Source organism: Bos indicus, chromosome 14 (assembly GCF_029378745.1).
Source record: "Bos indicus isolate NIAB-ARS_2022 breed Sahiwal x Tharparkar chromosome 14, NIAB-ARS_B.indTharparkar_mat_pri_1.0, whole genome shotgun sequence".
NCBI lineage: Eukaryota > Metazoa > Chordata > Mammalia > Artiodactyla > Bovidae > Bos > Bos indicus.
The window spans coordinates 12,353,742-12,425,830 of NC_091773.1; the positions used below are offsets into that span (position 1 = coordinate 12,353,742).

Genomic DNA, 72,089 nt, shown 5'->3' on the forward strand with positions numbered 1-72,089 from the left:
CTAAGTGAGATTAACCACAGATGAAAGAAGAGGCAGGGCGTTCGGGAAAGTAGAAATTGGATGAAAAACTAAGATGATTCTGTACAGGAACCCGTAGGGAGTTTGGTGTTGCCAAAGACAGAATGGCAGAGATGAGACAGAGATGGGCAAATGTCAAGTTGTAGAGGGTCTTGCATGCTTCACAAAGGGACATGAACTTTTCCCTGAGGCCATGGAAGGTTTTAAGCAAGGAGTGGCACAGCACATGTACATTTCAGGTTGATCACACCAGGGGAACTATGAAGAGGAATTGGCACAATGGTGTCATTTCAATAGCAGGTCTAGAACTCCCAGCATTCCTTGCTCTTCACTCATTGTTGACCGTGGTCTGAAGCTTTCAAAGCACCGCTTTTCTCCCTCTACAGCCAGGAAGCTTGGAGAGTGATTCCAGGAAGTCAGGAACATTCTGGGTTGTCAGAATGAAAACTGAAAATCATTCCCAACCAAGAGCAAAGCCAAAATGTTTTTTGGTTTCATAGAGCCCGGTGCTGGAGGATTAGTAAGATATAATATGAAACCAGAATGGAGACTCTGGGTGGCCATGCACTCTCCTAGGGCTTTGCTGCATCCTCCAGGGTGTTGGCTGGAGCTGAGCTATTTTACAACTGTGGGTTTTGCAAACCTGAGCTCATAAGTTTCTTTCCTCAAGCTGCCTCCTCCCCATATCTCATGTTGCAACTTCACCCCTCTATGAACCTCTGGGGTCTCAGGGTTTGAAGTAAAACTGAAAGTTCCAAAAGAACCACAAGAGACCTCTCCTCCCCAAACTCCTCCTGCCCAAGTATATCCTCTTCTTTCACTGCATGTCTGTTTCACAGATGATGGGTTTGCCTTCAGTCTGGACTTTGTAATGAAAGGACTCTGTGCTTGCAGTCCAGGCACTTGGTTCTGATTCTGGCTCTACAACTTTCTGACCATCTGAACTGCAATCCATTTTACTTGTTGAGTCCCAGCTTTCCATCTGCAAAGTAGGAAACTAACTAGACAACGCCTTGGGAGCTTTGAGCTCTCTAATGTTCTGTGATTGTAAGAACATCCTGTTATCCATTATTGTCCTGGATGCTGAGGAAAAATAAAACAAAACAATCCCCAAGCCCACATCACCATCATAAAAGTCATGACTTGATAATAGATAGTCAAATGAAGTTGTAGACAAATGCTTATTAAGACTCTTCAGCTCTATTATCAAGTGAGGAAAAGGCTACAAAGAAGCACAGTATGATCTTATTTTTGTAAAATAAGTAAATACATAGAAAAAAAATACCCCAAATGTAATTAATTTCACAGTCATCTCTGATCATGAAACTTTCTGTGTTTTTATGGTTTATTTTATTTTATTTTTTTTACAAAGAAGGTACATTAGTATTACAAAGAAGGTACATTGTATTAGTTTTGCAATAATAAAATAAACCTTATAATAATAAGGTGTATTCTCCGGAGAATCATGAATCTATTGATCATTCTTATGAGGAATTAATGATGACTTTGCAGGGGACATGACATGTATTCTAGAATGTAATGATCAAATGAGAGTACTTCATTTCTCAGCAATCCCTCCATCCTTCCAAGGTCCTTTTCTTTTCTCCTAAATATATGATACAGTTTCTCATGAATAAGCCTGACTTCCCCACTGAAGCATGCACTGCCTGAAGGCATAAGGCAATTTTCCTGGTTCTCTGATAACCTCTCTAAACACACCAAGCATTTGTCCCCTAGAATATACAGGGGGGTTTTGTTGAAAGCAGAGATGTTGATTTATACTCTGTTGATGTTGATTTATACATCTGTTGATGCTTGTGCAGAATATTCCATCTCTGGAAGTTGGTTGGTGCACCAATTTCCTGAATCGAAGGTCATGGGTTTACTTCCTGATTTTCTCAGTTTCATTGTTTTCTTCTGTGGCTTGGATCAAAATCTCAACAAGGTGTGGCAGTCATTGCACTGTGTAGAGGCAAAAAAACCAGCAAAGTACAAGGGATCTAAGATATGAATGGATGGTTCTATCCTATGAGTTATCACTGAGTTATCAAGGTAGGGCAGAGGTGGAAGGAATGGCAGGAAGAAAACTAATGGTCCCCATTAGTTCCCTTGTGTATGTGTGTGTTACTTGCTCAGTCATGTCTGACTCTTTCTGACCCCATGGACTGTAGCTTGCCAGGCTCCGCTGTCCATTGAATTCTCCAGGTAAGTATATGGGTGTGGGTAACTTTTCCCTGGAAATTCTGGAGAACTCAGGTCTCCAGAATTGCAGGTGGATTCTTCACCATCTGAGCCACCAGGGAAGCCTTTAGTTCTCTTACCTCATCTCAGCTACTCAGCTTTCACCACGCGGCTCTCCTTCCTACTCTCACACAAATACCCACTGCTTACTCTTTATGGTTGTTTGTACGCATCTTATCTAATTGTTGAGTAATACGAATAGATAACTTTTGAAATCTCATATTTGTGTGGCAGTTAACAAATGACTTCTTTTTAAATTTTATTTCTTTTTGGCTGCACTGGGTCTTCATTGCTGCTTGCAGGCTATCTCTACCTGCAGCTAGTGGGAGCAACTCCCTAGCTGCAGTACATGGGCTTCTCATGGCAGTGGCATCTCTTGTTGCAGAGAACAGATTCTAGAACACACAGATGTCTGTAGTTGTAGCATGTAGGCTCTAGAGCCTAAGCTCAGTAGTTGTGGCACTCAGATTTAGTTGCCCTGAAGAATGTGGAATCTTCCCAGCCCGGAGATGCAGCCCATGTCCCCTGCATTAGCAGGTGGATTCTTAACCACAAGAGCCCCAGGGAAGTCTAGCAAATCACTTTTGTATTTAATATTTCATTAAATCCTCACAATAGTACTGTGGACTAGGCATTCTTTTCCCTTTATGGGTAATAAATCTGAGCTCAGAGAGGTTAAGCAACTTGCCAAGAGTTATATGGTGAGTAATTGGTACACTTGTATTCAAATAGAGGTCTGTTTGATCCTAATGACTAAAAAGAAGACTTGATATTGATTGATTCCTACTAGATTAAGGTACTTTGAGAAGGCAATGGCAACCCATTCCAGTACCCTTGCCTGGAAAATCCTGTGGACAGAGGAGCCTGGTGGGCTGCAGTCCATGTGGATGCAAAGAGTCAGACATGACTGAGCGACTTCACTTTCACTTTTCTCTTTCATGCATTGGAGAAGGAAATGGCAACCCACTCCAGTGTTCTTGCCTGGAGAATCCCAGGGACAGAGGAGCCTCATGGGCTGCCGTCTATGGGGTCGCACAGAGTTGGATGCCATAGAAGCAACTTAGCAGCAGCAGCAAGGTACTTTACTTAATAATCTTATTTAATCCCCTTAATCTATCATCCTCTCTCCTTCCATTATGTCCTTCCCCATTATGTAAGGTGTCTTTTACATAGTGAAAGTGAAACTCACTCAGTTGTGTCCGACTCTTTGCGACCCCGTGGACTATACAGTCCATGGAGTTCTCCAGGCCAGAATACTGGAGTGGGTAGCCTTTCCTTTCTCCAGGGGATCTTCCCAACCCAGAGATCAAACCTAGGTCTCCCACATTGCAGGTGGATTCTTTACCAGCTGAGCCGCAAGGGAAGCTCAAGAATACTGGAGTAGGTGGCCTATCCCTTCTCCAGCGGATCTTCCTGACCCAGGAATTGAACCAGGGTCTACCACATTGCAGGCAAATTCTTTACCAACTGAGCTATCAGGGAAGCCCCTTTTACATAGTATATTATCATAAAACGTTGATAAGCATCATTGCAGTCATCATCATCATCCTCATCTTCATATTGCAAACTCTATCTTTTGAGTCCTTGCTTCTGGGTTTGATCCCTGGGTTGGGAAGATCCCCTGGAGAAGGGAAAGGCTACCCACTCCAGTATTCTGGCCTGGAGAATTCCATGGACTGTATAGTTCATGGAGTCGTAAAAGGTCGGACAAGACTGAGCGACTTTCACTTTCACTTTTCAGTCATTATGCCGGGAAAAATATCAATAACCTCAGATATGCAGATGACACCACCCTTATGGCAGAAAGTGAAGAGGAACTAAAAAGCCTCTTGATGAAAGTGAAAGAGGAGAGTGAAAAAGTTGGCTTAAAGCTCAACATTCAGAAAATGAAGATCATGGCATCTGGTCCCATCACTTCATGGGAAATAGATGGGGAAACAGTGGAAACAGTGTCAGACTTTATTTTTTTGGTCTCCAAAATCACTACAGATGGTGATTGCAGCCATGAGATTAAAAAACACTTACTCCTTGGAAGGAAAGTTATGACCAACCTAGATAGCATATTCAAAAGCAGAGACATTACTTTGCCAACAAAAGTCCGTCTAGTCAAGGCTATGGTTTTTCCTGTGGTCATGTATGGATGTGAGAATTGGACTGTGAAGAAGGCTGAGTGCCGAAGAATTGATGCTTTTGAACTGTGGTGTTGGAGAAGACTCTTGAGAGTCCCTTGGACTGCAAGGAGATCCAACCAGTCCATTCTGAAGGAGATCAGCCCTGGAATTTCTTTGGAGGGAATGATGCTGAAGCTGAAACTCCAGTACTTTGGCCACCTCGTGCGAAGAGTTGACTCATTGGAAAAGACCCTGATGCTGGGAGGGATTGAGGGCAGGAGGAGAAGGGGACGGCAGAGGATGAGATGGCTGGATGGCATCACTGACTCAATGGACGTGAGTCTGAGTGAACTCCGGGAGTTGGTGATAGACAGGGAGGCCTGGTGTGCTGCGATTCATGGGGTCACAAAGAGTTGGACATGACTGAGTACCTGAACTGAACTGATGGGTCCTGCTCTTTTATTTCTTCATTCATGCACTAAAGAAAGAGACTTGTGGGCAGAAGGATGGATAGTTAAAATCAGTAGTAATAATTGTCTGTGTTTCTTTTTCTTCTTTCATAAAATTTCTGTTTGTTTCTACTGTCTGTGACCATTCCCAAAGATGCTTGGTTCATTGAATCCCCACCTAACTCCCTCCACAGCAATGCAGTTATTCAACTTGCAAATTGTCTGTTTCCAAGTGGCCTCACCATTCCCTTCTGCAAAAGTTAATATGGTTTAACTCATCATTATTCCTTAAATGATTCACTTATATCCTGGGATATAATTCCTTTTCTTCCTTTTCAGAAAGGAAAAGGAATTATCTAGTCAGTAGTATTTGTTTAGTGGCTAGTGTAGCCCAACTCCTGATTTAGGACTTGGAAATACACCAAGAGATGAGACCTTGACCTTCTGATGGTATAACAGTGGACAAAGGTAAGAACTGAGGTAATTTTAATCTGTACCTAGGATATAAATATCTGAGATTTACCTAGGAGATCAATCTCCATTTTACAAATATTAAAACTGAATCCCAATTTTTTAAGCAGCTTTCATTTTTATACTAATTATTTTTATCCCAACAGGTTGAAAGTTTTTAAAAGATCGTGTACCCATTTTTTTCAAATACTATTTTAAGTGATTTTAATGTTTCACAGTTTCCTTAAGATGCCAGTTAGAGCTTCTAATTAGCATGAGGTTGTGTTGCTCCACTAAATTGATTTCATTCTAGCAAAATTAGAAAAACTTGACATTTTGCTGAGCCTGTGCATTACTAATAAGGCTAAATATATTTTTTCTATTATAATCGCCACAATTTGTGTGTGGGTCTGTGTGTGTGTGTGTGTATTCCTGGGGGTTCAGGAAGAATATTTTAAGAAAATCTGTTAATAGAATAATAATGCTACTGTCAAGACCAAGGACCTAAGTCTTGCAGTCTACCCATGTCTCTCCATTTATCATTTATTCACTAAACATTCCTTGAGCCCCAGCTGTGCTCTGGCTATTCTGATATATACTGTAATACAAAGAGATCCAGAAACTCTCAGAGAAGGAGGCTGAGAAGCATAGGCTTGTAAGCAGCAAACCATTCAAAGAAGTTAGACTGATGTGGAGGAATACTGAGCAGAGAGATGGAGGAGGCAGGAAGAGATCTGGTTTTTCAGAATTTGTACTTCTGCTTCTTTTCAGACATTTTCTCTTTTGTCATGGTTTTCCTTTTAATTGTTCAAAATTTTTTACACTCAGCTTGCCTCCATCATTAGATATTTGAATTTGTACTATCTTACACTGTTAAAAAGAAATACATAAGGCCTTCATTTTTTCCTTAAACACTTACTGAGCATCTACTAAGTGTAAGACACAATTCTCCCATGTGGGATTAACAAGCAGATTCAGGTAGAAATTCTTCGGGCAAAAAGTTCTCTGTCTCATAGAACATAGCTAGATCATTAGGTAGATATATTCGTGCCATAAGAGGAATTGCTCAAATGCTAAAAGAGATACCCAGTTACACTTCTAGAACAAATGATTCTATAATTCTGGGTTAGTGAATTATGAAACACAGGAAGATTAAGTTAGAATAGTTAGGGCAAATCATGCAACTTGAACTCCAAGTTAGAGAGCCTGGACTATTAGTGATCAACGAGATACCATCCTTTGAGGTATCATGCTGCTGCTGCTAAGTCGCTTCAGTCGTGTCCGACTCTGTGCGACCCCATAGAAGGCAGCCCACCAGGCTCCCCTGTCCCTGGGATTCTCCAAGCAAGAACACTGGAATGGGTTGCCATTTCCTTCTCCAATGCATGAAAGTGAAAAGTGAAATAGAATAATGGTTAAAACAGCACAGATCCAACAATAAAAGGTGTAAATAAATCATGATATGTGCAAATAAAGGAACTTATTTAAGCCATTAAAATAAGTGATAGAAGAATAAGTAACAGCTTGAAAAGATTTTATAATTCCATCTGCATAGAAAAGTCAAATTATAAAGCAATATATCCAGTGTGATCCCAATATTGTGTCAGAAACAAAATACAGGAAAAAGCTGAAAAGAGAAATGCAGAGATTTCTTCCTGGTTATTTCAGAGCATACGGATTATAAGGGATTTCATTTTCTTCTTTGTGCTTTGCTTTCTTTTTTCCATTTTTCAACTGAGCACTTAATACATTCCTAATTGCTCAGCATTTGGTTGGTTTCCAACTTCCATTACTGGAAGTAATGGTTTGCTGAACCTCCTTATACATAAATATTTGTGTGTGTACCTGTCAATTCATGTTAAGTGGAATTTGGAATCATGAGGGACGCCTACAGGACACATGTGAGCTTAGTATTAAAATTTTTAGCTTACAAAGTAAAAGGAAAGATGGACTCTGGAGCCAGACTCCCTGTCTGAACACGAACTCCACCACTACCTGGACGGTAGCCTCCAGCACGTTACGTTCATTTCCTGTGCCTCATTTCACTCTTTTTAAAATGAGGATATTAATTGTACCCTGTTCATGGGGTTGTTGGAAAGATTAGATGCATTAATTCCTGTAAGGGCTTAAACAGCAGGGCCCAGCACATAGTGAGTGCTTAATAGATGTTAGAAATCATGGATTTCTATTGTTGACAACATAATAAAAAAGTCTTCTTATTTTGTTTTTCCCTGGTGCTCTTTTTTTTTTTTTTATCATTTAATCTTTTCTATTGGGACAGTATCCCATAGCCTTCAATGAAAGTCTCCTCTCACAATTTCTTCCAATAACCACTTTAAAAAATTATTTTTAAGGACAATCCCCAGGGCACAGCATACAAATCATTTATTTTTCTGCTCTTGGTATGAAAACTTATTTTTTAAATATTCTTTCAACTCTCCAACCACTAGCCACAATATACTTTGGCATAGAAGTTAGTTAGGATGTAGTTCTACAGTGTCAAAATCAATTTTGAAAGAACACTGGGATCCCTAAAGGATTTCAAGCTTCACTTTTCAAGGGAATATTACAGCTCAAATGAGCATGAGTTCTCAACATTTCCCTCTGGGCCCTTCCTGAGATATCAGATGAAAGCAGGAGAAGAGGTCTTTTTTATAAAGTAGAAGATGCTCCTGCCAGAAGCAATTGCTTAGCTCGGAAGAAAGCATCCTTTAAAATTTGGGGGTTTTGTAGAACATCATCCTATCACATAAAATGTTCTGTTAAACAAAGCCTACCTTGCAATATGAGGCTCCTTTAAAATCCGAGTGTTCTATACACTGGTAAAAGAAATAAGCCCTTTTCAGAATCCTTTGTGCTCCACTCACTACATATCCCTAACTGACAGAAAAATACATATGACTCACGGGAAAGAAGTGAGAGCTGCACATCACCATACCTGATGTTTAGACTCACCCTGCTACTAATTAACTGGGTGACCTTGCACTAACAGTTAAAATATAACTCCTCTGAATTTCAATTTTCTATCTGCAGAAATGAGGCATAGCATCAGCCAACTTCCAAGTTCCTTTTGGTCCAGCATCCTAACATGCCTTTCTTTCTTTTGCTGTTTCCTTCTAGACTTGGCTCAGAGTTAGGAATGCATTAAATGTTACAGCAGCATTCCCCTTAGCACTTGGAGAGGGAGGGTGAAAATTCCCATGCGAATATTTTCTTCCTTAACACACAACCTATATTTATAGGAACCTATGAGGTGTCAGATACCGTTATGAGGTGGAGACAAGCTGTGCACAAAATAGAAACAGTAGAAGTCTTTTGAAGTTTACCATAGCTGAGGCAGTTAAGCAAGGGATGACAATTAAATATGATAGGCGCTCTAACTTCAAGGATAATCAGCTTTGAGATGCTGTGATTTTAAAGTTGGACCAACAGGAGAGATGATTCTAATTGTACTGATGTGTCAGTTCCTTCAATCAGTCCTCCCTGACTCTTCTCAAAATCTTTAGTCCAGGTTAAGAAGATGTCCCTCCTCAGGGTTTCCCTGTCACCCTGTGCTTACTGCTATCTGATACATTGACTGAAAAGATCTCTGCATCTGTGTCTACCCCAATAGATTGCAAGGACCTCAAGAAGTAGGACTATTTTAATTTCATTTCATGCCTCTACCTATGTTAGCAGATAGCACAGTCCTCAATGCCTAGTTGGGGCCTAGAAAAGACTTGTTGATAAGAAATAAGAAGTCATCCACTTACCATTTGAGAAAAGCTGTGACAGGTGGTTGGACTCAGGAGCTAGAGTTTAATCAGCCAGAGTCAAGGTTCATCTCTGACCAATGTAGTACTCTCTTACACAGAAAATGTCCAAATAAAGGTAATTCTTTGATTATCTTCATTCCCATGTAGAATTTTCTTTTCCTGCCCATACATCTGTCATCCCCACCTTTAAAAGCCATTCAGGAGCACAGAAGCTTCAAGAGGTTGATGTTAGCAAAGCTCTACAATTTCTCTGCAAGAAGGTGAATACACATACATACTGGATATTTCTCTGGCTTTTTCTGTTCAATATTGAGGTCTTATCAGCAAGTGGTCCCTAACTCTCATTTCAGCATACATGTTTCTGATAAGCTCAACAGAAGTCCAAAATGAACAAAAGTACTTTAATACAACTCTAAGGCATTGGCACTACCATGCTGATCATCTGAAAGCTGATGAGTAGCTTTCTGATCAAGTTCTGGAGTATCCCTGCCAGGCAAGCTCTTCTGTTAACTTGAATCAGAAGAGAAGCTGCATGAGTTTACTGCTGGCTTGTTGTCTGGGGATGTGCAGGTGAGTTATCAGCAAACCCCTTTGCCCCCTCCATTACTGGGCCCTGATGCATCTTTCCTCTTTGATTTTCTCTGCCCCTCCTTGCACTTGCTAAGCTGGGTCTCTTTGTTCTCTCTGAAAGCCCAACTCTCTTCCCCCTCCTTGCCTTTGCTCAGAATGAACTCTGACACCAACACCCTTCCACTTCCTGAACCATCTTCACTTTTTCAAATCTTTCTCATTTTCAAGGTCCAAATCACACAGCCAATGCTCCAAAATGTCTTTTCTGATTGCTCCAGCTTAATATAGATTTTCCCTCCTCTGAGCTTTATATGGAACCGTCTATTTATACATAGTCTTCTTATAACTTCCTGCCTGGTGTTCTGGGAATGCGTGGCCTGGCCTTATCTTCCCTGCTAGCTGCAGGTTCACTGACGGATGATTCATGGCTGTATTCCCAGCACCCACTACACAGAGGATGCTCAGCACATTTGACAATGGACACAGAGTGGTATTCCCATTCTAGGATTTCTCATTCTTCAAAATAGTAGCGGAAACTGGTGTTTGAAAAGAGTGAGGAAAAACTGAGAGATTTGGTGACTATAGAACTTTCTCAAATTGCATCCTTTGTTCTTTCTGGTCTGTGCTCAAGGTAGGCTGATTCTTAAGTGGAAAACATTCAATTTCAAGGAAACTAGGAGCGAAAACATAAATATGTGAGGAAGCATGGACTCTTCTGTAAATTGTGGAGTGACTTGAATGCAGAGTTCACAACGGGAGAAGAGATGTAACTGGAAAGGTGAAGAAAGCTTCGGATAGTACAGTCATTCACATGCCATGTGAGGGGACTGGAATTTTATCCCATGGCCATTAAGGATGTTAAATGTGTGTGTTTCCAAAAGATGACCTGAATGAGACTTGAATAAAAGCTAGAAATAGGCAGGGAGACTGGCTAAGGCAAAGTTCATTACAATTCATTGACTATACAATTCTTTTGATTTATTCTGCGGTGGAAGAAGGAGAAATGGTAAATTTGGAGAGCATGCAAACACCTTTTTTTTACAATTAAAAAACCTGCAAAATACAAATGAGCTAACTGTACATGGAAAGCTTCAAAAAACCAAGGCAACACACAAATGCATTTCCTCAGGCTAAGAGAAGAAAGCAACTTCAAATTAAGCACTGTTTCCAGGCACATCATATTTATTCATTTTACTTACACCATGATTTACACCTATTTTTATTTGAAACATCCATTGTTCCCCAGAAAATGAGGAGGACAAGGGTTACTACAGAAGCTGGCTGAGCCGAGGGAGAGGAGCAAGACATAGAAGATTAAAGTCAAAAATGTTTTTCAAAGTAAAAATAATCAAATACGTTTTTCACAGTAAAAAAAAAACAAACAAAAAATTGATTTAACTCTTCATGCTCACATATCATTGGGTAAATTTTTATTCATTTCTGTCCTGGGATGAATAGCTGAACTCAAATTAAATAAATAATGTTCACTGAAAAAGGTGTTTCCTTTCATCTTAGTTCCTTTTTTCTTCTGTTTTAGATATTCTGCATTCAGGGGCTGCCATTTTGAGAGTTCTAAAAATAATATGTAAAGAGAGCTGACAAGTGGAGACAAATCCGAGGTGAGGAAGGAACTCAGGGTTGGTACCTTGAATTGTGACCTTCCTCCCTTTTGACTGGGCAGAACACTTGATGAAGAGCCACCCAGCTGACATTCTTGTCCAGGTCTGCTGTGAATATGCTAAAGCCCACTTTCCTATCTGATAAACGGGCTTAACAATGATAATAGTTCACCTTGGGAATATATTACACTATGACACAACAACTACAATCTGTAGACCAAATCATCAAGTCCAGCAAGCCCCTCGTTTTGGTTTCAGTTCAGTTCAGTTCAGTGGCTCAGTCGTGTCTGACTGCTTGCAACCCCACGGACTGCAGCACGCCAGGCTTCCCTGTCCATCACCAACTCACAGAGCTTGCTCAAACTCATGTCCATCAAACTGGTGATGCCATCCAACCTTCTCATCCCCTGTCTGTTTTTGTTTAGCCAAGAGCTAAGTGCGATTTTTATAATTTAAATGATTGCGGGGGTGGAATAAAAATGATAATGATGTTCTGTGGCATGGAAATAATATGAAATTAATTTTTGTGTCCATAAATAAAATTTCATTAGTATACAGCTATAAGTATTCATTTACCTATTGTCTAGAATATTTCCATATTGTCTTAGTTCAGGCTGCTATGACAAAATATCTTAGACTGGTGGCTTAAACAATAGAAGTTTATTTCTCATGATTCAGGAGACAAAAAAGTCCAAGATTAACATGCAAATAGATTCAGTGTTTGATGAGAACCTACTTCTGGGCTCATATACAGCTGCCTTCTTACTATCTTCCTCACATGGTGAAAAACAGAGAGAATTCTATTCTTTGTCTTCTTATAGGGGCACTAATTCCATTATGTGGGCCCCACCCTCATGACCTCGTTTAAACCTAATTACCTCCCAAAGGCCCCACCTCCAGATGCCGTCACATTGGGTATTTAGGGTTTCAGTATATTAATGCAGGCGTGACACACATCTGCAGGAATAATACAGTGAAGTGCCAGAGTTCAGTAGCTACAATAGAGACCTCATGACCTGCAGACCTAATGCATATTCTATCTGATCCTTTCAGAAAAGACTGACTGACACCTGCTGCTCTATGATTTTCACAGCCCTACAGGTGAGTGCCCTCCATTCCAACATTTTACAGGTGAGGAGACAAGGGTACAGAGAGTAATTTCTCTAGCTAACTATTATATAGAAAGTGGACTCAGAATCCACACCACCCAGCTAGCCAGACACCAAAGGTTCATTCTGTCCATTCTGTTCATTCTGTCATCCTAATACTCTATATTGCTCCTCAAAGCCATCATTCAAAACCCACTGAATGAGTCTTAAGTTGAAGCCCATGGCCCCTGAGAAGTCTTTCTCCATTACTCCAGCCTCTATGACTTGTTTTCTCTTACTGAATTTCCATATCACTGGTGGTTCCATTCTTGTTGGCCCTTAGCCACCCACTGCAGTCACTTTTCCTCTCCCAGGAGAATGTGAAACCTGTTGGGAACAGGTGATGTGCCTTTATTCTTATAGCCCTGCTATTAGCATAGTGCTGACGTGATAGGAACTCACAAGTGTGAGTCCATTAAATGAGTATGACTTAATAGGTGAGCATGTTAGGGAGTTGGCAATCAACATGTCCACAATGCTGTATTTAAAATAAGTAACCAATAAGGACCTACTCTAGAACACAGGGAGCTCTGCTCATTATTACGTGGCAGCATGAATGGGAGGGGAGTTTGGGGGAGAACGGATACGTGTGTATGTATGGCTGAGTCCCCTTGCTGTCCACCTGAAAGTATGAATACATTGTTAATCAGCTATACTCCAATACAAAATAAAAACTTAAAAAAAAATAGGTGACTGTGACTTTTTCCCTCTACTGAAGTAAGATCATTTAGGACAGGGATCAAAACCTCTTCCCACAGGGAAAAGAATAATTTGAGCTCCCAATAGTCTACTATTAGAGATTCCCTGCACTGATTGAAGGGCCTCCCCAGTGGCTCAGCAGTAAAGAATCCGCCTGCAGTGCAGGAGCCGCAGGAAACTCAAGTTTGATCCCTGGGTCGAGAAGATCCCCTGGAGAAGGGCATGGCAACCCACTCCAGTATTCTCGCCTGGAGCATTCCATGGACAGAGGAGGCCAGTGGGCTACAGTCTATAGGGTTGCAAAGAGTTGGACATGAGTGAAGGGACTTAGCACGGATTCATACATGCACTGATTAAAAATTAAATTAAAGATATCCTTCAAACAGTGCTTGTCGAATTGAGCTCACTGACCTTCCACCAGGTCTCCCTTCTCTTCTCATGATTCTTCATCAGAAATTTTCCATACATTCTGTTTTATCTCAATAAGACTTACTGAAACATTCAGCCGCTTCACTCAATAAGTACTTATTTCTCACTCAATGTCCAGTCCAATGTGGGTCAGCAACATCTTCTTCTATTTGGAGTTATTTGGAGACCCTGACTTGTTCATTCAGTGGCTCTGCCATTTCCTAGGACCTTGGCATTTCCACTGTACTCTCTGCATCCATACAGCAGACAAAGAGTGGGAGAGAACATGAGAATTTGCTGCCAGGGATGGCAGATCTGAAAGTGATAGTCACCATTTCTGTTCATGTACTATTGGTTGTGACTTCATTACATAATCACATATAACTATAAGGAAGACAGGAAATTTCATCAAATGATATGCTCAGAAGAAAGAGGAAGAGGTTTGAGGAGTGTCCGGCTAGTCTCTGCCACAATCCCCATCAATACAATTTTTTAATGGGAAAAATAACTGATTTTCTGTTGAAAGAAGGTAACCCCTGTTCAAACATCTAACACACAACCATTTTCTATGACTCTAAAATACCAAATTCTTGTGCAGTCCTTCAGAGATCACCCAAGCAGTATGCCATGATGATTACAGATTTCAAGAGAGCCATATGTTCAGTAAACCCTACAGACACTTCCAATGCCTCCCTCTCATCATCTGTGGGGCTTCCCTGGTGGCTCAGATGGTAAAGAATCTGTCTGCAATGCAGGAGACTCAGGTTCAATCCCTGAGTTGGGAAGATCGCCCAGAGAAGGGAATGGCAGCCCATTCCAGTATTCTTGCCTGGAGAATTCCATGAACAGAGGAGCCTGGTGGGCTACAGTCCATGGGGTCGCAAAGAGTTGGACATGACTGAGTGACTCACACACACACACACACACATCATCATCATCATCATCATCATCATCTGTGAATTATCCCCTTAGAATTCTCCCTTTTTATCATACGTCTTTTTCGATGGTCAGCTTCCATGGTGGCTCAGACAGTAAAGAATCCGCATGCAATGTGAGAGACTTGGGTTCAGTCCCTGGGTTGGGGAGATCCCCTGGAGGAGGGCATGGCAACTCACTCCAGTATTCTTGCCTGGAAAATCCCCATGGACAGAGGGGCCTGGTGGGCTGCAGTCCATAGAGTCGCATAGAGTCAGACATGACTGAGTGACTAAGCATGCACACTCGCACTTCTTGACCAAATCCTTTGGGTCCATCTGGTCAGACTTGAAGGCAGAAGAGCAAAATGACCTCAGTGAACCTTTCCCATATGAAAGAACGATGAATGTGTAAAGAAGCAGAAAACATATGAAACTCCAAGAGCATAAATCCTAATTCATTGAGAAGGTGAAACAAAGTAAGTTCAAGTGACTTGTTCACATACAGATTTTAAAAAAATTGTCAAATGAGGAACTCTACAAACCTGGGTGGGGTTTACAACATGCTTGGTCTAGCTGAAACAAAGTGGGAAGTGAAAGTCCTAGGACAGGATGGAACATTGGTTCGGGGTGCAAAACCTACACTACCACAAGCATTATTGGGTTTGTTTTTCAAACTCCGTAAGATCTTTGCTTCAAAGAGAAAACCCATGACAATTTGGTTGGTAGCTATGCAAACATAGTGCTCCGGTTTTCTCCGATGGGAAGCATCATTGACTGAGTGCCTCGCTGCTGGGACCACGACTGCATTCATGCCAAGACTACACCCCTCAGAGGCTTTCTGCAAATGACTGAGGATGGCAAGGGGAGCCCATTTCTGCAAGACATGGAACTGCTGTCCTGAACAGTTTGGGCTCAAGAACTCCCACTGGCCAGCCAAATACTAGATTTTAGAAATGTACTCCAGCATGAGATTCTTCCTCTCCAATTCTTCCTTCTTCCTCTCCTTTCACAGGTGTGAGATCCACATCAGGGTCTGAAGGCTCTCCCTGCCTCCTTCTACTTCCTCTTCCTCTTTCTCCGAAAGTGTTTCCTCCAGCAAATCTCTTGGGCATTGCTTCCTGTCCTCTTATGAGCTTTCAGAACCCAGACTTCCACATTAGTCCATTCAGATGTTCAGGTGATCAAGTCAGAGACATTTTTTAATAGCTCCTCCTTACATTTGGTGTGGATTTTATCCAGAAAGTTGGAAAGACCTGATCATACAAGAGCAAGTGTTAGGCTCCCCCAGTGGCCCAGTGGTAAAGAATCTGCCAGCCAATACAGGAGACATGGGTTTGATCCCTGACCCGGGAGGATCCCACATGCCATGGACCAATAAAGCTCATGCACCATAACTACTGAGCCTGTTGTCTAGAGCCCGGGAGCTGTAACTACAGAAGCCCCTGAGCCCTAGAGCCCCTGCTCCAAATCAAGAGAAGACACCGCATTGAGAAGCCCACACACTGCTCCTAGAAAGTAGCTCCCACTCTTGTCAACTAGAGAAAAGCCCATGCAGCAACGAAGGCCCAAAACAGCCAAAAGTAACAAACAAATAAATAGAATTTTTTTTTAAAAAAGGAGGGCAAGTGTTCTCATAGTCCTTGACCCAGGGAATTTCCAGCATCTGAGGAAACTCTCCTCTCAGACCCCACTGAATAACCATAATAATAAAAATGATAGTGTTAGTTGTTCAGTCATGTCTGACTCTTTGCAACCCCGTGGACTGTAGCTCACCAGGCTCCTCTGTCCACAGAATTCTCTAGGCAAGGATACTGGAGTGGGTAGCCATTCCCTTCTCCAGGGAATCTTTCCAACCCAGGGATTGAACCTGTGTCTCCTGCACTGCAGGCAGATTCTTTACCTCTGAGCTACCTGGGAAGCCCATAGCCATAATAATAGATACCATAACAAAATCTTCTCATCTCTATTCTGCAATAACCAGCTAAGTTGTAGAGGTGGAAGTTAAATTCTCCCCTTAGAAGTCAGAGGTCCTAGAATGATGAGGTGACTTGCTGAAGTGACCATATGTTAGTGGATAGCATGATGAAGACCCACATCATCCAGCCCTGGTCTCTGCATCCTCCATGCTGCTGCATTACATAATTACATCTTTCATATGCAACTGCAAGACACAGTCAACTCAGTCAACATGAAGTGGCCATTTGGATTGAAATGATAAGCCAACTCAATCCAAAGAAATTCATTTGTGCAAAACAAATAGACGTCAACTCCATGGGTAGTTTTTAACCACGCTTAGTTGCATGGTCAGAGTCATTTTCAGCAACTTGAAAGGTCCTGTCATGTTCTGCATATAATGCCCAGCACCATGCCCAGAATGCACTTTATTCTTTGCCTTGCAGTTATTGGACTGGCACTGGGATTTCCAATCTATTTTTCAAATATGACAAATGGACAGCTGTATTTGTGAAAAGCGTTCATGTCAATGGCAGACTGAATAGCCTAACATGTTGGCAAAAGCAATTAAAGTTAGCATTTATTATGCTCTTACTTTGTTGCAAACAGCGTGCCAGAATTACCCTCGCTTATTGCCCCCATTTTGCAAATGAGAAAATTGAGGCTTGGAGATTAAGCAACTTACCCAATGTGTCACAGTTAATAAATGATATAGATCAGATTCAACTCAGATTAGACAATCACTCTATCATTCTAGCAAAGAAGAACTAAAGAGCCTCTTGATGAAGAGAAGAAGAACTGAAGACCCTCTTGATGAAAGTGAAAGAGGAGCATGAAAAAGCTGGCTTAAAACTCAGCATTCAAAAAACTAAATCATGGCATCTGGTCCCACCACTTCATGGCAAATAGATGGGGAAACAATGGAAACAGTGACAGACTTTCTTTTCTTGGGCTGCAGATGGTGACTGCAGCCATGAAATTTAAAGATGCTTGCTCCTTGGAAGAAAAGCTATGACCAACCTAGAGAGCATATTAAAAAGCAGAGACATTACTTGGCCAACAAAGATCTGTCTAGTCAAAGCTATGGTTTTTCCAGTAGTCATGTTTGGATGTGAGAGTTGGACTATAAAGAAAGCTAAGCACTGAAGAATTGATATTTTTGAACTGTAGTGTTGGAGAAGACTCTTGAAAGTCCCTTGGGCTGCAAGGAAATAAAAGCAGTCAATCCTAAAAGAAATCAACACTGAATATTCAGTGGAAGGACTGATGCTGAAGCTGAAACTCCAATACTTTGGCCACCTGATGTGAAGAACTGACTCCTTGGAAAAGACCCTGATGCTGGGAAAAATTGATGGCAGGAGGAGAAGGGGACGACAGAGGATGAGATGGTTGGATGGAATCACTGACTCAACAGACATGAGTTTGAGCAAGCTCCAGGAGTTGGTGATGGACAGGGAAGCCCAGTGTGCTGCAGTCCATGGGGTCACAAAGAGTCAGACACAACTGAAAGACTGAACTGAACTGAACTATCATTCTATCTCCACCCCAAGGATACTCCAGAATCAAGCGTAAAATCCTTGGCCCAACCGTGGGGGTAAATAAGACTGAAATCATGAAGAATCCAGGAGAACTGCCTATTTTAAAAAAAAAAAAATTTTTTTATGGTTTCATTCAAGCTGGATGAACAAAGTGATACCCAGAAAGGATGTTTAGACATTTTGAGCTATAAGCTCAATGGAAGAGGTTTATAATTATTTCATTAAATGCTTGATAATGAATGTCTGCAAGGTGCTTGGAGATTTCAAACCATTTCTCTTTAATATTTTCTGCAGATCTCTGTGATTTTGTTCACATTGTAATAAAGGAGCTTGAAAAGCCATAAGAAACTACACAGAGAGAAAATGAAAGGGAACAGTGTATCCTGATTTCCCATTTTTCTGAGAACGGTCTTGGTCATGCCTGGGCATGTAGTCCTTGAACGCACTAGAGGCTTCAACCTCCCTGTCTTCTCCTTGATCACAGTGATCAATCCGTACCAAAGACTGCAAGTGGACAGTGTCATACATTAGATTCATCTTTTACCATGTTACCAAATTTAGGAAGGCTCACCTTCAGACAGAAAGGAAGGACTGCCAGACTCTGAGAAATGACGAAACAAGAAGAATAAATGAAAAATAAAATTGGATAATCTGGTCATAATGTATTCATTCATTCATTTATTAATTCCACAACAAATATATTCATTGAGTGTCTGGTTTAGATCAAGCTTAAGAATTGTGAACACAACAGATACCCTCTCTAGCCATGAAAAACAAAGAGAGATGCCAAAGGAAGTACCACCTGTCTCATGGCCATGTCCTGTTCCTGTTCCACCCTGGCAGATGAATCATGGTTCTTCACAGCTCATCATGGTTGCTGCACTTCCCTTGCCAGAGGTTGGTCTGAGGCTGGACATGTGACATACTTCTGGTCAGTGTATGGAATTTTACAAGAGGCCTTCTTGGAAACTTTCCCTCCCTAATACATGAAAGGAGCCCTTTTGGCACCTGCTTGCTTCATTCTCATCTGAGATGATGTCTTAGGAAGACATGATGCTTGAAGCTGAGGCAGCCATGTTGCAAACCATGAGGAGAGTCATGGCCAAAACTCAAAGGATGGAAGAACAGAAAGACATGCAGAGCATGGGTCCTCAGTGACATCAAAAGGTGACATGCATCAGTGTCTAGCAAGCATATCATCAGCTCAGCAGCAGGATGTGCAGAGCACTATGTTCTATACATGATTACAATAGAGAAACATGAAACCATGTCGCATCCCTTTATCCCAGCTCTATTTTATATCAGGTGACGGACAAAGCGCTTTTCACAATAACTTTTTTCTTCAGCACAACTGATGCTCACAGGATTAAGGTGGGGAGCCATGTCCTACTCACCCACATCGGCTATGGTTTTTAACCTCTAACATCCCTTCCCCCTTCTTCTGCTAATAGCACCTCAATTTTCTTATAAGTAACTACAGTCCACTCAGTTCTGGATGAAGCAGCAATCATGGTGTCTGGGTTCCCCTCCCACATACCTGACACATAGTAAGTCCTAAAAAAAACTACTAATGGTCTCTTTAAAGGAGATTCGCCTTCTCTTAACCCCATTTTATATACTTAACATATATAAAAATTTGCCCTCTTCCCAAGACTTGGCTAAGTTTTTTTTTTTCCAAGTGGATCATCTATTTCTTTCTAGGAAACCACTTATTCTAAATAGATTTACCACATAATTAAAGCTTCTACTAAGCAGACAAGTAAAGCTCCAGTCTCCCAAATCCCGAGTTTTCTCAACACAGGTTAGCCCTGAAGGTAGGTAGAGAAGGCGCACTGTTACCAGGGAAAAGGGAGTCAGAGGGGAAATATGTGGGAAGAGTCTTATCACTCACATGTGTTACAGAAATATTATCAACAAACACAAACTCTGAGAACACAGATTTCCCTGAAAGCACACTGTCACTGCCAGCAAAAGACTGCACGTGTTTAACACTGGAAAGAAATGAAGAGACAAGTTTTGCCTAGAAGGTTCACAAGTATTTGCAATCTGTTGATGTTCTTACTACAAACTTGTAGATTCACACTGCTCAGGCTATTTATTGCAGAGACTGACCAGCTTCAACGACACTACAATGACGGTCAATCTGGCCTGGCACCTGTTTTTGGAAATACGCATTTATTGGACCACAGCCAAGCCTATTTGTTTAGATATTGTCTATGGCTCTTTTCATGCCATGGGTTAAGTCTTTGTGACACAGGTCATTTGTCTTGTGAAGTCTAAAATCTTTACTTTCTGGCCCTTTACAGAGAAAGATTGCTCACTGTGGGTCTAGTATAACAGTATCAGCAGTGACGATCAGTTATTGAACATTTAGGTACATTCAGAACCTCTGAAGTAGGTACCCAGTCTCATTTTTCCAAAAGGGAAGGAAAGTGAAGCATAGAGAAGGATTGTTGTTGCTGTTGTTCAATCACTCAGTCGTGTCCGATTCTCTGCAACCCCATGGACTGTACCCCGCCAGGCTTCCCTGTCCATGAGGATTTCCAGAAAAGAATTTTGGAGTGGCTTGCCATGTCCTTCCCCAGGGGATCTTCCCAGCCCAGGGATTGAACCCATGTCTCCTGCAAGTCTCTGGCATTGCAAGTGAATTCTTCACCACTGAGCCTTAGTAACCTATCAAAAAGCAACACAGACAAAGTGAGGACTCAAGCCTAGACATGTACATTTACTTATTAATAGTTGCTGATCAACTTCTATGTGCCAGGCATGCGCCAGGTGCAGAGAACAAAGCAGGAAAACCACTGCATCGTTGCATTGAGACTTCCCTGCCTGTTCAGTGGTTAAGAGTTGGTGCTATCACTGCTGGGGCCCGGGTTCAACCCCTGTTTGAGGAACTAAGATCCTGCAAGTCACAGGGCCAAAAACAAACAAACAAACAAAACACCCTGCATAATTTTTGCCTCGTGGAACTTACGGGGGATGGAGAGAAAGTGCTGTTATATAGATAATCACATTAATGTATGTATTATATATGATTACCAGTTGTGTGAGAAAAGTTGTGAAAGAAAAGCATAGGGTATTAGAGAAAGAAAAAGAGGGGTTAAGAGTAGGTAGGAAGAGGGAGCCCTTAGGCTGGATTCTCAAGACAGCAGAGCCTGCGGTAAAGCTTACCTTATTGTTGTTTAGTCACTGAGTCGTGTCTGACTCTTCTGTCACCCAATGGATGGTAGCCTGCCAGTTTCTCTATCCTTTGAATTAAAGCTTATCTGTGAAGGCTTTCTTGGGAGGTGCAGACTAGAGCCTCAAGAGAAAAACAAGGAAGAGCAAGAGAAGAAAGAGGGAAAGCAGATGCGAGGTGATGTTACCTAAGCTGGCAACAGTCTGGGGAAAAATATAGCCTATGGCTCAGATGATGGGCCATCAGGGGAAACGTGGCAGGTCATCCAGGAGAAGGAAGGGAGAAAGACTCTCCTGCTGGCTCCTTCTCATCTCCTGCCTTCCCTGAGGAAAGCTGAGACAATCTGAGATATTAGGAGGCCAAATGATCCTCAGGAGAAAGCCTGAGATGTTAGGAGGCCAGGTGATACTCAGGAAGTGGTGCTGTCCATCGAGAGTTGTTTCAGTACAGAGGGTCGGAAGTGGCTCAGAAAACCTAGAAGACCCACAAAGTGAGCCAGTCAGGGGCCGAGGTCAGGGAGCCTCTCTGAGGAAGTGACCTTTCCACTTGAAACTTGAAAACTGAAGTGAATGAATGGGAGGAAATATTGCACAGGCTGAGGTGAAAGGAAGTACAAAGGTCCTGAGGCCGGAGACAGACGGGCATATTCAGGGAACTGAAAAAGACTTGGGGCTCTGAAGTTCCACTCCACAGATCCATACGCCCGCTCCACCGTTTATGAGCTGTGTGACCTGGGGAAGTTTCTGAGTCCCTCTGAGCTTCTGTTTCTTCTCCAGGAAAATGGAGATCATCCTTGTTCTTATCTCACAGAGAGATTGTAGGATTAAGCTAAGCTGCATCAGGCGTTTAAGTACTTAGTACAGTCTCGGGTTCATAACAGGCAAACAGATAGTGTTAGCCATCATTTTTATTATTACTACTACTACTGTTATTACTTAATTGGACCTATTATTCATAAATTAAAATAGCTGGAGAAGGGCCCTGGAATTTGCATGCTCAGAATATTCCTGCGATGGTCTATATTACACTTCATCCTTCTGTAAAAGGTTTGTGCATCTACACCCTTACAAAACTTGCCTGCAGGGCAAGTGAATTTCCCAATTCTATTGTTGGATTTGGTCCATTGAATTTGTTTGGCCAGTGGACTGTGAGGCACACCCTGCAAAAGTCTAACATGACTGCATACCTGAGATTGCTTTCTTAGATTCTTGCCTTCTGCCCAACCAGCCCATTGTACGTTGGGGCTGGTCTTCCAATGTAGTCACAGATCCCAAAAAAGCCTATGGAACTCACTCACAGTCAACCCACAGTTCCAGGCAGAGGCCATGATGACTGAGTGAAATTTACTCAGTCGTATCTGACTCTTTGTGACTCCATGGACTATACAGTCCATGGAGTTCTCCAGGCCAGAATACTGAAGTGGGTAGCCTTTCCCTTCTCCAGGGGATCTTCCCAACCCAGGGATCGAACTCAGGTCTCCCGCATTGAAGTTGGATTCTTTACCAGCTGAGCCACAGGGAAGCCCATGATGACTGTAGGCACCATGTAAAATGAAAGGAAAATAAATTTTAGTTATTATAATCACTGAAGTCTGGAGAGTAGGGAGTTCTTTGTTATGCAGCAAAACTGACAGATGCACTCTCTAATGATTCTTTTATGCACAAAACTATTAGGTGGCAATCTGCCTGCAAATGCAGGAGATGTAAGAGATGCAGGTTTGATTCTGGGCTGGGAAGATACCTTGGAGGAGGGCATGGCAACCCATTCCAGTATTCTTGCCTGGAGAATCTCATGCACAGAAGAGTCTGGAAGGCTATAGTCCTAGGGCCGCAAAGAGTCAAACACAGCTGCGTGATTTAGCACACACATGAAAATATAAAGCACTGAGTTTTTACCATGGGCTCTTAAGGCAGTTTCTTTTGTGCAGGGACAGATATCTGTGTAGAGACTCAAGGAGATGCGTGTATGTATTGAGATGGAAGTATGGGAGATGACAATATCAGAGAATTAGCTCTACTGGCTGACATTAAGAAATACCCAGAGCTAACAATGAACACCTTCACTCAAATCTCTCAGCCCTCTTTTGTTAAAGGGGCAGCCCCTTCCTACCTTTGACACACACCCCTCTTTCTGCACATACCACCGGGGGTGATTTTTGTTCCCTTCTAGGCATCTCGAGATGGGCATTTTCAATTTCTGCTGTCAGCAGAGGGGTTTGATATTGCCTTTCTAGGCTGCCAGATGGATGCTGTACTTTTTATTGTCGTCATTAATACTATCATCATCATTGTCATCGTAAGGCTGGACTCAACAAATGCATCTTGATGTGATGAATTAATTTGGGGGATCAGAGTCCTGAAACCAAGGTCACTGGTCAATCACTGCCAAGAGCCCTGCAGAAAAAGAGAAGCTGGCAGTATTCAGGATCTGGAATGGGACATCATCAGAGCTTGGTGACCTGGCATGAACCAGGCCCTCTGAATAGGCACTTCACAAAAACCCACAGAACTTTGCCAGCTTCAAGTCTCCACACTGCCTCACTGACCCTCACTGAGTGACCACACCCAGGGCCTTCCAGTGACTCTGCAGGGAACCATGCCACCACCACTAGCTGAGGTGATCATTCATTCTTTATCGGCATCACTGCAGTTTCATAGTCTCTCTACAGTGTTGTTCATTCAGGCTTTCTTATCTCCCAAGCCTTTTATAACAATCCCCGCTCTTTTCATTCTTTCGACTATGCAGTCCAGGCAACTGGCTTTCTTGCCTGCTTCCTTGCATGTCACAAACTGGCACTCCCCACAGCCTTAACTTTAATTAATTCTTTGTTTTGTTTGACGTCTAGCCAACAGCCAGCAACTCCCTGGGTTTTATTCCTGGTCACTCAAATAAATAAACTAAAAGTTAATTTGTTGTTCATTGATTACAATTTAGTGCAGAGCTGATATAACAGGAAATAATGTTTTTCTAGGCATCCACAGTAGCACAGTAGAGGTACTGGGTTTTGTTTTGGTTTAGTTTAGTCAGGAGTGGGGGTTAAGGATAGCTTTTCTTTAACGTTCATTATCTCATTTGATTCTCTCAACAATCTGACAAAGTAGACAGCACGGGAATTATTATCTGCATTTCACAGATGAGGAACCCAAACTCAGAGAAAGCAAATGACTTGCCCAAGGTGACACAGCTCAGAAAAAGCTAACTGTGGCTAAAACCCAGCCAACCTGACTCTCAGTTCAGCCAAATGGTTGTGAGTGGCTCCATTTCCCATCATGTCACATGGGATAATATTAATACTTTACATAATGTATCTGCCTTGACTTTTTCTGGGCTATCCAGAATGGTTTCCATGGACCTGCAGCTGTGTGAGATGCTCTATAAGAAAGATTTTCTGGGGCCAAATATGTCTGGACTAGGCTGTATGTACTATGTCCTCCTCTGCGTTTCACCATGTTGATTAGCATATGACAGCCTCTGAGAAGTCCTGCTGTACACGACTTAAACATGTGTGTGACCCGAATTGTCTGAATAGATTTGCCCACGAGGCAAGAGTGGAAGCAGAGAAACCACATCCCAACGAAACAGGCAAAAGGTGGGGGACATCTGAAAGAAGGGAGGTGGTAGCGGAGGTGGTCAGACAAATAGATTCTGGAATATTGCAGATGCAGAGCCACCCAGATTGGCTAGTGGATAGGATGTAGAGTTTAAGAAGGTGAGAGGAGACGAGATGTCCAAAAATATTAGGGCTGAGCAGCTAGATGAGTAGAATGGCCACTTACTGAGACGCTCTCCCAGACTAATAGCCCCGTCTTCTCTTACAGCAGCAGATCCCTGGCCTTCAGGGATTGCATCATTTTAGTTTTATCTTTGTGGCTGAGATTTTTACACTGGGTGAGGACTTAATACTGTGTCCTCTGTGTCTAACACATTGTAGTCAATAAATATTTGCTGAATAAATGAATGAACATAGGCTACCATGTAGTAGCTGTTTAATAAATTTTAGCTACCATATTATTTGGAGGAAAAAATGGCAACCCACTTCAGCCTTCTTTCCTGGAGAATCCCATGGACAGAGGAGCCTGGCAGGCTACAGTCCATGGAGTTGTAAGAGTTGGACAAGACTTAGCGACTAAACATACCATATTATTAATCCATTTAATGCATCCTCAGTCACTCAGTCATGTCCGATTTTTTGCAACCCCATGGACTATAGCCCACCAAGCTCCTCTGTCCATGGGATTTCCCAGACAAGAATACTGGAGTGAGTTGCCATTACCTTCTCCAGGGGATCTATGCAACCCAGGTCTCCTGCATTGGCAGGAGGCTTCTTTACCAGTGAGCCACCAGAGAAGCCCAATCCACCTAGTTCAGCTCAGTTCAGTTCAGTCACTCAGTCATGTCCGATTCTTTGCGATCCCATGGACTGCAGCATGCCAGGCCTCCCTGTCCATCACCAACTCCTGGAGTTTACTCAGACTCATGTCCATTGAGTCAGTGATGCCATCTAGTATGTGTGTATTAACTTTACTTGCTAATTTAGTATGAAGTGGGGTGTTGGAGAGAAGGAGAAGAGCAGTGACTGCTAATGGGAAGGAAAAAAATGATCAGAAGACGTAGTTCTAATGGGAGCCCTGTCCCTGTATTTCTGTACTTGGATGAGTTCCCTCCCCTCTCTGAGTCAGTTCTTCCAATCCTATTCAAGAAGGGGTAGAACAATATGATTTCCATCAGCCCTGCACTTTGCACCCAGAAGTCTAAGTAGAAGCCACGATCTGTGTCCTCAGGAACATGCCATGCAGCATCCTGCTCAGGACAGACTGGCTCACCAAATGCTCCATCATCCTGAGCAGCCTAAGTGCTTTAAGCACACAGCACAGAGGAAAACAATGGTGACTGGAGTGGCTAAGATGGTTCCTGGAGGTTTCTTTCTTGCTCCTTCCAAGAGCCTGAAATAACAAATGAATATGGTGACATTTGCTGGAGGGAAAAAAAAAAAAAAAAACACACCTTTTCCTGGTTTCCTTATGCTCAACTCAGCTGACAAGTCTTCAGTAAGAACTTGCTTCTTTCCTGCCCCCAAAGAAGGACCACTGGGCAAAATGCATTGGTCTTCTAGACCTCGCTATTCTCTGAACCTTATTTCCTACATGAGAACTAGTACTTCTCTTTTTATCTAGATAGGTATTAAACAAGAAAAAAAAATACATTTCTCGTCTGAAACTTTTTTGAACCATTCTTCCCAAAGGCTAGTTAGCGTTGGCTTCCTGGATCCGGGCAGCTTACGTGACCAGTTGTCTCACCATAGTGCATCCAATGGATCCACAAGGTTTCACTAGCTCTATGAGAGTCCTTCCAGACAAGGCTACCCGGCAAATGTTGCTCGGTTTCCGTTCATTCAGTGTTGTCCTCACCTGGTTGCACAGAGCAAACATCTACCCTGAAAGATTCTCCCCCTGGGGACCATCTACTCTATCATTGCTTTTCTTGGTGCAGATGTTTTTAAAAAGTCCCCTGGTGTTAAGACCCTGCTTGCCTCTTTCTCTCCCCAGAAGAGGTCACTACTTGATTAAGAAAAACAGTAGCTTGACCCCAACCCTCAGCCCCCCACTGCTACTTAATGAGCAGTTCTCAGCAGTTAACAGCCAAACCCAAAACCCACCCAATCCTTCCTAATATTCTCACCATTGATTTTATTGTCACTGTTACTGTGAAAAATATTCATATCACCACATCAGTCTTACTTTGCAAAGATCCCAGCATGACAGTCATTTTATTTCTTCCTCAAACTGACCCTCATGGCTACTTAGCCTAGGTTATAAGTGGGAAGACTGAAGAACAAGGAGATGAATTGGCTTACATAAAGATTATCGACCCATGTCTTCTCTTTTTTTTAATTTTTTTTAATTGAAGGATAATTGCTTTACAGAATTTTGTTGTTTTCTGTCAAACCTCAGCATGAATCAGCCATAGGTATACATATATCCTCTCTTTTTTGAAACTCCCTCCCCTTTCCCTCCCCACCCCACCCCTCTAGGTTGATACAGAGCCCCTGTTTGAGTTTCCTGAGCCATATTTGCTTGCTATCTATTTTGCATATGGTAATATAAATTTCCATGTTACTCTTTCCATACATCTCACCCTCTCCTCCCCTCACCCCATGTCTATAAGTCTGTTCTCTATGTCTGTTTCTCCATTGCTGCCCTGTAAATAAATTCTTCAGAATTACTTTTCTAGACAAGTTCAGGTGTTGAAAGAAAAGGCATCAGAGTTCATTGGCTGAGCCACTCTTCTAAAGGCAGGGGAGAAAGACCGGAACATGATGACAATCCAAGACAAGAAGTGCCACCCCATAAGGACAGAAGAGAGGTGATTTGAAAGCTAGTGGCTAAGCTAGAGAGTAACCCACATCCTTTCTAGTTTCAGGATTCCCAGAAAGTAAACAATGGAAGCCCAGCTGCAAAGACAACGGCAGCAGAAGAGCCCACCAGGCCATCATAGGGATGGGATCAAAGATCAGGCTGATGCCCCATGGATTCTTTGTCACCAAATGAAGTGCCAGAATTGCATAGTTATGTCATTGTCAGTGATGGGTTTCAAGTAGCATATAGATGAAAAACGGGGGAGAAGGGACAGGTTTTACTGAAAGTTTATCAGAGACTCACAAGAACAAGAGACTTAGAGAACAAGATCATAGTAGTTTGGATAATTAAGGAAGAGAAAATGCAACGATGATCTTAGAGGAAAAAGGAAGAATGCAGTTGAACATAACCATCAAAGCTGACCTAGATGTCAGTGGATTCTAAGAGATCATTTATCTTTGAAATCTCAGAAGCAAGAGTCATACAGCTGGGATCCCAAATCTGAGAACTCAGGCCTCAGAAGCATCTAATGGACCAAGGCCTGGATGTTTACTCAGCTCCGGTGGCTTAAGGATGAGCATTGGGTGTATACTCTCTGAGATCTGTGGTAGGTAGAGGCCCCTACTCTGTGACAAGCCTACAGAAAAAGATGCTGTACCAATAGAGAAGAAGGTTGGGTGCTGGACAGCTCCCTAAAAGGAAGTTCAAGAGAGCCCACCACATGTGAGTTTGGTATGGATCCTTATAAATCCAATGGTTCTTCCAAAATGTTCTAGAAGATGTGGAGCACTCTAACATTCATGGTCCATATCAGTAATATCTATAATTTAATAAGCACCTAGTATGAATTGAGTAAGCTAGTAAGTACTATATACACATATTATCACAATAGATTTTCAAAACAGGCCTACAATAGTTCTTATTCACTCTATTTTGTAGAAGAGGGACCTGAGACTCGGAGAGGCAAGACAACTTTTCCACAGTTTACAGTTAAAATTACAACCCAGACCTAGACATCTATACAAAACTGCAGCTCTTTCTACCTGATACCAAGACCTCTGGGCAAGACCAGATAACATGAATTTCCAATCAAGAGGTCTTTGATGGAAGAGGAATTAAGAAGCTGTGGCAACCAAGTTGCAGAAGATACTTTTGATAGGAGTCTGAGCTAACTTAACATCTGACATCATCCCCCAAAATGAGAGAAAAGTAATAAACTGTTGGGATAATTCCAACAGTGCATTATCTCTGGTGTGTGTGTTTTATTATATGATTCAAACAATAAATAGACAAGCGCGTGTTGAGCAGTACACTGGTTAAGTGGGGTGTTTTTAGTATTTTTAAGTCTTTATTGAATGTGTTATATATGATACTGCTTCTCTTTTATGTTTTGTTTTTTTGGCCATGAGGCACGTGGGGTCTTAGCTCCCTGACAAGGGATTGAACCTGCACGCCCTGCGCTGGAAGACAAAGTCTAAACCACTGGACCTCCAGGAACGTCCCAAGACACTGTATTATTAGAGCCTACGGAGGATGCAAGAAGGCGTAAGCCAGGATGTTTCTCTGTTTTCATTCAAACACCTTGAAATCTCACTGTCTTCCTATGTGCTTAGAAAAGTCACTAGTAATTTAAATTATACTGGTTCAGATATGAAGTGACAAGGGTCCCCAGGAAGGATACTCAGGAGGGTTTCACAAAATTATTAACATCTGAGCTCTCCACTGAAGGTTAGATTTCAATAAGTGAACGAGAGATAGGATGGCATCCCTAGAAGAGATAATGCTAAATGCAAAGGCAGAGAGAGAGCTTGTTCCAGCCAGAGCTGAGAGGTGATAATATTATGGAGTGAGATAATTTTAAAAAGACACTGCAATAAGTATATAAGCGATTTTGAATCTGAAGTAAAGGAGCTTGGCATTTATAGTAAAAGTGAAAGGAATCTGAAGGAGGCATGTGAAATAGACAGGGACAAGTCCAGCACCAACTACAGTGCTCAGAACCACGTATCTGATACATGTTTCCTAAGTGAAGAAATGAAAGAATACCTTGTACAGGATGTGCTGACAAGGAAAGAAAGAGAAAAAATCCAAAACACCACTGATGACAATAGCAGCCTACATGATATACGTAGAAGTAGAAAAGCTATTGGACTTCCCTGGTGGCTCAGATGGTAAAGCGTCCGTCTACAATGAGGGAGACCCAGGTTCGATCCCTGGGTTGGGAGATCCCTTGGAGAAGGGAATGGCAATCCACTCCAGTACTATTGCCTGGAAAATCCCATGGACAGAGGATCCTGGTAGGCTACAGTCCATGGGGTCGCAAACAGTCAGACATGACTGAGTGACTTCACATTCATTCATTCAGAAAAGCTATATGGAAAGTTTGGAAGCAGTGAAGAAGACAGCATAAAAGGAAAAGAGGTTTATTTTGATTCTAGCATTATTTCCTGAGCAGCAGTTTACACCAAGAAGAGAAGGGCAGGGAGTCTTCAAATAACCTCAAAATTTAAGAACCCATAATTCTACCAGCAGAGCTAAATATGCCTATACATGTCTCTGGAAGAGCAGAGACGGAGTCAGAAGAAGGAAAGGAGGAGCAGAATCTCTAAAAGCAGAAAGTAAAACATATGAAAATGAACACATGCTAAGCTTTAGAGCTCATGTTTCACCTTTCTGTTAACTGGGTAGTTGATATTCAAATTACCTGTGATCTTATTATGCCCACTTTGCTGATGGCAAAAATGAGGCTCGGGGACTTGACTCCAGGAAAACTGATTCTAAATCCTGGTTGGTTTTGTTATTTCTTTGTTTCTATTTTCCCATATGGAAAAAGAAGAGAGTAGGTGAAGAGAAAAATAGAAAGATGAAATCCTAGGAAGTCTCATCGGCAGATGTCGGAAAATCCATGGTAGGCTGTGCCTTGCAGGGACCCAGATTTGAACCTATGCTGAACTTTTCTCTTTGACATAGGAATGTATAATCATCTGCTTACCTAGGAGAAATAGCAGTGAGTTATAATCATTTTCTCTCCCGAGAGTTAGTAATTTTTTTTTTAATGCAAAGAGATTTTATATATGTAGCTGATATTTTTTTAACAAGTCTGTGTTGAGTCAATAAACATCTACCTTCTCCATTTCTCCTCTCTGCGCCATTCAGTCATCAAATTCCAACAGATGTCAGGGAGTTCGCACCCAAGCCCATAAGCCCCAGAATGACATAAGAAAAAAGTGAAGTCACTCAGTCGTGTCTGACTTTTTGCGACCCCATGAACTGTAGCCTACCATTCTCCTCCGTCCATGGGATTTTCCAGGCAAGAGTACTGGAGTGGGTTGCCATTTCCTTCTCCAAGGGATCTCCCAACCCAGGGATTGAACCCGGATCTCCTGCATTGTAGGCAGATGCTTTACCATCTGAGCCAACAGGGAAGTAAATATAGAATGACATAAAGCTACAGTAATTCTCATCAAACAAGATCTGACCACTGGGAACAAGTCCCATAACTTCAGCAATTTGGTTTCTTGGGAAGAGCCCCCAAAATGTTAACTTTCCCTCCCTGGAAGGATCAGAAACCTGGGAGAAGTCATAGATGGTGTATTCCTGTGATCAACATCCTTCTTACCATGGGGATGACAGAGATTTCACAAAAGCTTTACGAGGCACAGTGAATTATAAAGGCTGTCAGCCGCAGTCGCCTTCACAAAGACCAGTTGTTGCCATCATTTCTCTAATAAAGTTTCAACAGAACGGTTGTTCAAATTCCTTTCTGTGTCTGCTAGGACTTGGGAGGCCTTGTCATGATTCATTCAGACTCACCAGGTTCTACCAACAAGCAGGAAATGATCCTGAGTTACCCTCCACCAGTGACTTAGAAACTAATCTGAAAAACATGCTTGAATTTAACACCACAAACAGCTGGTTGTTGTTGTTTAATCACTAAGTCATGTCTGACCCTTTTTGTGACCCCATAGACTGTAGCCCCCCAGGCCTCTCTGTCCATTTCTGGAGTGGGTTGCCATTTCCTTTTCCAGGGGATCTTCCTAGGGATCAAACCTGCCTTTCCTGTATTGGCGGGCAGATTCTTTACCACTGAGCCACCAAGGAAGTCCTATTAGAAAGAATGGTATTCCCTCCACTTCACCATTGAGGAAACTGATGAAGGGCTACGGAGAGACACGTAAGGTCACAAGGTCACACAGCGTGTTCATAGTGGGGATGGGATTCAGATTCAGGTAATATGGTCCTAGAAGCTCTAAATACTAAGCTCTATTTCCAAAGGACACAATCACGAGAAGGAGGTTTATCCCTATTCAAACCGAAGTGTTGCATCAAGAAACAGAATGAACTGGAGGCCAACCTGATGGTGTTGTTCCTATTCATTCGCTAAGTCCCATCTGACTCTCTGCAACCCCATGAACTAGGGCTTGGTTTCCCTGTTCTTCAGTCTCTCCTGGAGTTTGCTCAAATTCATGCCTATTGAGTTGGCGATGCTATCTAATCATCTCATCCTCTGCTGCCCCCTTCTCCTTCTGCCTTCCATCTTTCTCAGCATTGGGGTCTTTTCCAATGAGTCAGCTGTTCTTATGGGCTTCCAGGTGGCACTGGTGGAACTCACCTACCAATGCAGGAGACATTAGAGATATGGGTTTAATCCCTGGGTCAGGAAGATCCCCTGGAGAGATGGCAACCCACTCCAGTATTCTTGCCTGGAGAATCCCATGGACAGAGGAGCCTGCTGAGCTACAGTGAATAAAGTTGGAAAGAGTCAGATACAACTGAAGCAACTTAGCAAGCACACAACCTGAGGGTGGCACCAGGATTAAAAGGGAAGCCACCCCACCCCTAGATGTAAAGTCAAATCTCACAGGGACAGGTGGACACTGGCCTGCCCTGCACCACCCTGCCCACCCAAGATTCTCCATCCAATGCTCATTTGGGGGGCTCTGCTCTCCATTTTATTCTTTAGTAACATCAGGAGGAAGCCTATATCTCCCTATGAGATGTGCCTATTTGGTTCATCTGATACACACTGCTGACCCAGGAACAGAGTGAGGTGCTGAGGTTACAAGGCTAAGGTGCTCCCAGCCTCCCAGTGAACATACCAAGAGATCGGATTCTGGACTGTGACAGATATGTATGCAGGAGTCTGCAGAACAGAGAGGAGGGCCAGGGCAAAGTCCAGGGACACCTACATCTTTGTCACAGGTTGACAGGCATAGATCCCAGCATATTTTCAGGCTTCTTGCCACTGATCTGAAAGTGGGAAGTGCTTTGGTCTTACCGTTGAAACAAGCTAAGATGTTTGAGGCAAGAATCTCTTAGTGGATCCCCTGAGATCACAGATGGACATCCCACATGGTCATCAGCAGCTGTTCACCTCTCTCTGACTATCAGAACAGTGACAATAGCCGAAGTGGCTGAAAGACATCAAATAAACCTGAACCACAAACCAAGGATGCCTTTAGACCCAGTACAATAGACTTGTCCACTCACCACATGCATCATCTCTTCTAAAAGCTCTTTCAACTGGATATATATACAAACATACACACATGCCCTGCTCACATCCCTTCAAACACATCCACTCATGCATGAGCACAGATTCTCCTGAAGCAAATATTATTTTTAAATATTTGAGGCCAGTGACCTGAGGGTCTGTAGAACCTGAATTCCTGCAGCAGCGATTTTCCTTTCAAGCCAAGATCAGATGCAAGTCAATACGTGTGGCCTGGATGCTGTGTCACTGAGTAAGAATTGCATGTGGATGGTGTCAAATTGAGCCCAGCATGCAACTGATCCATAATCGTGTTCGCTAAGAGCATTTAGCCTTCCGGCTCCAGGCTCTCTGATGTCTGTCTCAGAATTGTGTCAGGAGCTAATGGCAGAAAAAGAGCCAGCGTCATTTAGCTTAATTGAGCAATCATTAGGACTTCCTCCAATAAAGTAGGTGGGGGTGGGGTGGGGGGTAGGAGGGCTCAGCGAGCAACTAACTTCCCTGCAGCTATTCAGGGGTCTTGTGCCCAGGGTCTACCTTACACAGGACAAATACATCTGAAGTTGCCCAACTTCCCAGCCTGATCTAATTAGTAAACACCTTCAAAGGGATCAGGTCTACCACACACAGCAAAGGTGGGCAAATAAATATTTAAAGAGCACATCTGTGTAGGTGGAGCGGGGAGAGGAAAAACAGGTTGGAAACAAATATGAGTTCACTTTGGGAGCTCTGTTGTGTAATCGTCCTTGCCCTCGCCCCTGCACTGGCCAAACTTGCCCCTTCTCCAGGGTTTTGATGGGACCTGACACCCCAGACACTCAGCCACCCGGCCTCCAGAAAGAACTACCCCAAGATGCAGACTCAACCTGCCTTAACCCTGGTCACTCAACACAACCACTGTTTTGGATGTGAGAATTGAATGAGATCTATATAAAGGGAACCCTGCTATGCAGCAAACTCTTATTAACATGCTAGTGACTGCTGAAATTGTTGTTTTTAATCGGGCAATGATTTAAGCTAAAGGACTAATTCTCCAAGGATGGCGTGTCAGGCAACACCAGCAGTTATCAACAGCACCTCTGCTGATGATCAGCCCCGTCTACATCATTTCCTGGCTCTTTGGGCTTTTTCAGTGGCTTACGGCCAATTATCACATAGTTCCACATCACACTGCCCTAGAACAGCAACTAATGAGACCTCCCGGGTTCACCAAGGCTTTCAAAGACTCAAAGTACGTGGTTCACAAATGAACGGTAATCAGCTCCACCTCCACTGTCGGCACTGGAATACCAGCAACATTTTCAGAATTGAATTGAAGCCTAGGAGCCATGTTTGGAATCGAAGTTCAGTTCTCTGGAGTGGATCATCTATGTAGACCAATATAAGCTTTTCAATGCATTTTATTTGCCACATCAGAGGGGGAGGGTGGAGAACACCACTCATGGGGCACCGCTGGATGTCAGGTATGATGCTGGGTGCTATCCCTTCCCTCTCTCACTTAAGGCTCCTGATGAACCATGTGTCATTATCCTCATCTCACAGAGGAAGCTGAGGCATCGGTGCGTCAGTGGGCTACACGCACTCCAGTGTTTTGTTTTGTGTTTAGTGTTCGTTGGCTTGGTTTTGGTTTTTCTGCTGTACCATGTGTATTTTGATCACTCATTCAGCAAAACTGTAATTATCAGTCCTCTTTCCATTAAATTGCAACACAGTTCAGTGCTGAACCTATATTCATTCATTCATCCATTCAAGACATAGTTATCAGACACTAGGAATAGAGAAGTAAAAATTTTAAAAAGTACCTATTATTATGAAGCTTATATTTTGGATATATTTTGGAAGAGAGACAATCAATCAAGCAAATAAGGAAGGAAGGAAAGAAGGGATGAGGTTATTTATCAGAAAGAGATGAATGTCATGTAGGGACTGAAGAATGTGATAGAGAGGCAGGTGGTATCATTGATTGGACACTCAGGACAGGACTCCTGAAGGAGGAGACCTTTAAGCTAGAACTGAATGACAAGAAGGAGGGGGTCATAGAAGAGCAATGGGTAGAGACTGCTACCAAAAAGACTGCAAAAGTTCTGAGATGGGGAGGAGCTTTAAGAATACAAAGAACAGAAGAAAAGCCCAGTATGGCTTGAACAGGTGAATGAATGAGGGTTAGAGCCACACAAAATAATGTCAAAGAGATGGATAGGAGCCAGATGGCACAAGGCTTTAAAAGTCAGGATAAGCCTCATTCATCAAATATTTGTTGAATGAATAAATGCACAGACCTTGAAGCACTATGGAAATGTAAATACCAACTGCCTTTCAGGAGTTCAGTTTGTCAAAAGATGAAAGGAATCTACATCCATTCATCCAAGAAGTATTTACTGAGGCCCTAGAGTGTGCCAGGCACCATGCTACATAGAGGGGGCACCAGAATGGATAAGCCAAATTCCTTGATTTCAACCAACACATGGCTTTGAAGAAAGATACAAGACCATAGCACAGAGTAGCAAGCTCTTTAATTTGAGGAAACACTATGCGAGCACATGGAAATCCACCATCTTAGCCTGAAAAAGTCAAGGAAAAGGCTAAGAGAGCATATGAAGTACATCAAGATGAAGAGCTCAGAGATAAGTTGGTCTCTGAAGACTAGGAAGGCCAGGAAAATTTCCCAGAGAGAAAACTGGACTTAAACTGGGTCTTTGGATGTAAGCAGGAGGGGCTCCCAGTTGAAAAACAAAGGCTTCAAGCTCCCAGTTTGAATCAAAGGTCAACACCTTGGTGGGGCATTTGCAGCTTCCCACACCGACTGCTGCTCCTAACTTACACTGTCTTCACACACACACGCGTGCTTACGCTCCCGCTGGTCCTCCCTCTCTGCTGAAACATAGATGAAATGACTAGCTAATCACTTCCCAAACTGCTTAGCATCTTAGTCACTCTGAAAGAAAGTCCCATCCCCATTCCAACTAAGATCATGTACAGTTTCCTGATGATCGAATAGCCCATGGATAGGAGACTCCTAATATAACCATGTGTTTCACTTTGGAGCGGTTCATTTTCCTCAGCAAAGATACCCATCTTTAAATGCAATGGAAGACTGCTTCCCCAATGCAGCCATTCCTTGATTCTAATTTTAATCGCGGAAGTCTTTCTGGTCACCTATGGCTGGGTAAAAATCAATAGGAAACCATAGCAGCACATGAGTAAGCATTCACCTTTCATTTATGAATATATGGGTCGCCCAGAAAGACTGTATCACAGGCTCCAGGTGACTCTGTTTCACACGACTTTCATCTTCCTCTGGGACCAGTGGGCCAGCAGCATTCTGTTCTGGTGGTGATAACAGAAGTACAGAAGACTGAGTCCTCCAGAGGCACACGATAACTTCTGCCTCCATTTCATTGGCCAAAACAAGTTACACATCCAAACCCAAGCTCAAAGATAGTGCTCAAGAGAACAAACACTCTGCCCACCATAAGGCGACTGCAAGAATAGAGGCAGTGGGATAAAAATCGCAACCACAGACGTTATAAAGAATTCATCCCACTTCTCCCACTAATGTCAAATCTCAGAAGGTAGAGCATATGTTCCTACAAATACCCTTACTTTCCAGATTAAGCTTCCTCATTCCTTATTTGGTACGTCCTCAGAAACCCTCTCTTTGCTCCAATCTGTGCAAATCCTAGTGTGTTAACATCTCTAACTAATGTTGATTGCAATCAGATGTGGCCATGGTGTGTCTTCCAGCATGGATTTGCCAGAGCAGGAGAGTGGGTACATCTGCAAGAATTTGTTGCTTAACAGAACACTTCAAAAACTACTAACAGCTCATTCTTGCAGTGGTCAGCTAGGCAATTCTTCTGGTCTGGGCTGAATGCAGTTGAATGTATCTGGGCTCACTCACGTGTCTGCCATCATCTGGCAGATGGGCTAGAGGTTGGTTGGTCCAGGATGACCTTGGTTAGGACACCTGAGGTCTCTCTTACATTGCCTGCCTCCAGAAGGATAATCAAGAGTTATTCACATGCCTGTATCAGAAGTCTAAGGGTTCCAGATTGTGTAGGCAGCATGCATGAGGAGTAGGTTCCAGACGGCATATCACTTTGGCCACATTCTATTGGCCAAGGCCAATCACAGGGTCCACCAAAATCAAGAAGAAGGGAAACACTTTATCTAACATGGGGAAAGCTGCAAAGTACTTTGGCCATGGGCAAGCAGTTTCTTTTTACAGGGGTCCTCTATACCATACGTCCATGAACACATGATATGTAGGCAAGCTGACCTTAGGTTTTGGTCCACATGGCACTACTGTACTGACTCACAGAGTTAGAAATCAGTTAATAAGTTCAGACTTGGAGTCATAAACTGTTATCAAGTAAATTCATATTACAGTTGTATTCATGCTGATGATCTGAACCAAAGTATAATCCTTTTTTTTTCTATTTCATCTCCATTGCTTTAGCCAGCTTCTATCCATCCATAACCATTCTTGTAACAATCCTTTGCATAACTTTTCAAAAAGTGAAAATGTTAGTCACTCAGTCGTATCCGACTCTTTGCAACCCATGGACTGTAGCCCACCAGGTCCCTCTCTCCATGGAACTCTCCTGGCAAGAATACAGGATGGGTTTCCATTCCCTTCTCCCAGGGATCTTCCTTACCCAGAGATCAAACCTGGGTCTCCTGAATTGCAGGCAGATTCTTTACCATCTGAGCCACCTCAAAGAACCCACCAAATTCTGAACATCATCATCATGTACTCCTTTACCATATCTGGTGTAAGAAATAGTTGTTGTTATAACAACTGGTTCTTACAACAAGTTCAAGACAGGGAAGATCATATTTTCTAGTCTTGCTGTATATTTCAGTGGCAGCCATCTCATTGGCTGTGCATATGGTACTTGGTAACCATGTGAAGCCACACAAGGATGAATCAATATTCAATACAACACAGTTCCAATGGTTAATCAGTGGCTCTTCAATTGTTTTTTTCAGTTCAGTTCAGTTCAGTCGCTCAGTCGTGTCCGACTCTTTGTGACCCCATGAATCGCAGCACACCAGGCCTCCCTGTCCGTCACCAACTCCCAGAGTTCACCCAAACTCTTGTTCATCAAGTCAGTGATGCCATCCGACCATCTCATCCTCTGTCATCCCCTTCTCCTCCTGCCCCCAATCCCTCCCAGCATCAGAGTCTTTTCCAATGAGTCAACTCTTCACATGAGGTGGCCAAAGTATTGGAGTTTCAGCTTTAGCATCAGCCCTTCCAAAGAACACCCAGGACTGATTCTAGAGTCCTTTTTTAAAAAGATAAACTATTATATGAAAATTCAACATGAAAAACAGATAAACACGGGACTGCTTGGCATCACTGACTCGATGGACATGAGTCTCAGTGAACTCCGGAAGTTGGTGATGGACAGGGAGGCCTGGTGCGCTGCGATTCATGGGGTCGCAAAGAGTCAGACACGACTGAGCAACTGATCTGATCTGATCAGACTTTAGCTGTAAGAGTGATATTCTTGAAGCTCTTCCTACTCAACTTCTCTCATCTCCATTAAAGTATCTGAGGGCTTCTTGGAACAAAATTCAAAAACCACTGGATAAAACCAGTGTTTTCAAAGTCTGGCAAGCATGACCCTCAATAAGTAATGTATTTTACACAATGACCCAGAACACAGGTTAACACAGATCAGTAAATCAATTGTTTCTCACAGTATTTCACCCTCAGTGCAATACAGTCTATATTTTCCATTCTATTCATCTCACTTTGTAAATATTGATCATGAATTACCTGGTGGCTCAGCCAATAAAGAACCTGTCTGCAACGCAGAAGACCTGGGTTCAATCCCTGGGTCAGGAAGATCCTCTGGACCACCGCCAAACAGCTCGTGCCCCATGGTTAGAAGCCACTGAGTTTGGTGATCTCTTAAATCTTTCAGTATTGTAAATCTATTAGTCTATCATTCTAAAGCTTCCATCCCCTCAATGTCCACTGTTTATTCTCAAGGACAAGGAGAGGTTGGTGATGGGCATCACCTAAAAGAACAGAAGTTAAGTTCTACAGAAGCTATAATAATGCTCCCAAGAGTAATGGAGACGACTTGCCCTCATGGACACTAACAAAACCAGTAGATGAGCTTGTGAGGAGAGTTTACTCTGGAGTCAGACTACTTAAGTTAAATTCCCAGTTATGCCAAGTGTAGCCTGGGTTACTTGGGTTTAGGAGAAGACTCTTGAGAGCCTCTTGTGCTGCAAGGAGATCAAACCAGTCCATCCTAAAGGAAATCAACCCTGAATATTCATTGGAAGGACTGATGCTAAAGTCCTTCCAAGAAACTTTGATGCTTTGGCCACCTGATGCAAAGAACTGACTCATTGGAAAAAACCCTGATGCTGGGAAAGATTGAAGGTAGGAGAAGGGGACAACAGAGGATGAGGTGGTTGGATGGCATCACCGACTCAATGGACATGAATTTGAACAGGTTCCAGGAATTGGTGATGGACAGGGAGGCCTGGAGTGCCGCAGTCCATGGGATCACAAAGAGTCAGACATGACTGGGTGACTGAACTGAACTGACTGAATCTATCTGCAGCTCAATAATTACCTCCTCTGATATTTAGGTCTAATAACAAAGGATTAGCCTTTCAGGATTGTGAATAGCATTAAATAAGATAATATATAATGGAGTTAGCACAGCCAGGTACAGTGCATGCTCGGAGTTCCCTAGTATTAATAAGGGAATAGATGGCTTTTTTCCCAAGGGAGTGGGCTTCATAACTAAGACAAAATATGAATTTATCTCTCTCCTCCCCATTTTAATAGTCGGAGGGATCTCTGTTCAAATTTTTTCTCTGCCACTTAAGAGTTGGGGTCTTAACAGTGGTCGTGGATGACTCACACTTTCTGAGCTTCAAGATCCTCAGCTGTGAAATGGGAATAACAAAACCTATTTGGCAGAGTTGTTGCAAGTAAAGTGGAAATAATGAATGGAAAACAACTGGCACAGTGCCTGCTACCTAGGACGAGCTCAGTAGAAAAGAAGGAGACACAGAGACCAAGAGAGAGACAGAAAGAGAGACACCCTGACAATATCTGGCTTTTTAAAAAGTACTTTGAAAAGCAACTGCTCATATTTGAAAATGATTGAAGAACATTCAAGTTGTGTGATAAACAGCCAACTGCAACTAAATCATATTGGTTATCTTAGCTATGATTTAGTGCTCTAAAATGCAGAGCCCTACCAAAAAGTTCCAGCAACATGAAGTCATAAAATTCATCATTTTTGGGTGTGTGTGTGTGTGTGTGTGATAAAGAGAGAGAGAGAGATCTCTTTTGCTCAGCAAACATAATTTGTCTCTTGTGTGCCACAAAATATACTGGGGTTATATAATAATTAAAGTAAGTTCCTACCATCAAGAAACCTATAATCAATCAATATTTCAACCTCAATCCCCTTTTCACTGAGCACTTTCCATGTAGCAAGCACTGGGCCAGGTGTTCTAAAGACATCATTTTACCTGATCCTTAGAGCAACCTGGTCACACAGGATTTGTTACTCTTGTGTCACACAGTCAAGAATCCCAAGGCCACAAAACTATTAAGAGATGGAGCAGGAATCTGAACCCAGATCCCTCTGACCATGAAAGCCTAATCCTCTGCAACATCCCAGTTCTGTTCCCATGGATTCAGAGATATAGACAAAAAGGTCACAAGATATTACATAACATACCAACCGCATGGCACCTCTGGCTGCATAACCTAAGTATAGGGCTGTGATTGAAAACATGGGTTTCAGGCTTGGCTTGACCTGGCCTCACATTCTTGCTCTATCACTTAACACTTAATAACACTAAAGCTCAAGAGAAAGAGAAAGTCAGATGGGTGCGTGATACAACAGAAGGTTTATATAAATGTGCACTCACACATGTGTACACTCAAACGATAGATTCAGTGCTAGAAGTTACCTGAGAGAATGTCCATTCAATGCCCTTACTCTGCAGTTGAGAAAGCCAACAGGGAGAGCGTCAGAGCTTTCCTGCCAGGGGTCCCAAGGTAGAAAGAGCTGAGAGCACTGGACTCCCATCCCACCAGTCCAGGGCTCTCTCCAAAGCCACACCCCAGTCTACCTCCCTCTATGAATGTGCTCAAGTTTTCAAACGGCAACTCCCCCAAATCGGAGGAAGTGCCCGCCCCCAGATAAAGCCGATTCTTGCCTTGGAAGAATGTCCATCTCCTTCTGAGATTGTCCTCTATCCGCTCATTTGCAGGGTCACAAGAAGGGCAGGGGAATGCTTTCATGACGTGACTCCTGGGTCTCCACACCCAAGAATGCAGGAAGGTTTAAATAAATCAGACTGCAGTCAAGAATGCAGACAGGCTCCCCCACATGTTCTGTGTTTTGTTTTTTTTTTTTCCCCCTGGGTGGATACCATCAGCTGTCCTGTTGCTAAGAGACAGGAGTGGGTGGGAAAAGCCAAGAGCCCTATTTTTCAAACTTATCTACAAAACCCGTTGCGCCTCTGCTCCCTCCAGGGGTTCGGCTTTCTTAAGAACAGGATGTTACAACCCATTAGATGGAGAGAGTGAGAGGCCTTTTATTTTTTCGAGAAATGAACAGAGCTTTTCCTGGACCTCCAATGTCATCCAGCAGAGTCCTGGGAGCTGCCAGTGATGGATCTGACGCAATGTTTGGGAAAGAGCCGCAGAGTACACATGACTCAACAAAATATTCGGATTTGCATTCCTATCTCTTGGGAAGCTGGACTTATCAGCACCAACAAGTGCTGCGGGCCAGTGAGACTGCTGGGTTGAGTTTGTCATTGGAGAATTAAAAGTAATTTAAAAAAAAAAAAAAGGTTGCCGGGAGGTGAACATTTGAATCACTCCGGGACTTTCCTTCTAGGTTACATTCCAATCCGACAGACCCAAACCTGGCAGAGCTATGCTATTGCTCAATGTCAAAAACATTCGCCTGGAATGCGGGACATGTGAACTTGGACACCCCCTGCAGCTCCCCTGTATGGCCCAGCAGGCCGCCTCTGCTACAAACACACTGGTCAGGGGACCAGATGCAGAGCCCAGGTCACGTTCCATAGAAAAAGGCAGGGACCCGAAAGGTAAGCTCTCAGCAGCATTTCTCCCCGTCGGCCTTTGTAGACTCACCGTCCACTCTGATGAGCCCAGCAGAGATGGAAAACGAGCCCTTGGGAACAGGTCAGTGGATCTGTTTGCCCTTAGAAGAAAGCAAGAATATGAACTAACTTCCTCCTTCTCTGGGTTTGTACTTGGCCATATGAGCCCGGAAAAAAAAAAAGAAAAAAGAAATCCCGCTACAATTATTTATTTCCAAAGAACTCTAAGAGCAACATATGCTGCTGCTGCTGCTGTTGCTAAGTCGCTTCAGTCGTGTCCAACTCTGCGACCCCATAGAAGGCAGCCCACCAGGCTCCCCTGTCCCTGGGATTCTCCAAGCAAGAACACTGGAGTGGGTTGCCATTTCCTTCTCCAAAGAACAACATGTAAGAATATCTAATTCCCCATTCTGCTCCCAGCCCATGCACCCCTCCCACCTCAGTTTAGATAGTCAAGGTAGCAATCCTTGTTACTCTGGTATAAATGAGAACATAACTCGTTGTACCCAAAACAAAATTCCATTTAGACCTTGCAGCGTGTTCCAGAGCTCATTGTCCCAGCCAGCAAAGAACTAATGCTTGGCAGAGCCTTCTGAATAACTATATCCACATCCCAGCATCCTCCTTTCTACCTCTAAAACCAGTACAGAAAAAAGGAAGCCATCACAGGCCTCGTGCCATCAGCAACAGAGAGTAGCGGAGTTGAGTGCAGGGTGTGAGGGTCCAGGATGCACAGATTCTAGAAGACAAAAATACCTAACTGAAATCAAATGCTTACTGTAAAGAGGCAGATGGCAAAAACTTGATGGCTGTCTCCTATTTAATTTTCACAACAACCCAGTGAGGTATATCTATAATACCTTTTCAGATTTATCACCAGTCAAAACAGCCTTGAAAGTCCCCCACTACACAGAAGGTGAAAACTTACTGCTAAAGAGGGATGATTATTCAGGCCAGCTGTCACAGCTGACGCAATCTTTCACATAGGACAGCAATTAGCTGAAAGAAATCCCAAACCACTGATGCCCTCAATCCTTAATTACCCATCTGGGTTTGTGGTTTTGTCAACCAAAGAGACACTGGGAGTAGCAAGTGAAAGGGCTGTTCAAAGAAGATTTTTTAAAGGAGGCGAAGCATCTCTTCTTGGAAGACTGACAGGTGGGAAGACACCAGGCAACCAAGATGCTGCTGCTGCTGCTGCTAAGTCACATCAGTCGTGTCCGACTCTGTGCGACCCTATAGATGGCAGCCCCATAGACATCTCCGCCGTCCTTGGGATTCTCCAGGCAAGAACACTGGAGTGGGTTGCCATTTCCTTCTCTGAGGCAACCAAGCTAAGAGAGACCAAAGGCAGGATGTCAAGAACTGAGCTAGTTGTCCTTTAACCTCTGGAGTGGGGAGGAGGCGGTGGAGGTAGGAGGGGTTAGGAAGCTGGATTGCAATAACGCTGACCTCAGGACAGATCCCACTGTTGTTTTGGTTCTGGACTGACTGTGTGACGTGGGTGTTTTATTTGTGGAGGCATCAGAATGCACCAGCCTGGGCACCAGCCACTGTGTTTCTCCTGCCACTCTATAAAACTCATTGTGTAACCAAGTCATTTCTCCCTAGCGGGGGAAAAAAAGTGGAGGGGGGTGGTGCTGAAAAAAGTGATGGCATTCAGAGGCATGGTTATAAACTTTATTAAGGTATTTATAAGTTGTCTATCACAAGATCAGGTTTGATCATATCGATGTACTGTCAATAGATATAACAGTGAGTTACACTGACATCTAAATTTGTAGTTTGAAAAGGCAATAAAACTGTTTGAAATTCTCCCTTACATTGTCCAGAACATAAAAACTCATGCCATTCTCACAGTAGATGCCCCTTAAATAGAAAGATGCTTTGTCATGGGCGAAAGAAAAGGGTGATCACTGCCAAGTTAAACTTTAATACTATTTACTGAGCCGTTGGGGAAATGGCCAAAAGGAAGTGGTCAACATCATATTCCTAGCACCACCGCAATGCAAAGAATGTAGCAGTTGCTGAGTAAATCTTTCTTGAGTAAATCAGTGGCCCATTGGAACTCAATTAGATAGAACAAAAGGAAATCTTTCTCTAATCAATATTTGTGATTTTGTCCGTAAGGAACAACTTGAGTCAATCAGTCCAGGCTACGACTTTCTTTCATCACCCAAAATCTTACCTTCTCATCCTGTATTTCCAACATTGATTTATGGTGCTTCCCCTCATGAAATGTTCTTCCCCTACCTTTTTTTGGGGTGGGGAGGCAAACTCCTATTCCTACTTTGAAACCTTTCTCAAGTATTCCCTCTGTTGAAAGTCTGTTCCTGCTGCAGCTCTAAGGACAACCAATGGCTTCCTCTTTTGTGTCCATATCAATACAGCACATAGCACAGTGCCTGGCAAATCAAACCACCTCAAAACATTTTGATTAATAAGCGAATGAATAAATAGATGGTCAACAAGAATACAGACAACTGAAGTATGTCAATGTACAGCAATTAGGAAACTACTTAGAATCAGATTCCACACTAAACGTCCTGAGGGAGGTGAGTGGGGAACTCTCCAACCCCATGGAGCCTTTGTCATACCCTCAACAACCCTCAGACTATTTGGATGGAGCCCAATTAATAACCTTCTCCAAAACTGTGTACCCAAAAGGTACATTAACACTAATATCACCATTTAGATATTAACCATGTTAAAGAGCTCCCAGCAAGCCCACTACTGGGCATATACCCTGAGAAAAACACAATTCTAAAAGACACATATGCTAATGCATATATATGGAATTTAGAAAAATGGTAACAATAACCCTGTATACGAGACAGCAAAAGAGACACTGATGTATAGAACAGTCTTTTGGACTCTGTGGGAGAGGGAGAGGGTGGGATGATTTGGGAGAATGGCATTGAAATATGTATAATATCATGTATGAAACGAGTCACCAGTTCAGGTTCGATGCACGATACTGGATGCTTGGGGCTGGTGCACTGGGACAACCCAGAGGGATGGTATGGGGAGGGAGGAGGGAGGAGGGTTCAGGATGGGGAACACGTGTATACCTGTGGCAGATTCATTTTGATATACGGCAAAACCAATACAATATTGTAAAGTTAAATTAAATAAAATTAAAAAAAAAAAAAGAAAAGACACATGTACCACAATGTTCACTGAAGCAATACTTACAATACACGGGACATGGAAGCTCTCCAGATGACCAGCAGCAGATGAATGGATAAAAAAGACACGGTACGTATCTACAGTGGAATACTACTCGGCCATAAAAGGAACACATTTGAGTCTGTTGTAGTGAAGTGTATGAACCTAGAGCCTCTTTTACAGAGTGAAGTAAGTCAGAAAGAGAAAAACAAGTATCATGTATTAACGCATATATATGGAATCTAGGACTCTTGCCTGGAAAATCCCTTGGACGGAGGAGCCTGGTGGGCTGCAGTCCATAGGGTCACACAGAGTCAGACACGACTGAGCGACTTCACTTTCACTTTTCACTTTCATGCATTGGAGAAGGAAATGGCAACCCACTCCAGTGTTCTTGCCTGGAGAATCCCAAGGACGGGGGAGCCTGGTGGGCTGCCGTCTATGGGGTCGCACAGAGTCAGACATGACTGAAGTGACTTAGCAGCAGCAGCATGGAATCTAGGAAAATGGTAATGAACGTAGTAGAGAATGAACAGACCTGTGGACACAGCAGGGGAAGGTGGGGGTGGGATGAATTGAGAAAGTAGCAGACATGCATATACTATCATGTGTAAAACAGACACAGTGGGAAGTTGCTCTATAACACAGGGAGCCCAGCCTGGCACTCTGTGATGACTTAGAGGGGTGGGACTGGGAGAGGAGAGGGAGGCTCAGAAGACAGGGGATATACATGTTTATATGTAATTATGGTTGATTCGCACTGGACTTCCCACGTGGCACTAGTGGTAAAGAATCTGCCTGCCAATGCAGGAGATGTTGGAGATGCGGGTTTGATCCCTGGGTTGGGAAGATTCCCTGGAGAAGGAAATGGCAACCCACTCCAATATTCTTGCCTGGAAAATTCCATGGGCAGAGGAGCCTGGTGGGCTACAGTCCATGGAGCCAAAAAGAGTCGGGCATGACTGAGCAACTGAGCACAGGACAGAAACCAACAACAGAACATTGTAAAACAATTTTCCACCAATTAAAAAATTAAAAAAAAAAAAGTACAGGATCCAACATCACCCCTGAAGGGCTTCTACCCACTCTCAAAAGAAGAGTCAAAGCAGAAGCAACTGCCTTCCTCCTCTGCAGACAGTATATGTTTTAAAATAATATTGGTCATTTTCACAAGTCCCTTGATTCATGCAATTTGTCATCTGGACACTTATTTCCTCCTGGGCCTGTCCCATTTCCCCTTGGATGGGGAAGGATCATTCTATCCAAAGGGCCCAAGTCTCTTGAGAGACAGATGTGATCTAAGATGACAACCTCCAAAGCAGAAGCCTAAGGACCAGAGCATGAAGTGGTAGCCACACGAAGAAGGTAGAAGGTCCGCTTCCAGCCCTTTCTGCATTTGGGGGGCATCCGTACCACACAGAAAAGTCGTGGGGAAACTACTGAGCCAGGGGAACCTTTTCTTCCCCTTCGCCAGCATTTCATTCTCTCTGTGAAAGCTTTGTGAAGCATTCATGTCACAGAACATTTATGATGTTGGTGAGGAAGTATATATGCCTACATATGAACACTTCAAAGCCCCAGCAAAATGCCTAGAAAAGCACACAAGGAGACTGGTCACTGTGCTTCTCTCTGGAGACACGAGCGGGATTAAAGGGTGATCAAGAGGAATTTTTATTATTTATTCCAGATGCTCCTGCCTGGTTTGATTTTTTTTTTTTTCAACCACAAAAACATATTGATTTTGAATTTTTTTTTAATTAATGAAGTTGTCAAAATGAGGATAAAGGATCCATGTGGGCCAGTTTGGCCTCAGTGACTGTCTTTCTTCCGGCAGCTCTGAGTTTCTATTCTGTATGGTTTTCCCACCCTAGGCATGGAGTAGAAGATGCTGACTGAAATTGGTCCCGGCACAAAGTTGAGTCTTTGGTGATCTCATTTTGGTCTCAGACCTCCAGAACCGATGCACCACTGGCTGTGTTTTGAGGATGAAGTTCAGAGACTTCTGTAACGTGCTCAGGCCACAAGATGACACAGCAGGATTAGAACTCGGAACCGCCGGGTGCCCCCGTTTCCACGGTGGCCTCGTGCTCCTCACCCAGTTCTGTTGACCACTGTCCCTCAGAATCTCCTAGGACCCATGGCAGCCCAAAGACACCCTCCCTCAACTGCTCCCGACCTCTCCACTCACCTACTCTCACCTCAGAAGTCACTCTTTCCAGATGAGTTGAGAGGGAAAATGCAAAGCTCATGCATTTTATTAATATTACCCCTGGGGGCTCCAGGGTATGTGAAGTCGGTGTGATCAGCAACTTCTCACTACCAAATTACAGGGCTTATTCTCGGACTTCCTCATCGTTCATGGTATGATTTGAATGCTCAGGTTTCTCATCCACCTGTCTGCTCCATAATAAGTTCATTCATGTTCAAAAAAGAAAAGATAAAACACAACAAAAAAGACAGAGGAGACATGACCAGTATGAAAATGTTTGGGGGGTTTTAGTCAAAACTGGTCCAGAATGAGTCAGCAGGGAGATGTGGATGACAGGAGAACAAATTTGAACTTGAACAACCTTGAAAGGACTGAAGCGGAATGGAGAAAGTAATTAAGCCCCTTCATGCAGCATAACGGCAAGTTTCTTCGCCTTGCTGAGCCTCAGTTTCTTCATTTTTGGAATAGCTCATGATAAAGACCATGAGAGTAAATTGCTTAGCAGGGCACACACTAATTCCCTCCAGAAATAAAGGCAGCTTCATCATTTTCTCATCCACACTAAGAGGAGGCATTATCAGTTTCTGTAGTTTACTGATTAGGAAACTGAGGTCTCAAAGCTCTGAAGCAGTAGAAAATGACTAAGACCAGGTCTACCTGACTCTGAAGTCCATTTTCATAACCACTAAGCTATACTTCCTCCTCCAATTGAAAATTTAGAACAAAAAGAAAATCCCCATAATCTCATGCCCCAAGAGATAAACACTTTCACCCTTTTAAATACTTTTAGATTTTCTTCCATAAATTCATAAATATTGTGGTCCAAAGTTGGGGTTTATCCATGACATTCTAGTTTATAATTGGCTTTTTTTTACATTTACCAATTCATACTATAAGCATATTTCCAAGTCAATAAACATTTATTCCTCCAATCACTCTTGAAGGCTTCTTGCTATTTGTTCATACGAACTGTGAACATGCTGTAATCTATTCCACCAGTTCCCCATCATGTGTATTTAAGTGGTTATGTTACGTTTTTCACAAATGTAATCAATGCTTTAGTAAGTATCCTGGTTGCTAAGTCTGTCTTTTAGATATTATTGCTAAAGTTGTATAGGACTGGTGGATAATGCCTTGTTCCCTGAGAACAGTTGGAGGGACTGACTAGTATCATTCTACCTAGAGAAATAAGACTGCGGAGGCAATAATGGGAGTAGAACAACTGTCCTCAGATGACTGGGGAGGTGTGTCTGGCACCATGACTAGACTTTCCCTAACAATCTTGAGCAGTAGGACCACAGGACAGCAGAATTCTGCTGACTGCAAAAGCACTCTCCACAAGCTCACCTGTCACAGGATGTATTCATTAACCCACCTCAAGAAATGACAAGTTCCCCCAGGAAGGAAGACGCTCAATGTCATGCTGATCTCCCCCGTTCTTCAAGGATTTTATAGAAGAAAATAACGTCTTCATTTTAGGATTGCCCGAATTTGGAAAATCTAAACTCTGTCTCTGGCTTACCAACTTAACAATTAATGTAAGGAACCTACTAAAAGCCAAGCATGTTACCAACATCATCCTGTTTAATTCACAGAGTGCTCTAATAAGGAATAGAGTGCAAGGGATAAACTAACTTACTTCAGTGAACACAACTGGTAAGTCCCAGGGATTCAAGCCTAGATTTTTCTAATACTAAAACCCTTGCAGGGACTTCCCTGGTGGTCCAGTGGCTAAGACTCTGCACTCCCAACGCAAAGGGTCCAGTTCGATACCTGGTCAGGGAACTAGATCCCCCCATGATGCAACTAGGAGTTTACATGCTGCAATTAAAGATACCCTCATGCAGCGATCAAGATCGAAGAGCCCATGTGCCACAATTAGGACCCTGCCCTTACAAATAAATATTGGTAAATAAGTAAATGTTTTAAGCAAAAAGAATTTGCTTCCTTAAAAAAACAAAACACCTTACAGTCAGGTATAGTGATTAAAAGAATGGCTTTTAGAGGAAAACAGACTTGGGCTCAAGAATATTCTAATACTAAAGTTTGCATACTTTATTCAGGAATATATTAATTCTTTTCTAAAATGAGCACATCTGTGTTATTTATTAACATTTTTGAGCTCCCCACCTTCCAGACACAAATCCACAACATGCTCAGACACATCACTCATTCATTCATTCATTCACTGCTCGACTATGAACTAGTGCCATGACTACAATGGATGACCAAGCCAGTGGTAGAACGTAACCTAATGGAGCTTCTGGCTTCCTAGAGAAGACAGATCCTAACACATGACCATAGTCAAGAGTGGAGAGGCTACTATAGAGAAAAACCAAGATGCTATAGGAGCACATTGCAGGCACTCCATTTTATCAAGGCAAGTGAGGGTAAGTAAGCTTTATAAATAGGTCATATCTAGGCTGATCTGTACAGGAAGAGGAAGTGGGAACAGAGAATGAAATACTGGGTGAGAGGTGAACTGCTAAAGGGTAAAGCATGAAGGGGTGAGAGGTCATGGGAAGGCTGCAAAGTTCAGCAAGAGCCCCTGGTAAGTATTAAGACTTCACCTTGAGGCCGATGGGGACCCATAGTGTTAGGTTCATTCCAAGAAGTAATACGAAGAGACTGGCATTCAAAGAACTCATCAGGGTACATGAGTGGACCAAGGTGGGCACGCCTGGAAGCAGAGGTTTTAGAAACAGCTTCACTCCAGAGCACCCAGGGGAACAGGGTGTTTCTGTGAATTCTGTGTGGAGCTTAACAGAGTCGTTTCCACTAGGATGTTCAAAAGCCAAACCAAGAAATATCTGGGTGTCAGAACTTCTTTCTCCTTCTTTGGTTCCACATGCCTAAATCACAGCAATTCAGAAGACTCTCCTTGGTAAGCAGAGCAGGATTCTTCTCATTTCTGGCTCCAAAGGTCCACCTCCAGGGAGCCTCAGCCTCAAGCCAGTGCAGGGGATGGAGAGGGAGGGGGAGCTGGAAGAATCAGGAAAACCTGTTCTTAATAATAATGGGTTACCTCCATATAATAACAGCTCTGGTTTACAGAGCACTTTCACAGACATTATCTCATTTGATTCTCACAGTAAATGGTGAGTCGGGCGGGGGAGGAGGGAACAGGGCAATTAGCACTGGCCCCACCCTTTCAAATAGGACCACTGGTGGCTCAGAGAGGGTAAATGATTTGTCCAGGATTACAAAACCCGTGAGTAGTGGGGCTGGGAATGCGAGTTTTATGACTCTCGTTTCATGGCCTCAGCTCCCTCTCTTGGAGCTATATCTTTTGGAAAGTGAGAGCGATTCATTCCGCCTATGGATATCGTCTGTGTGCCCATTGTCTCCTAACAATGGGGAAGTCAAGGCTAGTAAAAGATGCCTGGGTGGATGGGGCACAAAACAGGATGGTTTTGAATGCCATGGGCAGGGGATTTGACAAGAAGGAAACAGGCTGTCAATGTGTTCCCCGGGCTGGGGACCAGCTGGGTGTCCCAGAGGCAAGAAGATGCTAGCTGAGTGTCTGCCCAACGGGGTGGTGTTTGGGTGAGAAACAGGGAGAGGAGAGATGGGCAGGAACTCCACAGAAGAGTCAGGCGCTGCTGTGGCTGAGTCCTTTTGCTGTCCACCTAAAGTTATCACAATGTTAATCTGCTACACTTCACCATGGGCTTCCTTCCCTGGTGGCTCAGATGGTAAAGAATCCACCTGCAATGCAGGAGATCTGAGTTTGATCCCTGGGTCAGGGAAGATCCCCTGGAGGAGGGCATGGCAACCCACTCCAGTATTCTTGCCTGGAGAATTCCATGGACAGAGGAGCCTGGCGGGCTACAGACGTGACTGAATGACTGAAACTTTCATTTTCACTTAATTCTCCAATATAAAATAAAAAGTTAAAAAAAATCTGCTGTGAGTCATGATCCAATTATGCTCCTATAGGTCACTAATTAAGGTATCTCTAAAGTATCTTTTAATGTACAAATTCACAAGTCTTTTCTTCATTTATTTTTTCCCCCTTGCAATCTATTCGTTCAAAAAACTGAGTCACTTGTCCTAAAGAATTTTCTGGTATATGAATTTTGTGGTCCAAAAAAACAAAAAGAAAGAGTTAGGGACTGCTGGATGGATAAGCCCTTCAGCAGAGTCTGAAAGCCCATCTAGAAGTCAGAAACAAGAGCAAATTCCACGGACAGCCCCACCATTTTTGAGGAGGGGCATCTAGGTAAAGGGTGCCTGCTCTGGTGCCTGTTTATGTCACCAAAGAGTTGATATGAAGAAAGACCTGAGGTTCTGTGTCTGGACAGCTGGGTGAAATCCACAAAGCAGAAACCAACTCACGTGGCCCTGCCAGCCCTGGGGTCTGGCAGCTGACCAGGAAGCTGTGAAAGGTTCCTGTTTGGGGAGCAATTGAGCTGTGTCGCTCCCACCCCCAGAGAACCACAGAAAGGAATTTTGCAAGGATGATCCACAAACAGCTATGGGGGAAGGAAGGAGGGGATGGTTTCCCAGGATCCTTCTCGAGACCCACATCAAAATGGCCCTGTGGACTACATCCTGAAGTGGAGCAAATCAGGGGACATGCATATCAGACCACAGGCACCCATGGCACTTCCTGCAGACCTACCCTACCCCAAATCCTATGCAGAGCCCTTTATGCTTAAACCCATGCAATCCTTTTAACACCTCTGCACTGAGTTGAGGACACTGAAGCTCAGAGCGGATTAGCTTTCTGTTCAAGGAAGTGAACTGCAAAAAGAGATTTTTCTGGGAGGTCTAGAAGCTCGGAACCCATGTCCCTTCCACTCCCCACAAAGCCTTGTGAGTTTGTATGCTCGAAATAGCATGGCATGGAGAGGAGAGGAAAGGGATGTGGAATAGAGTGGAAATTGTGTCTTAAGCCACCACCCTGACTCACTCGCCTTAATAAGCATCTAATGACAGCTGAAGTGTCTGACTTGGGGGAGTAGGGTTTCCAGAATAGTCCTGCGGAGGGGAATCCAGACTGCCTGTGACTGGGGTGTGAATCAGCATGGCAACTTCCAGGTCAAAGAGGAAGCCTTAATTAACAGCAGCCCCAGATGGGAAAGGAACAGTGACAGGACTATCTGACAAGCCTAGGACCCACAGGGACTACATCTTGGTTTCCCACTTCCATCTCCAGTGTTATTTCAAACCACTTTTTAAGATGCATATTATTTGCAACCAAGCTTTCCTACAAGTCACTGATACAAGGACCCCCATCCAGCTTCCAGTCTCTACTATCGCAATGACTGCCATTGGAAATGCTCCTGACCTCCTCTCTGCCTCTCAACCTTTGACCTATATCCCTGCAGGGTGGGGGTGGGAGGTAAATCTGGAGTTTGGGATTAACGTATACACACTACTATATATAAAACAGATAATCAGAGACTGACTCTGAGCTCTTTCATTGTGCCAGGTGCTATACCAAGTGTTTTATAAGCACGCGTGCACGTGTGCTCAGTCACTCTGTCATGTCTGACTCTTTGTGACCCCGTGGACTGTAGCCCACCAAGTTCCAAGGTCCTCTGTCCAAGGGATTCTCCAGGCAAGAATACTGGAGCGGGTTTCCAGTGGGGATCCCAGAGATCTTCTCAACCTAGGGATCAAACCCACATCTCCTGCCTCTCCTTCAAGGATAGGAGGATTCTTTACCACTGAGCCATCTGAGAAGTATATACCAGATGGCTTATATACCCACTTTATAAGTCTGAACTTATTTAATTGTAGCTACAATGTGATGAGCAGGTATTTTGTTAGCCCTGCTTTACAGATAAGGATCTCAAGGGAGGTTAAGTAATTCACCTAATATCACAAGTTTAGCAATTGAGGAGTGGGGATTCAAACCTGGGACTGTCTGAAGTAAAATCATTCTGTAACATGGCCAGTTAGATAAGACCCGATGGGGACCTAAAGTCAGGGTTCAGAGTAACTAAATGGACATTGTTCCCACATCACACTGAAGGCTGCAGCTTATTGTGGGACAGCTATCTCTCTGGGGCTGCCTTTATCACTTCTTTTCCCTGATGTGGCTTTGGGGCCACCTCACTAGGAAGGCCTTTTGTTTCTTTGTTACAGGCTGCTAACTACAGATAGTTAAAAAAGATAAGAAGCAGATGTATCCGGGTGCATACCTCTGCAGCCCAGCTGGACACCACTCCTTACTCCACTTGTTCCTTTCCACCTGCCTTTTATTGCAGAAAGGCCATACTGCTGCTGCTGCTAAGTCGCTTCAGTCGTGTCCGACTCTGTGCGAACCCACAGTCGGCAGCCCACCAGGCTCCCCCGTCCCTGGGATTCTCCAGGCAAGAACACCAGAGTGGGTTGCCATTTCCTTCTCCAATGCATGAAAGTGAAAAGTGGAAGTGAAGTTGCTCAGTCGTGTCCGACTCTTAGCGACCCCATGGACTGCAGCCCACCAGGCTCCTTCATCCATGGGATTTGCCAGGCAAGAGTACTGGAGTGGGTTGCCATTGCCTTCTCCAGCGGAAAGGCCATAAGTTAATTTCAAATGCATGTGACAGCCTCAGTCCCTTAGCAAATGCTGAGGAAGAGTCACTGCACCAAGTATCTTTAAATAAGAGCGTTGTTTCCAAGAGCAAAAAATGTATATATTTTATAAACTTATTTTAGAGAAATGCTTACTATGACAGACTCTCATAGCAGTTTACCAAAACCTGTTACCTCTTCTTCCTGGGCTCATAGGACTACAAATCCCAATCTTCCTTGTGGTTGGATTTGGTCATGTAATCAGGCCGTAGCCAATAGAAACTGAGAACATGTGATTCACACCACTTCCTGGTCTGGCCCCTAAGAACCTTCCTTGGATGCTCTCCTCCACACGCCTTTCACTTCCAGGTGACTGGGATAGTGATCAGTGTGGTCTTGGAAGCCGTGAGATGGAGATGGTATGTAGATGGATGTTGACTCAGAGTCTCTGAATGACTCCATGGGGCAGATTTCCCAGCTGTCAGTCCTGGGAACCAGCCTGACACTTACTCAAATCCTATACTTCTTAAAATGATTATAATGAGTTGTCCATGAATGTCTTTACCCAGTAGTGTATAAACTCAGGACAGGCATATTAAGATCCTGACTGCCTGTTAAAGCACCTGGCAAAAAGTGGTATCCAATAAAGTTTTATTGAGTCGTCAATGTCAATTGACTTTATTAAATTCATGAGCTGCTTCTTGACTTTTGTTTATTCTTCACTGGTATTGTTTTGTTCATAACCATGTTTGGGGTGTATTCTTGAGAGAATATAATTATCTCAAACCCATAGACAGATGCCTAAATTTCATCCTTAGAGTATCATCACTTGATGTAATATTTGAACTCTCCCTTACGTAAAAAGTGCCCTGAAACAGTAATACTTTAAGCAACTTTGAGTCACTGATACTTCTTTGTGAAAGAGAAACTGGAGTCACTTCTTTAGAGAGCCAGAGAGAATTTAAGGCCCTAGAAAAGAGGTTTCTACTTCCAGACAAACAGAAGTAACAGTGATAGGATTAGCTTTTACAACTGAAATAAGCAAAAGGCAGACAATGAAACAATGATTTTCAAAACAAAGGGCATCAGAAAATGGGCATGATACCTGAAAGATGGCATGGAAATAAAGAATATTGGGCAAAGAGGCAAAAAATCTGGTTTCTAGCTCAAATGAGCCCTGTAATTGCCCTACCTTTCTGCCTTGAGACCGTTTCCAGACCTCAGCACAGGGAAGAGGAATTCTGTCAGAGCCCAGCACACACAATGAGCTGAGATGAAGCTAGAAGTTCCACAGAACAGCATGGCTAGAGCTCTTAGAATGCAGAACGAGACAGGAGAGAGCTGCACAAAAAGACAGCCTCAAGACACACGAGGGTAGGAGCGGGTGGGATGAATTCAGAGTAGGGTTGACAGATACACACTGCCGCGTGTAAGGCAGATGGCTAGTGGGAAGCTGCTGTATAGCACAGGGAGCTCAGCTCTGTGCTCTGTGATGACCTAGTGGGGTAGGATGTGTGTGGGGCTGAGAGGGAGACTCAAGAGGGAAAGGATATATGTATACTTTGAATTGGTTTACATTGCTGTACCGTAGAAACTAGCAATATTGTAAAGCAATTACATGCCAATAAAAAAAGAAGTCTATACACATAATTGAATGGTTAAAACGAAAAAGATTGACCATAGCAAGTAGCGGGAAGGACGCAGAGGTACTTGGAACTCTCCTCCGTACTGATGGAAATGTAAATAGTACAAACACTTTGAAAAGCAAAGTATTTAGCAGCTCTTTAAAACGTTATACATACACCTGTCATGTGACCCAGCCATTCTATCCCTGGGTATTTTCACAAGAGAAATGAAAGCACATGTCCAACAAAGACTTGTACAAGAATGTTTATGGCAGCTTTGTCTAAGAGACCCAAAACACGGGCAACAGCCCATGTGTCCATCGACATACATCCTCCCCTACAGTGGATACCACATGGCAGTAAAAAGAACAAGTGAGTGATATACACAATGAATGATTGATATATGCATCAATATAATTGTGCTGGTCGAAAGCCACATGCACAGAAGATTGTAATGATTAACTCCATTTATGTGAAATTCTAACAGATGAAAACTAACAGCAACAGAAAGTAAGTCTTTGGTTCCCTTAGAGATAGATGAGGGTGGAGTGGGCAGGCAGAGAGGGGCTGGAGCAAGGGATTATCAGGGGACACAGGAAAACCATAGGGTAATTGATATGCTCATTATCAGCATTATCTTGATTGTAGAGATGTTTATATGGGTGTAAATACATGTTTCAAAACAGACTATACACTTTGCGTATGTCGATTATACATGGATAAAGTTGAGTTTTCTTTAAAAGAAAAAAGAAAGGAAGAAAGAAAACAGAGATGTAGATGTCAGTAATAATGAAAGCTCCTCAATCTTGCATAAAATGAGGTCTGAAACACACCTGCCCTATGATTCAGTAATCCCAGGAAAAGTCACATTCAGACATCTGCTGGGACCTCCCCAGAGATGGCTGATGTAGAAAACTGCTCAAGAAAAAAAAAAAAAAAAAGACCTGGTTTCTAGCTCAGTCCCTCCTTTTCCACAGTGAGTGTCTTCACAAGGAAAGGCTGTCATGAGTTGATGGGGCAAGAGCCAAGCTTTCACAGTGGGAGGCAGCAAGGATAACAGAAAAGGAGTTTGCAAAAGAGACACACCAGGATTGGTTTTTCTGTCTTGTCATTGAAGAGAAAGGACATGAAAGGGTTTATACAAAGCTTAACCATACAGTTCACAGCATGAACCTCCTTTCACAAGTGACCTGCATTCAGGTCAAGAACCAGAACATCATCACAACCCCAGGAAGGCTCCTCCTGCTTCTTTTCAATCACTGCATCCACCCAGCAAACCTCAGTTGGATTCCCACTTCCTCCCCAGTAGCAGTGTGACTTTCAGTACATTTTTCTCATCTATCAAGTGGAGCCAGTAGTGCTAATTTACTAAGTGGTATTTGTTAATGAAAGAAGAAAGTGAAATAACATGTCTGAATCATTTGGCACAAGGCTTAACATGTCAGAGGTGTTTTACACCTGGGGAGATCCCTCCCCAAGAAGAAGTTTGGAATGGCCGGACCCCAGGGGCAGGGGAGACCAAGTGGGGAATGCCTTGGCAGAACACCCCAAAGTGAGTCACTTAGCCCTTGCGGGCCTCTGTCTCCTGTCCCGCACAATGAAGGCCCCATAAATTCTGGACGCAACATCACAGCCCTCCAGGGCACCTTGCTCCAGGATCCAAGGATAAATAAGACACATCTTTGTTCCTTAAGAGCACAGACTCCAGAGCTCTCTGGTTCTGATCAGCTGTGAGCGGGAATCTAGTTTCTGTGCAATAGTGCAACCAGTTATGAACGCCCAAACAGGGAGACCAATGCCCCCCTTTATCCAACTGCTTATCACATACACCAGAAAGCTTTGTAAAATCCGAGTGTCACACCCTCAGCCTCCCAAATCAGAATGTGGATGAATTACTAATGCCCGAGGGGATTCTGGTGCAAATGGTCTGCAGAGAAGAGAGCATGTGGGAACCGCTAGTGAGGGAGTTCCAGTGAAAGCTGTGCTGAGCCCAGGATAGACACAGCAAGTAAACCGCTGCTTTTTAAAATACATCTCTAAGACCAATTTGCTTTCTCTTCATTTGCCTCTTCCCCCTAACACGTGCCAAAAACATACTCTCAAGAATGTCCAGGTGTTTGAGCTCCAATCAAGCAATTCATTTCTTCTTTCAAACAAGAGCTTGTGTTCTCCTTCTCCACTGAATGTGAGCTCTCATGATTTCCCTGGTTTTGAACAGCACCTGATGGCAAAGAGACAAGTCAGTCCCAGGACCTCCTCCGAATAAACAGCTGCCCAGCATGGAGAAGCTGTTCTGTCAACCAGCAGGCCCCTAACACAGATGATCCCTACACCTCTTGTCATGGTACTGAAGTTAAGTGCCACCCAGCATTGAGGATGTCTGTAAGAGCCTGCTTAAAGAAAGGCCCATGGCATTCACTTTCCAGCCATGATTTGTTGCAAAATAAAGATTAATGATTAGTAATAGTAGCAATAGCCAGCATTCACAAGACACAGAACATAAGCCCAGAAATCCCTGAGCACTTCGCATATGTTATTTCATTTAATCCAAGTTACTGATTGAATTATTGGTCCCAATTCTCTATGGCTTTTTTTTTTTTTTTTTTTGCCCTTATCCAAACCCCTTTTCAGATATCTTTGTAGTTCTTCTCCCTAGAGATGGAGTGTACTTCCCTACCCCTTTCCCTCAGACAAGTTTAGACTAAATTTGTCAACCCCCCAGATATCTGAGTAAGAAAAGTAGTTGTGATGTGAAATCACTGAGTATTGGGTGATCTGTTCCATAGCAACAAATAACCAATTCAGTCCCCTAGAATGCACCAGGATTCAGACCCAGATCTGAGTAACTTGGAAGATTTTCCCCTTATGTAGCTGTAGATTTCCCCTCATGCAGAAATTCCATGAAATCTCTGTCCCATTACAGTATAGATCAGCAGGACATTCTGGTCCAGACTGCAGTTTCATCTCATATGCAAATTTAATGATATCTGCAAAAGAAAAGCCCCATAAAATACTCACTGCTAAAATGATGTTGGGTATAATTGAATCTTGGTTTGATTCAAAAGCACCTCAGCATTTTTCAGTGTCTCAAGGCCATTCATATGAACAGCACTTAGGAAAATAATCAAGAAACCTCATGGTTCTTACTTATCTAAATTTCTTGTGGAAACCATATGGTACATGTCAGAAAGAGAGATAACCAGGCACCATCCGACTCCTGTTGGAAGTACACGCCACCACTAACGTAGGATTCTTGCCTGAAAATCAAACCTGAATCCAGTCAGGTGCCTAAGTACCATTTACAGAAAATGGCATAAACCACAGGATGCAACCTGAAAATCACAGACAGAACCAACAACTCGTTTCTTCAACAGATGACATGTGAGGGGAGGGAGAGGCTGTGAGCTGAACTGTGTCCCCTATAAAATCATATGTTGAAGTCCCAACTCCAAGTACCTCTGATTATTACTACCACTGGAAGTAGAGTGTTCAAAAAAGTAATTAAAATAAAATGAGGTGGATTTCCCCAGTGGTCCAGTGGTTAAGACTCCATCTTCCAATGCAGAGGGTGCGGGTTCAAACCCTGGTGGGGAAACTAAGATCCCACGTGCCACAGAGTATGGCCAAAAATTTAAATAAGTAAGCTTGAAAAGAAGGAAGGAAATAGAATTTTTAAAGAGTTAAAATGAGGTCATTAAGGTGGGCCCTAACCCACCATGGCTTAGGAAACAGGAGGACGCACAGGTACAAAGGGAAGACGAGGTGAGGATGGGAGAAGCTGCCATCTACAAGACAAGGCAAGAGGCCTCACAAGAGACCAAGCTCCCAACACCTTCCTCTTGGGCTTCTGGTCTCCAGAACTGTGAGAGAAGAACCTTCTGCTGTTTAAGCCCCCTCCCCTAACCCACCAACCAATGTACTTTGTTATGGCAGCCCTGGCTAACTAACACAGGAGAGGGGAATCTATGATTGAAAGAAACCCAAGAGATCACTGCCTCAATGGACACGAGTTTGAGCCAATTCTGGGAGATGGTGAAGGACAGGGAGGCCTGGCTCATTGCAGCCCCTCAGGTCACAAAGAGTTTGACACGACTTAACAAATAAACAACCACCAAAGAGACACATCAACCAACTGCCGTGGATGAATTTCATTTAGATAATGATTCAAACAAAACACTGAATTGCACACACATGTTTGCCGGGCACATAGTAGGTTCTCAATAACTATATAGATGGATGAATTCATATTTGTCCCTTATATCCAGAGTTGGCAATTTGGGCATCATCTAACCTTTGAAGTGACTTAGCAGCAGCAGCAGCAGCATTTCATGGAGCTGAAATCAGCCTCCAGTGATTTTCACCAGCTGGTCTTTCATCCCAATTTCTGATACCACCCAGAAAAAAAATCTTATTTCTCTTCCAAATGTGAAGCCTTTCTGTGAGCCGTAGGTCTCCTCTTTCCTGCCCTCCACACCTGCTCCTTCACCTGTTTCCATCCCCTCCAGATAGTCCTCCGTCCTCATGCTCTCTGCTCACCCCCAGAAAGTCCAGGTCCCCCTCCTTTCTCAAGAACTCGCTGCTCCCTTCACCAGAGACCAATCTGGCCCTAACTATCTGCCCAACCCACTCTTTTGCTTTGTCCGGGTCTCTGCCTAAAGGGTGCTTCTTCGAAGTGGTTTCCCTGATGCTCCCTGCTATAAGGAGCACGTCCAGTCTCTCTAGTCCTCCCTTCATCCTGGGTTACTGCCTTATGCTTTTTGGCAGCACTGCGTGGCATGTGGGATCTTAGTTCCCCAACCAGGGATTGAACCATGCCTCCTGCATGGGAAGCATGGAGTCTTAATCACTGGACCTCCAGGAACGTCCCACTGCTTCTGTTACAGCACATGTTATACATTCATTTGCACCTTTCCAATTGTCTGTCTCCATCCAATAAACCGCAAGCTCCCTGAGAGCAAGGATTCTGTTTGAACTCCTGCTGTGTCTGCAGTACTTAGCACAGACTCTGTCACATGGCAGGGGCTACACCAATAGTTTGGCATAAATAAGTAAGTGACAGCCGCTGTTTGAGTGGGACTTTCTGGTTCCTGTGACAACTGTCTTTTATTATTTTCCTTCTTCCCTTTAAATGGACTCAGCAAGGAGCCTGGAAGCAGAGGAAGCTTGTCAGCGAGCCACGCGGCCCCGTCAGCATCTCCTCCCACCGGACCGCCCAGGCTGCTGCCAGACAAGCCCACAGCCACTCTGTGGCCATCTGCAGACCGCCAGGCCCCGGGCAGCTTGGCCCTGGAGACAGCAGGGGTCCATGTGGACACAGGCTTCACACCACCGGGACTCATGCGACTCTCTCCTGCTGGCACTGCTCCTTTGCGTCTGCCCATGTGTATCTTGGCTTGCAAAGCCTCTGTTTACAAATCTGGGTCGAAGAAGGACAGGAATCCCAACAACTCGCGATTCACAGAAGCCGGCCAGGGCCTCGCATTCCCGTTTTTCCTCGTAAGAAGGCAGCGTGGAGAAACGTGGTCATCAACTTGACTTTGAGGCCACGCAGACCCAGGTCACATCCAGCTGTCACCTTCACTTACCATCCACATGACTTTGGACAAGTCACATAATCTCAGTGAGCTGTGATTTTTTTCATCTTGCAAAGGCAGGTATGCCCATTTGTTATCAGAATTACAACCAAGACATTGAAGAGAGTGGTCCATGGAAGTCCTTCAAAAATTTGACAGTATCATTTACATTTCCAACATGCCCCATTTCAGGCAGAAATTCCAGAGTTGTCCTTGACTCCACTCCCTCCCCAAGACAACAGGCCTCTACTGGAACCATTGCACCTCCTATCATGAATGCCCCTACTTCTCCATCACTATGAGGGCCCCACTGAAGACGGGTGGATACAAGAGCAGACTCAGGAGCTGTCAGGCTGGAATTCTAATCATGTCTCCATCACTCTTTAGCTGGATGATCTGGAGAAAGTTACTTTTCTTCCATGCAACTCAGTTTTTGAATCTGTCAAATGGGGATGACGGGGCTAACAGTGGAGCAAACAGAGCTGATCGACTTCTTTAAAGCCTTCCCCACCTTCTTCCCCTCCCACCTCATTGCCACCTCCCATATGGAAACTGGGAAGCCAAATCTCAGAGCTCCTCCTAGCTCTCCTTGCAGCCAGGAGTGCGTGTGACTCCCTCTGGCCCCAGAGATACAAATCCAAGTCAGCCACTAAGTTCTGATAGATCTTGAGATTTACATGATCAAATTCTTGCAAAGGTTTAGGGCAAGTCTTGACAAATAGTGCATGAATGATTGAGGGATGAAAGTAGAAGGGTACAAGCTGTGCATGACTCAGAATTTAGTCAGAGGAATGAGGTGAGGGCTGGGGTAGTACTAGGAGGTTCCCAGGTGGTGGATGGTTCTAGAAAAGAGGATAGGATGAGGGTGGGTGCAGGATGTAGGCTTTGGCCAGAAAGGGAAGAACCTGTGTTCAGGCATCCTTGAGCACTGGGCCTGGACACTCCCAGCCAGGCTGTCCTGGGACTGTGTCAGAAGAAGCCTGTGCCTGGAGGGAAGCCAATGAAAGGGTTGACACCAGGGACCCACCATCCACCAACAGACTGAGGTGCTTATGAGCTGGTCTCTACATTGCCCAGTTTACAGACAGAGCATTCCAGTCACCGTAAGTGTGAACAGTACCTTTCATCTACGCTGCCTGGTGGCCTGCTGGCCAGACAGGGTAAAGCTTTGCGGGTAGCCTGAGGGCAGAGGGCTGCAAACAGCAAGAGTCCCTGGGCTGCCCTGGAAAAGCAGTAGTAACCGCAGCCCCACTCAGGGTGGAGGGTGGAGAGAACTGCCATGCCTAAAAGCCCCTCACATACCCAGTCCCCAGCTGCAAGCCTGAGCCCAGGCCCTCCAATGGCACGGAGTTTATGGAGAGCAAAAGGAGGAAAATTCTCCTTGAAGGGATCTGCCCTGGCCGAAGAATCCACTCCTCAGCTTCCTGAATCTGGGCGGGTGCCTCCCTCCCACCCAGGCTCCCACAGGTCAGAACTGCTGATACAGGGGGAGAAGCCGGTGAACAACCAGTGGGTACCGATTCCCCTGAAAAAGTGGCTCTGGGGTGTCCCACCAGGGCGACCCATCACTGCTCAGAGGATGTGTCCAGAGGCTGATGCTGATCCTGGCTGGTGCTTGCCCCAGCTTGGAGATTTCTCAAATATGTAAAAGGTTATATTATGCTGGGCACTCAGTAGCCCTTTTGAAAACATGTTTTAAATGCCTCCAGTGTCCAGTTGCTTGCGGGCTTCACCTGGATCATGACCATGGGGAGTGTTGTTTCCAAAATGCAAACCAAACCGAGTGGCTTTCCTACTCAGAGCCTTTGGTGGCTCTGCTTTAAGGATGAAACTGAAACTTAGCCTGTTTATCTCTGTCTTGTTTTTCTTTGCATGCTGGACATCTCCCAGTAATTTATACCCCCCAAATTTTATACCTCCAGGTATGCCACTCATACCTGATTGCCTCTGTATATAATTTCATTCATCCATTGAATAAGTATCTATTAAGCAGATACTGGAGAAGGCAATGGCACCCCATTCCAGTAGTCTCGCCTGGAAAATCCCATTGTTGGAGGAGCCTGGTAGGCTGCAGTCCATGGGGTCATTAAGAGTCAGACATGACTGAGCAACTTCACTTTCGCTTTTCACTTGCATGCATTGGAGAGGGAAATGGCAACCCACTCCAGTGTTCTTGCCTGGAGAATTTCAGGGACAGGGGAGCCTGGTGGGCTGCCGTCTATGGGGTCGCACAGAGTCGGACACGACTGAAGCGACATAGCAGCAGAAGTAGCAGCAGCAAGCAGATACTGAATGCTTCTATGTCAGCTGCTAAGATACAATGAATGAGAGTGACTTCCGGTCCTCAGACACCACAGCATTAGACGCTGAAGTTCCCATAACCCAGTAGCACAGCACAATCAGCCACAGGACTTTTTAAAACACAGCAGTATCCTGAGATAGGAATAAATCAGCAGGCAAAAATGTTACAAAAGAAAGTGGGAGCTGAGTTCAAATTTCTCCTGTTCCCAGGACTCCATATGATGAGTGGGAAAACCTGGGTTTTGGAGCTGAAAAGATTGGTTCGAAACAAAAGCATCCTTGTATTCTGACCTGCTGAAACATTCCAAATTTACATCTGTTGCCTGATGAAATTCCTAAGAGTGCCCCCTTTCACCCTCAAAAGTGCTCTGGCTTGGTTGATAAATTGCATGGTGACCTTATTCTAAAATCAGCTTTACCCAGTGTATATGTGTACCATATCTTCTTTATCCAGTCCTCTGTTGATGGATATTTAGGTTGCTTCCGTGTTCTGGCTATTGTAAACAGTGCTGCAATGAACATCATGGTGTGTGTGTCCTTGGAATTATGGTTTTCTCCAGGTACAGATAAAACAAAAAAAAGCTCTGAACATCAAAGTTTGGAGGAGCTTCCTAGTTGATGATATGTGGGGAGAGTGATGCATCCTGATTCTGTAAGGAGAGGGCATAGCAACTCTGTATTCAGGACCCTGCCAGACCTTGTTCTATGCATATCTTCATTTGGCTAGTCCTGGTTTGTATCCTTTATTTAAAAAAAAAAAAACTGTAATAATTCTCAAAAAATAGGCTTTACCATTCCTACCTATGAGAACCTGGGGAGATTGTTGAAACTCTCTGAGCCTCAATCTTGCCATTTGTGTCCCAAGGTGAGTCATCCTGTGTTAGAAGGTGTAAAAGTAACTGAGATCACGGCGGCAGCCAAGTGCCTGGGAGAGGAGGTGCCTAATGCAGAGACGCTGTCATTGTTCTCTGCCTTGTAGGAAGGAGCCCTCATTTGCTCTGCGTTGTTTCCTGACAAATGAAATGAAACCTTAACGATGAGAACACATTCAGATGAAAAATACAACATTTATGTTTGTGGAGAGATGGACTTGAGTCAGCAAGACATCCCTCAGATGGTTGCTGGCCAGGATGGCAAACTTATCTTGAGTATCTCTGTGACAATATTTAACCTCCAGCTTGACCTTCTAGAAGGTAAGGCTGTACCACCCTCTTTGCTGGCCGAAATTTCTTATACAGTTGGATCACATGCCTCCAATGATCCCAGATTCAGGCTATTTTGGTGTCTGGGGCCAAGCAGAGTTGACAGAGAGACTGACACATTATCTGTCTTGATGACCATCTGTTTGGCCACACTCTCATGACTCATCAGATGGTAGGAAGGACCTGCCACAGCCTGTCTGCACAGTGACTCACGGATGCCCACCAGGAAGCCCCCTTTTTTACGTCCTCTTTCTGAGCTCTTCAATGAGCATTTGAGGCCAAAGGGAACCTGGAGAAGAGAGAGGCAGAGAGCTCTGCCAGCTGGATGGAGTGTGGTCTGATGAAGCATCTGTGAGAGGCAGGCAGAGAAAGAAGGAAATTCCAACACAGCTGGACCCCCCAGGGCGGAAACTTACAAACAGCCAGAAAAAAGAATGCTAATAAAAAAGAGTGAGTATTCATAATATGGCAGAGATCCTCAAAGGTTAAGGATCTCAGCAAGGACAAAAAGAAAGGCCAGAGCTTCCCAGAAATCTAGAAATCTCTTTGGATGAGTTCATAGGAAGGAATAGCAGATTCTTCACAGCTAAGAATCTGCTTGTAATGCAGAAGACCTGGGTTTGATCCCTGGGTCAGGAAGATCCCCCAGAGAAGGAAATGGCAACCCACTCCAATATTCCTGCCTGGAGAATTCCATGGACAGGAGAGCCTGGCAGGCTATGGTCCATGGGGGTCACAAAGAGCTGGACACGACTGAGCAACTAACACACACATAGCCACGTGAGCAGATTGCTTAAAAGTCTAAGTATATCCATCAAACATGAAATGGATCAACATGGAGATGGTGTCTGGAGAGTCTAGAATGAAAGGCCAAGATGGGAGTTACCCAGCCTTGTTCTAGAAAGACAGGTGTTGTGGCTGGTAGCAATTCAAGTCTCTAGAATTATTCTCCATTCTCTAGCATGAGTCTAAAAGCAGTGATTCATTTTCATAAAGTGTGGTGAGCACAACTAAGGCCTCTACAGAGGGAAAAAAAAAAAAAGCACCTTATTTTACTGGTAATGTGGAGGAGCCTGGGGGCTACAGGATATAGGGTCACAAAGAGTCAGACATGACTGAAATGACTTAGCATGCACGAATTCACTGGGGCTTCCAGGTGGTGCCAGTGGTAAAGAACCCACCTGCCAATGCAGGAGACATAAGCGATGTGGGTTCGATCCCTGGGTCAGAAAGATGCCCTAGAGGAGGGCATGGCGACCCACTCTAGTATTTTTGCCTGGAGAATCTCATGCACAAAGGAACCACAACTGCAGCCACTTAGCATGCAGACAATGTATTCGTTTATACCATTTGTATACTGAAGGCATCATATTACATGCTATTTTTCTTTGAACATTATTAAGTCAAAGTATATAAACTTCTTGCTTCAGACATACCAAGCCTCAGAGCCCATGCACGTGTCTCTGCCTTCAGTCTCCTCTAGCCAACCTCTGTCCACCCAGATTCTTGCCTGGCAGCTCTCATTCCAATGCCTCCTTCACAGAGCAAGGCTTTCCCTGACCACCGTGCCAAACATCATGGGTAACCTGGTGGTTCTCACTCCAATCCGCTGTCTGTTTCTTGTAAAACACATCCAGCATCTCATCTCCATACCTTGGTTTGTTTGTTTATTATATACCTCTATCCTTCAAAATGTAAGCTTCATGAGAGTAAGAATTCCTCTGATTTATTCTTGCCTCAATCCCCAACCTCTTGCCCATTGCTTGGTTCACAATAAGGTTTTTGGGTTTGTTTGTATTTTTAATTTTTTATTGGAGTATAGTTGCTTTACAGTGTTGTGTTCATTTCTGCTGTGCAGCAAAGTGAATCAGCTATTCATATACATATATCCTCTCTTAGACCCACAGAAATGAACTGTGGCCTTAAGAGTAGCATTCTTGCATGAGAGAAACAAGTATGAGTTGTGGCTAGGGCATGAATTATGCACCAGCCTGGGTATGGCTGTGGGAGGATGTAAAATGTTTGCTGATAATTACACCCCTCTCCCCTCTGACTGAGCCGCAGACCTGGGAGTTAGGTAGGAACAGACTGTTTGCCTTTTGGTGTAAATATGGATGGGAGAACATGGCTTCCTCTTCTGATGGGCTGCCTCACCGAGTTGCAGCTACAGAACTTCAGGGCTTCCTCCCTCCTCCCCTCCCTCTCTCATCCTTCCCTCACCCGACTCAGGGTACAGCCTGCTCCCATGGGCTGACCTTATGTCAAAGGCAGGAACCAAGAGAACACATGTGACTCCAAAGATAGAGAGGAAATGAATAGCAGGCTAATGGCAGCTAGGGTCCTGATCTCAGCCTTCTGGGTGTTGTTGTTCAGTCATGTCTGACTCTTTTCGACCCCATGGACTGCAGCATGCCAGGCCTCCCTGTCCTTCACTATCTCCCAGAGCTTGTTCAAACTCATGTCCATTGAGTAGGTGATGCCATCCAACCATCTCATCTTCTTATGCCCTCTTCTCCTCCTGCCCTCAATCTTTCCCAGCATTGGGGTCTTTCCCAATGAATCTGCTCTTCATATCAGGTGGCCAAAGTATTGGAGTTTCAGTATCAGTCCTTCCAGTGAACATTCAAGGTTGATTTCCTTTAGGATTGACTGATTTGATCTCCTCGCAGTCCAAGGGACTCTCAAGAGTCTTCTCCATCAAAACAGTTTGCAAGCATCAGTTCTTCAGTGCTCAGCCTTCTTTATGGTCCAACTCTCACATCCATACATGACTACTGGAAAAACCACAGCTTTGACTAGACAGACTTTTGTTGGCAAAGCGACATCTTTGCTTTTTAATATGCTGTTTAGGTTGGTCATAGCTTTCCTTCCAAGGAGCAAGTGTCTTTTAATTTCACGGCTGCAGTCACCATCCACAGTGATTTTGGAGCCCAAGGGGAAAAAAAATCTATCACTGTTTCTTTTTCCTCTTCTATTTGCCATGAATAGATGGATGGCATGAATGGACTGGATGCCATGATCTCAGTCTTTTGAATGTTGAGTTTTAAGCCAGCTTTTTCACTCTCCTCTTTCACCTTCATCAAGAAGCTCTTTAGTTTCTCTTTGCTTTCATTATTAAAGTGGTATCATTTTCATATCTGAGGTTATTGATATTTCTCACGGCAATCTTAATTCCAGCTTGTGCTTCATCCAGCCTGGCATTTCTCATGATATACTCTGCATATAAGTTAAATAAGCAGGGTGACAATATACAGCCTTGTGGTACTCATTTCCTAATTTTGAACCAGTCAGTTGTTCCATTTAAGATTCTAATTGTTGCTTCATGACCTGCATACAGGTCTCTCAGGAGATAGGTAAGGTGCTGGTATTGCCATCTCTTTAAGAATTTTCCACAGTCTGTTGTGATCCACACAAAGGTTTCAGTGTAGTCAATGAAGCAGAAGTAGATATTTTTCTGGAATTCTCTTGCTCTCTCTATGATCCAACAAGTGCTGGCAATTTGATCTCTGGTTTCTCTGCCTTTTCTAAACCGAGCTTGTACATCTGGAATTTCTCAGTTCACATACTGCTGAAGCCTAGCTTGAAGGATTTTGAGCATAGCCTTACCAGTATGTGAAATGAGCTCTTCCCCAGTAACATATTGGACACCTTCTGAGCTGGGGGGCTCATCTTCTAGTGTCATATATTTTTGCCTTGTCATACTGTTCATGGGTGGGATTCTTACAGCAAAAATACTGGAATGGTTTGCCATTCCTTCCTCCAGTGGACCATGTTTTGTCAGAACTCTCCACTGTGACCAGTCGGTCTTGGGTGGTCCTGTATGGCATGGCTCATAGCTTCATTGAGTTATGCAAGACCCTTCACCAAGACAAGGCTGTGTTCTAAGAAGGGGGATACCAGGCTTACCAGCAAAAAAAACCATTATTTCATGGACAGAAGCAAGCCAGGGTAGACGCTTCCTCTCCAAGTCTTCTGAAATTGTAGAAGTTTTATGTGGAAGTGGACTAACACAGGGATGGTTGGAAAAGAGAACAGTCCTCTGTTCAGTTAATGTCATGGTCATGCATATGTCTGGGTGAAAGGGGAATTTAAGAACCACCATGAGCAACCAGGAGCCTCTGGAGGTTGTGGATTACGTCTTTAACCATTACTTGGATATCACTGGCCCTAGCATTTATCTCTGTGTCTGGAAAACCATAGTGGTCAGTAAGTGTATGCTTAACAATGTGTGCTGAAGGAATGAAAGATTAAATGGATGCTTAAATGCATTGCAGATTGAGTAAAATATATTCTATATCAGCCTTTTATCTGGTTAATTTTAATCTAATCTTAATTCCTTATCACCTTAAGATATACACCCCAAAGTTGAATACACAAATATTCAAGGCAGAGAACCAGAACTTAGATGGCATTGATCCCACTAATTTCTGGCCACGTTGTGAACCCTCTTGGGAAAACTTTTAGCTCCAAACCAGCTGAATTACTTAGAGTGAGTGATCTGCATCATCTGTGATCAAGCAACAAGCTACTTCTGTCTGCCTCCCATCTCTTGAGCAGGGGTTCCTCATTTGGGTCCACGGATTCAACAAGGATCAGGGGACATAATTCTTGAGTTTGGACGAGAAAAAAAAACACAGCTTTATTTTCACGCACAAATGTAACTGAAATTTAGCATTTTCATTATTTGTGAATATAGGCAACAAATCCTGGTGTATAAATACTCTCTGTGATTTTTGTCATCCACAAAATTACAGATACTCTCCTATCTTACATCAGGTTGTTGTCGGTACAGGCAGACCTCATTTCATTGCACTTCACTTTATTGCACTTCACAGATACTGCATGTTTTCTTTTTTACAAATTAAAGTTTTATGACAACCCTGAGTTGTCAGATGATGGTTAGCTTTTTTTTCCTAAGCAATATTTTTTAATTATGGTCTACGCTTTTTTAAAAGACATAATACTATTGTTCACTTAATAGACTACAGTAAGTATGGTGTAAACATAGCTTTTATATGCACGGGGAAACCAAACATTTATGTGACTCACTTTATTGTGATATTTGTTTTATTGCAGGTGTCTGGAACCAAGCCTGCAGGATCTCTGAGGTGTGCCTGTACTCAAGTCTACTTCAAAGTCAGCTGAGCTATTGAATCTCTTAGATCTTATTTAATGCCTTCATAAATAAGTGCATATTGTGCTTGTGTAGCTGGGCTTCCCAGGTGGTGCAAGTGGTAAAGAACCCACTTGCCAATGCAGGAGACATAAGAGATGCAGGTTCGGGCCCTGGGTCAGAAAGATTCCCTGGAAGAGGGCATGGCAGTCCACTCCAATATGCTTTTCTGGAGAATACCATGGACAGAGGAGCCTGGTGGTCTATGGTTCATAGGGTTGCAAAGAGTCACACATGACTGAAGCAAATTAGGAGGCATGCAGGTGTTTTTGTAGCCAGGCTCTAGGATGGTCCTTTAGGATCCTCCCCAACCCCGCTTATCAGCTATTCATGCCCTGGATAGTCCTCTCCCATGATTGTGAGCTGAACCTAATGACTTGCTTCTAATGAACAGAATATGGTAAGAGTGAGAGGGTGCAGCTTATAAGATGAGGTTATCAGAGATGGTGATTTCCACCTTAGTCCCTGTCCCTCTCACTTACTCACTCTCATGAAGCAGCTACCATGTTGTGAGCTGCTCTACAGGAAAGAACGAAGAACCATCTCAGGTCAACAGTCACTGAGGAACTAAAGCTTTCAGTTTGACCTCCCATAAGAAACCAAATCCTGCCTACACCCACGAGTGAGCTTTGGAAGCAGACCTACCCCCAGCTGATCTGAAGATGGCTGCCATCCTGCCCAGCTCCTAGACTGCAGCCTTGTGAGACATCCTGAACCAGAAGACTCAGCTAACCATGCCCAGATTCCAGACCCACAGAAACATGAGAAAAGAGATGTCTGTTGTTTTCATATGTATTTGATTCTCAGTAAAAGATAAAAAATGCAGTTATCTACCATCTGGCTGTGTATCTATTATCTATCAACTCTCCATTGATTGATAACTATCTCTCAGTATAATTCATTTCCTTTAAGGAGGGGTCATAGACTTCACCAATCTGCCAAGTGGTTCATGCCACCCAGATGTTAAGATCACCTGCCCCAGACTCTGTTTTGGAGAAGATATGGGTTCTGGAATGGGCATTAGGTCATGGCATACATCTGAAGCCACATCCTTCTGACTTTGGAGGTAGTGAACAACAGGAGTAAGGAGGACTAGGGGTGGGTTTGGTTCAGCTGATTAGGTATCACAGGTTGGAGCAGAAGATTCTCATCAAGATAGCAAGAGATGCCAAAGTAAAACAAGGAAGCAGAGAACCCACGTGGCAAGTTTGAGCTCAAAGTCAGAAGGATGACAGAGCAAAGGGCAGGTGGAGATGCCAGGGATGGGGCCAGGTGAGTCAGACCTGGGGGGAAAAGAGCTGGCCTGACTGTGCAGTGTAGGAGTTCCCAGGGAATTCTGTGTCCTCCAAGTGCTTTAGTCTGATGTTTTTAAAGGGCAAGGCCAACAAAGAAAATACATCCCATCTCTCATTGAGAGTAGAAATCCTATCTGTGTGATCGGCCTTGTACCCTGCTTTCCTGCATTGTTACCAAAGCCTGCATTCTTGTCTAGATGGTAAACTCCTTGAGGGCAGGACCTAGAGATCAATGTGCCCCACAGATCAATCACAGTATAAATTTTCATGAATCAAGTACCTTCCAAGGGACCACTCTGGTCCTTGGGAACAAGAGATGAATTTGGTTCAGTCTCTGTCTCAAGCCATTCATAGTCTAAAGACAGAGCCAGATAAATACTGACATTGGCCTTAGAAAACCCTAACTCAAATGTGAACTGTACTTCTAATCAGGTCTGGTGGCTCTCCAAGCCTTGACTTTACATGGAATAAAGGAAAAGAGTAACGCATTTCCCTGGTTTGTGGAACATTAAATGAGGTGATATGTTTAGATTTCCCCACACACGGCCTGACATGTCACAGGAACTCCTACCTTCCTTCCTATCCTACTGCTTCCAGTCTTCTGGTCTCAAGGCCTCGAGCACTTATTTGCGGTCTGATTCCTGCGTGAGAGCTGTGGCAGACTTCTGAAGGCGGGCCCCTCTGCCAGCAGGCTTGCTTTCTCACCAACAGATGATATGAAGCTACAGACATGTTCTCTGAGCTCTCAGAGGCAGAGGCCGTGTGTAACTCATTTCTGTAACTCCAGCAAGTAGAAGAGCGCTGCCTCCAACAAGGACCTGCTCAGCACATGTGTGATGGGCGAGGAAAAAGAGGAATCCTCAAAAACCCTCCAAACCTGCATGCAACAATGCTCTGCAAGAAAGGTTACCATGAACTGGAGAAGTAAGGGGTTTGGCCTGGCTGTTAAAAATGCAGAAGACTTAGATGAATAGAAGAAAACTGGTGGTGGTAAAAGAAGGAAGAT

General features: G+C 43.6%; 1 long non-coding RNA gene across 1 annotated transcript; it reads right to left on the reverse strand.

Moving 5' to 3' along the window:
* Positions 1-18,534: 18,534 nt before the first annotated feature.
* Positions 18,535-37,922, reverse strand: LOC139186872 (uncharacterized). The gene is made up of 2 exons (XR_011570489.1): positions 36,114-37,922; positions 18,535-25,997 (listed from the first exon to the last, which is right to left on the reverse strand). It is a non-coding gene; the product is annotated as an uncharacterized lncRNA (long non-coding RNA).
* Positions 37,923-72,089: the final 34,167 nt, after the last annotated feature.